Source organism: Carcharhinus amblyrhynchos, chromosome 8 (genome assembly GCF_965287045.1).
Source record: "Carcharhinus amblyrhynchos chromosome 8, sCarAmb.v2.hapA, whole genome shotgun sequence".
In the NCBI taxonomy this organism is placed as follows: Eukaryota; Metazoa; Chordata; class Chondrichthyes; order Carcharhiniformes; family Carcharhinidae; genus Carcharhinus; species Carcharhinus amblyrhynchos.
Window position 1 is genome coordinate 47,193,391 of NC_137331.1, and position 72,089 is coordinate 47,265,479.

General features: G+C 41.4%; 1 protein-coding gene across 1 annotated transcript; it reads right to left on the reverse strand.

Moving 5' to 3' along the window:
* Nucleotides 1–13,645: 13,645 nt before the first annotated feature.
* On the reverse strand, nt 13,646–35,297 carry gata6 (GATA binding protein 6). Its single transcript, XM_080194870.1, has 7 exons — nt 35,234–35,297; nt 33,349–34,261; nt 25,813–25,979; nt 17,896–18,021; nt 16,973–17,060; nt 16,756–16,877; nt 13,646–14,689 (listed from the first exon to the last, which is right to left on the reverse strand). The coding sequence occupies exons 1-7, from the start codon at nt 35,246–35,248 to the stop codon at nt 14,627–14,629; spliced, it is 1,494 nt and encodes a 497-aa protein (XP_080050996.1). The 5' UTR covers nt 35,249–35,297; the 3' UTR covers nt 13,646–14,626.
* Between the last annotated feature and the right edge of the window lie 36,792 nt (nt 35,298–72,089).

Consider the following 72,089-nt stretch of genomic DNA (forward strand, 5'->3'; position numbering starts at 1 on the left):
GCTGCTCCATTCTGGACAAGATCCATTTTACCTCCAGGAGTCCAACAGATGTCAATATCCAGGCAAGGCTATGTTCTCCAGCTTATCCTCCTACCAAAAACCATGTGCTTGTGGGTGAATGTTGCTCACCCTGGCCTTACCCTTACTGAGTCTCAATCTCCCTTCAATGACCCTTGACCTCTCCAAGCAACCCTCGACCTACCTCATTGACCACTGTCCACCCCTCAATCACTGCCAATGTTCCCGGCAATTCTTCTCAGCCTCCCCTCCCTTCTTCCAACGAAACAACAAAGTAGTTGCAGGTCACTCCTACTGGCTCACCTTCCACCTCGAGGGCTTGCCCTCCACCAACTCTAACCAGTCATGAAGGTGAAAGCTTATGATATCCTTGTATCTCCAACGTAATTGCAAAAGTAGCATTGAATTGTTAAACGATATGGTTAAATTAATATTCCTTTCATGCAAAAACATAAAAATGGCCTTCCCATCCCACACTGTCAGGCTTCCTCCCCTGTCACCAGGATAATTCAACATTTCATCCCAGTTAGACATTGTGCTTCCCATTCTATTCAATACCTCTTTTCCCCTCCAACAGCCAAATATTAAATTCTGCCCCTAAATTCAAAATCCGGAACATAGGGATTGACAGACAAAATCTTTAGTTATGTTAAAACAGGAATAAGAGAACTATTTCATTTGTGTGGCTATCATATTACCCATGTACCATGTTCTTGTATTCTGGCAATGTAAATGATTCCATGCTGATGAACAACTGGAAAGCAAGACTGAAAATGGCAGTGTCAAAGTCCCACTTACCCATCAGCAGTATACTCACTGACCTACCTTAGCTTCTGGTCGCTGATGCCTCAATTTGAAAATTCTCATCCTTGTTTTCAAATCCTTGTGTGGCCTTGCCCCTACCTGATCCCTGTAACCTCCTCCAGCCCCATACTGTAACAATATTCCTGCAGGGATTCAACTCTGGCCTCTTTCCCATTCGGGAGTTCCATAATCGATGACTGTGCCTTCAACTGTCTAGGCCATAAACTCTGGAATACCTTCCCTACACCTCTCACCCTCTCCACCTCTCCCTCCTCCTTTAAGATTTAAAACTTGAAGCTCATCAACTTCAGGAAGTGTAGTAGAGGACATGCCTCATGTATACATCAACAGAGATGAAGTGGAAATGGTCAAGGGCTTCAGGTTTCGAGGTGTCCAGATAGCCAACAACATGGCCTGATCCCTCCGTGCTGACATAATAGTTAAGAAAGCCCACCAACACCTCTACTTTCTCAGGAGGCTAAGGAAATTGACATGTCCACTATGACTAATCATTTTTACAGAAAGGATCCTTTCTGTTTGTATCACAGCTTGGTATGACTCCTGTTCCAACCAAGACCACAAGAAACTACAAAAGGTTGTGAATGTAGCCCTGTCCATCACGCAAGCCAATGTCCCATCCATTGACTATGTCTACAGTTCCCACTGCCTCAGAAAAGCAGCCAGCATAATCAAGGATCTCATGCACCCTGGACATTTTTTCTTCCATGTTTTTCAGTTGGGAAAAGGATACAAAAGCTGAGATCACATACCAACTGACTCAAGAACAGCTTCTTCCCTGCTGCCATCAGCCTTTTGAATGGACCTACCTGTTCATCTTTCTCTACACTCTAGCTATGAGTGCAATATTAGATTCTGCACCCCCTCCTTTCCTTCCCCTCCGTGTACTTTATGAATGGTATGCCTGGATAGCACACAAAGGACAATACTTTTCACTGTATACCAATACATGTGACAATAACAAATCAAGTCAAATTTAGATGTCATTTAGAAGATATCTGGTTAAGCAAACTTTCCTTCTTCTTTGGCTTGTTGTCAATTTTTGTGATTAGCATCCTTAGCATGTTTAGCTCTAATATGTGTATAAATTATTCTCGTTGTAAGATCACTAAGGCATTAAACAATGATTCCTCACATGCTGTAGTAAGATAACAAATGAGTCACCAAAGTGATGACGTGCCTGGACATTTCCTTAGCAGTCAAGTTCAACATGTCCTTACTGATAACACTTCTTCCATCTGTGGTGTTTATTTGATGAAGGACTCTAGGTGAGTAAATAAAGAGTAGTACAAGAGCTTAATGAACTTAATCATCAGCTCTGGATCCTGGATTCAAATTTAAAATGGATGGGTAATGATGTGGTGAGAATGAAAGATTTTCCTGCTCCCCTAACCTTGGAGCTGCAGAGGATCAAACCCAAAGTGCTCTGCAGCCGCCCGGGCAAGGAAGACCCATGATTCCTTGGCCAAGGCATTCATCTGAACCAGCGTGGCTTTCAGCACAAGCTCACAACCCTGGCTAATCTTATCACTGGCAAATTGAGCTGAAAATGGAAGTACAGTTGAATGCATCTTAGGCCTATGGCAGCATGTCAGGTCTCAGAGATTGCAGATGCCTGAATATTCTCACGACTAGGGAGAAGATCTAAGTATTTGTTTTAAATTCTCAGCTTTCACTCTCAGCCTGCCCCAGAGCCATGGCTAACTCTGGTCTGTGGACTTTCAGGAGCAGGCCACAGTGGTATGTTTCTCTCGGCACTGCTGGCCATATTTATGATTGGGTTAACCCTACTGAGAGTGGTGGGTGCCTAGAACGCACTGCCAATGGAGGTGATGGAAGCAGACATGCTAGCAACGTTCAAGACATATCTTGATAGACACATGAATGGAAGGTGAACCATGTACGGATAATAAGTAGTGGGTCTAAATAAGGATTAGGAATCGGCACAGGCTTGTTGGGCCGAAGGGCCTGTTCCTGTGCTGTGCAGTTCTTTGTTCTTATTCCTTAAGTCCAAATAGTTTAGAGAGGGATTTTAACTAATCCCCATTCCAACACTACATCTCCATCTGAAGAAACTTGATGGAATAAGGGTTAAATTCAGTGGAACAAACTTCAATCCTTCAGTAATGTAAATATCTATTTTCTGGGCAGCCAAAGCAAACGTTTCAATCAGATTGGTGCCTCAGGCACGTATGTAAATCAAATGCCATTTTAACCACTAACAAGGTGGTGCCTCTGTCAGGAGAATTCTAACTCCCAGGCAGGAAGCTAACCAGTTAATGTTATACACAGCCTGTCCTGCCAGTGTTTGTCCACTTGGCTGGCTGCCTGAAATGGTTAATAAGAGATACAGAGCAGCCCCGTTGTAATGTGATGGTCTGGGTCCATAAAATGTTATCGCGAATGCTATCAGGGCCGCGCTAAATCACTAAACTGGAAAGAGCAAAAATAGGGCCCATTTGTCATATTGATTCATATCCGATTTCGCGCTAAATTGGGGTGCGTAAAATCGGGGTTCCACTGTAGCTGGCTGGCAGCTGATGGGTAAAGATGGGCTGGCCCAGAAGCTACCTATCAGAGTATGTTGTGGTGCTAGAACTTAGTAAGTCTCCAATCTTCAACTTGCTGCCAGCTAACAGCAACCTCTTTCCAACAATTCCACATGAGAAGCTAATCGATATAAATTGGGCTACTTGGGCTTTAGGCATCACTCCTGGACAAACCCTGTTGTATTTAACTAGTTTTTCTGCCCATAGGTTAAAACTCCCCTTGTGTGTTCTTACCAGTGACATTGTTTTGGAATATCCAATAAATAACAGTATCAAATTCTAGCAAATGATAGAGCTTTGCTGTTTCGTTTGTTACATCCTATGTTTATAATGGAAGTCCATTGATCAAAATCTGGTATGTCATTCCAAAATCATTGTTTTGTACACCAGTGTAGTGTTCTACTTCCTTGCTGACCTGAGTTAATTGCTGAAAAGATGATCAACACAATCCTGTTTAATATTATTATTGTGATTTCTCTCTGCCTTCCACATCAGTGCAATAATAAATATGGACAATACCATAGAATCCATGGCATAGATAACAGTGTATAAATCAAACCACTGCCTCACAGCGCCAGGGACCTGTGTTTGATTCCCAGCTTGGGTCACTGTCTGTGTGGAGTTTGCATGTTGTCCCCCTGTCTGGGTTTCCAAGTGCTCTGGTTCCCTCCTACAATCCAAAAGACATGCTGATTAGGTGCATCTGTCATGCTAAATTCTCCCTCAGTGTACTCGAACAGGCATCAAAATGTGGCAACTAGGGGATTTTCACAGTAACTTCATTGCGTTGCTAATGCAAGCCTACTTGTGACACTAATAAATAAACTGAAACTTTAAACTATAACCTTTGAAGCCTCCAAAAATTCTTCCAAAATTGGGATTGACTTACACACCGAGCATAAATGTGAACTTTTGGTTTGAGTATTGATTGTCACCAAATTGAAATGTGAAGTAAAAACTTCAATTCTTTTACTTGAATACATTTTACTTGAATGAATGAATGCTTCAATTATTCATATCAAGTTAGGGTGTCATGGTTTATTGAATAAACAATTGTACAAAGATATCTTTAACCACAATCAAAGCATGTTAGAACTGTGAAATTCATGGACCAGAATTTTCCACACACTGCTACAGCTGCAAGAGGGGATGGAGAATTTGAATCTGTGTTCATTGCAGTGGAACCAGAAAATCCCGCCAGTGGGAGCAGCAGAAAATTCCGGCCCAAGTTTCGGCATCCACCAAAAACACAATTTAATTCATTGTGAGTTACTTTAGCTCTGACAACATAGCAATAGAGATGTCATCACACAATGCAAGTTAATTGCATAATGCATAACATGGAACAAGTTTTTCCTCTATTTCATCAAACTGGTTAGCTTTGAGCCACTGGCTGTCTGCAATATGCAACTTGTCTCCGATTCTGCCTTCAACTCCTCTCACATAACAAGATTCACGATCGCATGTGAAATTATTACAATCGTACAGTCTTTACTGTAGCAACTCAATTTGCTATTGCTAATGCTGTCTGCAATAATAGTACAGCTAAGCATGTCAGCTACTCAGTTGAGTGACCGTTCAAGATACTTGACCTTGTAGGCATTCTGATGAAGATGTTATGCCATTTGTAGATGTGTAGAGATTGATGCCAGATTCTTATGTGGCTAACAGTGAAGTCAGCACTTGGTGACTACTGTGCACAGTAAGCTTTCTACCATACATGCGCCAATGTTCACGCGCATTGACGAAGTCTTGTGCTTCCTGTTCTACAGTAGGGAATTTGCATTCTGTTTCCAAGAATGGGTATGTTGCATGTGCATTTGGACATTCACTTCCGCGTACAGCTCCAATTGCATTTCTTGAGGCATCTGTTGTGATATACGCCTCTACATGTGGGTTGAATTGCTCAAGGTCTAGCAGATGTTTTATCTTTGCCTTGAACATGTCAAACACTGTTTATAGTGTGACTGTCCATTCCCATTGTGTATCTTTGTATAGTAGTTTTTGAAGAGGCTCCACAACCTCTATGTCCTTAGTAATAAATTTATGACAAAAAATTGAGGAACGATGCCAATTCTTCCACATTAGGCTGGGTGAGGAATGCCTGAATGGGCTTGACTTTATAGTGCGTAGGCATTACTCCAGCTATTGTCATTCTGTGCCCAAGAAAGTAAATCTCAGATGCCTTGAATCTGTATTTGTCCTTGTTAAGCATCAAATTGTGTCATGCAAGTTAGGTGGGAGTTGCTAGCAATCTCTGATCATGCTGTGCTTTAAACTTCCACAGACAACAATGTCATTAAGTAGATTGTGCATCCTCTATGTCTGAGAAGGCTGATCCTCTGGAATGTGCTATGTGCTGAACTTAGTTTATAGGGCATTCTACGATACTCAAACACACCTTTGTGAGTAACTAGAGTTGGAAGATATCAGTTTTACTTCAGTAGTTATATCTGAAGATAGCTCCATTGCATGTTAAACTTTCTGAAGACTGTGACATCATGATATTATGCCAATAGTTCTTCAATCATAGGAAGTGGATCCATGTCTGGAATGATTGCTTTCTTTTCCACCTTAATGTTGATGTGTTGTTTATATTTACCATTTTTGCAGTGTGTAAGAATCAGGTTCACTATCTACAGTCAATTCGCTCAAGGATACCATCTGCTCCAGGTCGTTTCAGCTCCTGTGGGACTTTGAAAGCAGCCACCGCAAAATTTGCAAATCTGGTAGAACTGAACTATTGACACAAAGTGCATGACAGTGTCTCCCCAGATCTGGCAAATGGAATCCCTACAGTACTGAAGGAAATCATTTGGCCCATCTGTATTGACTACAATCCCATCTATGCCCTATCCCTGTAACCTCACTCATTCACCCTTCTAATCTCCCTGACACTACAGTTAATTTAGCATGGCCAACCAATGTAACCCACACAGCTTTGGACTGTAGGAGGAAACCAGAGCACCTGGAGGAAACACACACACACACGGGGAGAAAACTCCATATAGACAGACCCCCAAGTCTGGAATTGAACCAGACTCCCTGGTGCTGTGAGACAGCAGTGCTAACCATTGTGCCACTGTGCTGCCCCATGAGAGGAAAAGATGCTGTTGTGTATAGTCTGATTAAGTCCAGCTTGTCGCAGCCACACAAGGCTTCTGCCCTTGGCTATGTGAGCCTGGCTAGAATGATGGATTTGTAATACACTGGAACTCTGAATGTTCCCAAAACCAGAATAATCAAGTCATCACAAGTTTGAAGAGTATCTGTCACAGGCATGAAAGAAAGTTGTGAAAAATAATCATGGTGAAGTTTGTCATTCGATGTAATGTAAGTAATTCCATGCCAACGTTAATGAGGAGTGACAGTGAGATGCCTGCAATCTTGACTGAGAGCATTCCTTAAAATGGCCTGGTGCTTTCCCGTCCATGAGGGAGAGATGCTGTACTTCACACTCCATCTGTCAACTTGATGAAGTCAGCTTCTTTGGTAAGCACATCTTTGCAAAGTTATTCCACTTTAAGAGTGAGTTAGATGTTTTCCTTCAGGCTGGACAAGGTGCTGTGAAGTAAAGGTTACTTCCAGAATTTGGGCTCTCTGGCATCTCTGATTGAATACATTTCATTCTCTCATCACACTTTTCTTTGGTCCAAAGTATCTCTCAAAAGCAGTTACTGCTGTATCAAACGTCGACATTTCTTCTGTCAGTTGCTCAAATACTCATCAGCTGTCTGCTCCAAAACAATGTGCGAGTATTATCTTCCTGTGAGTCACTGCTCGATCTGGACTATTCATCCCAGTAGCAGCCAGTAAGTCTTAAAATGCAAAACCATTGATCATATGAAATGCGTGGATCTCTCAGTGCAAAAAGGAACAGTGTAGGAGTCCATATAAGTTTAAACTATTCTCCATCTTTATGGCCAATTATTATCTTTTATGCCTTGGAGATATGTAGACATATCACCAGTTCCTATGTCTGAAGAGGAGCTTTATTTACAATCTTTTAAAATATATGTAGTTGCAAGCTTACCACTTGCTTTTAGTTTCTTTTTCTCAGTAACCACAACCAGGCAAGACTAACAGCAAATAGAGCAGGGAAAAGTCAATGGACACAGATAACCAAACACCAAACAACTGAACAATTGAATGCTACACTACCCTTTCAGGCAGTGAGTTCCAGAACCCCAACACCTTCAAAGTGAAAAAGTTATGCCACAATGCCCTCTTAATCCTTCAAACACTTACTTTAAATCTATAGCCTACCTATTGATCTTTCCACTTCCTTCCTATCCACTCTCTCTAGGCCCCTAATAACCCTACTCGCTTTGATTAAGTAACTCCTCAATCTCCTGTTTCAATGAAAAAAGCTCCATCCCTCTTGACTGTCAATAATGTCAGTCCATAATCTCAGATTCCTCCACTTTGTTTACTTGTCTTGTATGTGTCAGCCTTTCTTCTTTTCATTCCTGGGACATGAGCGTTGCTGCTTGGCCAGCATTTATTGCCCATCATGAGTTGCCCTTGAGAAGGTGGTGGTGAGCTGCCTTTGTGAACTGCTGCAGTCCATGAGTTTTTTTCCCATTTTTGTTCTCAGATGGGAACTGATCATTATTCTGTCATTCACACCTCCTCTGGGTAATATTGCAGGATGCTCTGGCTTTCCGCAGTGTCTTTCTCAGTGGCAGGAGGCAGCCCACTATTGGTGGGTGGCAGGATCTTCTGGTCCCAATGCTGGATTTCCCATTGAATCCACCCCACAGCGCTAGGAAACTGGCAGCAGAGGTATGCCGTTGATGGGACCAGAAGATTCTCTCGGCGGAAAGAACAGAAAAATCCCTCCCATATTCTAGTTTATTTGTCTCAATACTACTCCTTTTAGCTCTCATCAACACTTTAGTCACTTAATGTCTCCCATCTATCACCCTATTACAAACCTTCCCTTGTGTTCTTTTTATCCATCCTCCCTAATTCTTCAGCTTAAAAGCTATTACATTTCTAACCTTGACGAAAGGTTAAAGCCTGGAACGCTAACTATGTTTCTCTCTCGACAAATACTGCCTGACTTAATGAGTATATCTAACATTTTCAGTTTTGATTCCAACCTAGCTAATCTTATCTCAAAGCTAAAATTCTCCAGTCCTGGCAACATCCTCATAAATCTCCTCCGTACTGTCTCTGGTGTGACCACAACGGTAGACAGTACTCTAGCTACAGTGTAACAAGTATATTTTATACAGTTCCAGCAAAACCTCCTGTTCTTATATTCTTGGGATTTGGCCACTAAAGGAAATTATTCTGCATGCCTTCCTTTTTGCAAAATAATTTTAAATATGAGAATATATTGAAGTGTCAATATTCATTACTATTTTACAGTTCATCAATATTTTCAGATTAATTTTGTCAGAAAAATGCAAAAAATAATCCTTGTCATCCTCATTGTCTTTTCTGGCTATTTAGTATTCCATATTTTTCCACTGGTTGGCCCGAGATTATAATTCTGTGAGGGTTGGCCACGGATCATGAGAAAGGATCTGATCTGAGAATTGGTCATTGGTTTTTGTGCGAAATATAATGTCCAATTGCATGTGGCATATTCAATCTCCAAACCTGATCTCCAATCACCTTGGGTTCTTTGGATCGATGGCATGAGTTGGGAAATCTGACAGCAGACAGGGAAGCAGGGAAGCTTGGTCAGCTAAAAAGACGCACTCCTGCTTCTCTTCACTCACAAGCAGGGCTAAAAAGGCACTTTTGCACAAAGAAGCCCACCAATGGTTGGTACGTGAGCTCAGACTTTTGTACCTTTTTCCCAATTGAATAAGGTGAAGGAGATTATGTCCATATTGCATGGGGTCCTTGATTATGCTATCTGCTTTTCCGAGGCAACAGGAAGTGTAGACAGTGTCAATCGATGTGGATCTGTTTTGAGCGATGGGCAGGGCTTAATTCTCAGCCCTTTGTAATTTCTTGTGGTCTTGAACAGAGCAGGAGCCATACAAAGCTGTGATACAATCAGAAAGAATGCTTTCTATGGTGTATCTGTGGAAGTTGGTGAGAGTTGTAGCAGACATGCCAAATTTCCTTAGTCTCCTGAGAAAGTAGAAGCATTGGAGCTTCTTCCTAGCGGCCATCAAACTTTTGAATGAACCTACCTTGCATTAAGTTGATCTTTCTCTACACCCTAGCTGTGACTGTAACAATACATTCTGCACTCCCTCCTTTCCTTCTTTACGTTTTGTATGTATATTGTGCAAGAAACAATACTTTTCACTATGTACTAATACATGTGACAATAATAAATCAAATCAAAATCAAATCACCTAACCTTTTGCTAGACGGTTTCCAAAAGCACAGGAAATCCTATCTGATAAGTTAGACCCAAGACATGCAGCCTCATATTGAAATGGACAACCTGCCACCCAGCTTGGTAACCCAGTTCCCGTCTCCCCTACCTCCTGTCTCCACCTCCCTACCGCCTCCCCCCACCCTTACCCCACAGTTCATTCCATCATTAAAGTGAGTGAGTTATGATGGATTAAGATCAGGTTTCAGACTTTTTTCTAATTTGAGTCTCCTATCCAATTCCAACTTGCCCACTTTTGGAGGAATAAAACTCTCCAATTTTTCTACAAAGACATTGCCTGACCTATATATTTCCAGCATTCTCTGTGTCTATATCAGATATACAGAATCTACATTATTTTATTGTTGCTACAGAGTGCTACGGCTAAACTTGCTTTTATGCATATATATATTGTAGTCGCTCATGCTTAATGTGCTATATTTATATATCCTTCAGTCTTTCATAGAAATCCACTTTCCTCACATTTGATTTGTATGCTTTGTCATTTGTTCAGTTGTACTTTGGTTGCTATTTTATTAAAATGAGTATTGTTGAGAAAAGACGCCTGCTATCAAAGTTTTTCCTCTTTCACTCATCAGGACTACTTACAAGAATACCAGTCAGAATTCACTTGCCAACCAATCAGCACTCTCTTTTCTTACAATTGGTTATTTTTATATTCTGATGAATATAAGATGAAAAGCTTCATCAGCATTTGTCTTTCTTCAGCAGTATAAATATGATTTGTGACAGTCTAAGTTTGCTTTATTGCTTTACATATTTCTTTAAGGATAGCAACTTAATTTATCACAGGTGGTTTTGCATTCCATTTTGTTACATAGCTACAGCTCCATGAAATATTGGAGAGCTCTATCCATCCTGCATTTTTGACACAAAACAGTTAAAGTGAAGTAGAAGCTATCCAACTATTTTTGTTCACTTAAATACCTTTAGAATTCTAATTCTGACATTACACTATATGCCCTTGGTTAGGTGCATTGGCCATGCTAAATTCTCTTTCAGTGTACCCAAACAGGCACCTGAGTGTGGCAACTAAGGGATTTTCACAATAACTTCATTGCATTGTTAATGTAAGCCCACTTGTGACTAATAAATAAACTTACTTTAAGTTCTAACAATGTTGGAATTTTAGAAATGCATTTACACTGCATGTGAATCTTGTCTAAATATGGCAAATCCAAAATGGCAACATGGGGGTGTCTAGAACTACGAGGCACAATTTTAGAATAAGGTGGGGGGGGGGCAATTCTCCCAAAATAATTCTAAGTATTGAATTTGCGAGAAAACTGGAATAACTCACATTGGTTTTCTTAATGGGGGTTCAGACTAGAATCTCCCACATTCTGTGCACTGCAGAAGACACCAGCGTGAATATCATTTGATTTCAGGAGCGGGGCCTATTCATGCCTAGGAGGCTGAAATCAATGGGCCTCCCCACATGCACAGTGGCCCCGAAGTGTCAGTCTCTCACTTGCTGGCTAGCTCGATCACTGGCCAGTTTGGACCACCTCAGCGCTGCTCCCCCAACTTCCCCAGAGCCCAATCACAGCCCCCCCACCCATTTGCCCCAAAACCCTCGTCCTGACCCGCCCGATCTCCAGTGCCCCACCTGCCCCCCCCGCAGCAGCGACAATCCCCACAACCCAACTGTAGGCAGAATCTCCCACCAACCCAGCTGATCCCCTCAGCTGACCACCCCCCTCTGACTTGCCCTGATTGCTAGCCTCCACTCAGCCCCGACCAGATCCCAGTGGGGAGTGGCAGCAGGATTCCCCACCCCCACAGATTGGCCCCTAGGCCCTGCCCCCAACCGGTCCTGCTGCCACAGGCCCCACCCCAATAGGCCCCACCCCCTAGGCACTGCCCCATGCCTGGTGGGCAGTCCCAGAAGCATGGGCTGACACTATCAAGGTGCCCATGCCCAAGGGGTTCCATCCCCCCACCACCCAACCCCTTGGAGGCCCCCAATCGCCCCCCCTTCATTCTTGTGTGGTCATCCTGCTAATTCCCCAAAAGTGGGGATCTAGTGTAATCCCTGCTGAAGTCGGAGATGCTCGCAGGCTTGGAGAATTCAGTCCCGGGCCTGCTAATAGCATTTAAATAGTAAGTATAAAAGTATTTAAATACTAGCCCCGCCTTCCAGCCGATTTCCGGCACCAAGGAGACACCACTGGAACTCTGGGCCTGGGAGATGCAAGCTCAGCATGAACGCTCGGGAGAATCCCGCAAATTGGCCAACGCGCGATTCTCCTGACCCACTGCGCTAAGAAAAAGCACAGCACGATGAGAGAATCGCCCCCAAGGAGTCTCCCAATTAATACAGAGATGAGGAGCAATTTCTTCTCCCCACTGGACATTAATCTTGGGAATTCTCTGCACTTAAGAGCATGGGTCAGTAAATATATCCAAGGCCTAGTTAGACAGATTGTGTGTCTACAAGGGAGTCAAGAGTTATGGGGTAAACAGGAAAGTTGTGTGAAGGTCACAGTCAAATCATCTATGTTCTTACTAAATGGTAGAGCAGGCTCAAGGGCTTATCCCTGTTCTTATTTCTTGTTAACTATAGTTATCTCCATGTACTTGCTCTTTGTCAATTTCTTGCATACATTTGTTGCTGCATCGTATTTTCTACAATTTGGTATGTATGATATCAGTCTTCACTATATTTGAAAATTGGTCTGCTTCTTTTGGCTACTCTGTTCCAATCATAGATTGAATATTTTGATTTATGGCCAATGTCCAGCAAACATATTTAGAAACATTTTTATGATTTCAGTGCACACATAGGAGATCTTTCCCCTCCAAATCTGAAACATATGCTTTATATGTCTCTGGAAGATTATTTTTTAAATCACTATTTTATGCTACCACTCTTCTCTCGTAATGTGGTTCAGAAGATTTTTTTGCACCCGGCAAGGAACACACATTATGAATTATGTATGTTGTTTTGTAGATATCTTCAAATCATGTAAGTGTCATCACATCGCTTGCACGTAGAGATACCTGGATGCATAACATTTCCAAGATGTTCCCTTATTCCTTAATTTAAAAACAGCATATAAACGAAATGTGTAGTTGAATATAATCAGTTCCACTTGCATTACATATTGGGCAATGATACAGTACAGAAAAAAGTGCATGCAGCTGAATAACATCTGAATATGATAGCAACATGAAATCTGCATTGCTGGTCTGTATCATTAATAACCCAAAATAATGGTGATAGCTGTTTGCATTTCCACAGTCTGTTGCCCCCAAAAACTAACTCATCGAAATGGTTTTCCAGTGCTCTCTAAACATTGGTATCCCTCATTCACTGGCACAAGAATTGTGAGGTAAATGATAAGCATGTGTCCATCTCTCTCAAATTTAAATACTATCATTCATTAGAGTTGATGAACTGTGGTTGACAAGAAAACACATGCATCTGATTATAGCCCAACTCATTCTCATTTTCTTTAAAATTATCTGCTTAACTTATTCCACCCATGCAAAATAGGCAAGCGTTAGGCTAAGGTCACATGAAGCATAATGTTCAAACATTAAGCATAGTAGAACAATCTGTCAGTTGCTAAGCATGATGGAACTGAAATACATAAATCCTTTATTTAAACTGAGAATATAATTCTGACTCCTTTGAATTTGAGTGAGATACCTACAAAATTGAATAAGGAAGTTCTCTGTTCTCTATGGTATAACGACACATAAATATGAAAGAATTATTCTGGTGACATTTAATCATTAACAGTACCTAAACACAAAAAAAATTGTTCTTATTTGTTTTTGTCAAAAATCTGATTGGATCATTATAATTTCATTGAAAATTGTAATCGACTATAGAGCAATGAAGCATAAACACCAATAATATTTTCGAAAAAGGACACTTTTTAATCTGTTTTCAAGAAACAAATAACAATACAAGCAATGACATACACCTTTAAAAATGCATGTACCGGTCTAAACACCAGTTTGTCTTTTTTATACACTTTGCATCATCAAAGCCAAACAATCTTCAGACAATTGTTTCAGAAAAATATTTACATTTCATCACATAGGTAGTAAAGTTTGCATTTCATTTCGTCTTGCATATATTTAGCCTATAGCCAGGCAATATTTTTTGTGTTTTTTTTACAAAACTTACAAAATGTAATGCAATAACGAATTTACCTGAGAGGAAATTTGTTCTTAACATAATGTTTCTTTTCCCAAACTACCGAAAAGACTATACGGATGATTCTTAAAACACAGAAAATGAATAAAGTATCCAGTTGCAGATACTGACTTAGCTATCATCTTTAAATTACACAAGTACCATTAACTTAGAAGGTTTACATTCATTGCTAGAAGGTTGTTTAATTTTGAACCATTTTGATTTAATACTGATTTCTGCAATACTAATTGCATTTCGTTTTGTACAATGCAGTTGTTAAAATGTGGAAGAATACATCCGCTTGTTACCCTGTCTCTAAAACATTGACCAGTATGAAGCCAATGACTGCAATGGGAACTTTCAGAATGTGCACTGCATCAAATAACCTTCACCGTCTATGTCATTTCAAATATAATTTGATTCCTTTCGAGTTGCTGCAGGAACAAACTTGAACAGTAATGTGGGAGGCTCATTACTGATGCTCATTTTAAGAAAAATTAGGTAATGTCAGATTACCCTTGACTGTAGCATTGAACATGCCTCAGCTGCTTCTTTGCATACATTTTTGGCCTCGGGATTATCTGTAGTCTGAAAGTACTCATTACAGCTTTTTGTTAAATAAAACTAAATGGATCCAAAATAAACAGGCAGCTTTACTGGCTGCTGGAGGATGTGCCTTTCCTTGGAGATAGGGAAGAAATTATGTTCAGAGATGTGCTGTTATCTGACTCCGTGGAGCTGTTCATCATCAGTCCACATTGGCTGCTGGAAGGGTTGATAGTCCTGCAAAGTTGGAGTCAGTAGACAGAAATGAGTAAAGGGAAAGTTTGGCAAATTGCCTCTGCAATCAAAACATATAAAAACTAGAAATATCTTGCTCACTTTGCCATTTTTACTGTTTGTGATTATTTTTCTTCTTTAATTGGCAAAACATCTGAAAATTTGTAAGATGTTGAGGGCAGTATCGTTGTAAAAACGTACATACAAATAAGGGATAGATGTCAAGTCTATTAGCATCATACTGCCCCAGCTATCCTATCTGATAAAATCATAAATCTCAGATACAGATCTTAAGATTTACTCCTGCATAGTCCGACTTCTACTCTGCAAATTTAAGTACACTGCTTTTGGGCTTTTGCTCTCTCCTTGGTTGGCACTGCTAAAATGGACCAGTCAACAAAGATTAGCAAAAGCATTAGATTACATCAAAGCCTAGTGATAAATAACCAGACAAATGTGTTTGGCTTCAAAGAGAAATACAGAATCAGTTAGTGAGAGGCAGGACTTAAATTGTTCAATTGAAGCTTAATTTATTTTCAATGACTGGAGTAGTGGTTTAAATTTGGCATTACTTAATTAGCATTTGATGGAAAATTACAATTATCAGAAAAAATTTCATCAGTACACCTCAGGTAAAAAAAAATCACCTGAATGGTAGTAAGCCTTCTCACCAGTCACAAATTTAATTGTAGATGAAATTCTTCAAAAGAAGTAAGAAGTTTATTTCTCTTAAGTGTTTGCCCAAAGAAAAATCTTGGCAGTCTGCATGAGAGAGACAATATGAATCTTGCCTTCTCTGAAGAAGGTGATCAACTGTTCTGAGATGAACTAGCAGAATATAGACATTAGCTAATAGAGCAGAAAAATTAATCTGATTTCTTCTCTACGTATTCCTATGGATCAAACATGTCCCAAAGATTTGTGCTGGACAATTTGGCCATGGAATGAAACCATGTGGTTTTCTGAAAAGTCGATTTCTTATCCTTGCTACTGTACGAAATCAGGAGAACAAAAGATCACAGGATAAATACAGATGAGGCAGGCCACTCGCCAAGGTTTTTAGAAAAGCCTATTATCTGCCAATCATAACATCCAAATGCCTCTTAGATGATTCCAAGACACTTGTATTTACTGTCTGTATGCCTTACCAACCAAAACAGCAGATACTGCACAAAGACTTTTGGGTCAGGATAGTCTACGGTTTCAGCATGACATCCATCAATTTACATTCAACCAATTTAGCAAGAAAGATGGTCATTCTACTATATTTCTAATTACTGCTTCGCATTGATAGAACACATTATGAGGTGAGATATGTTGATAGGGTGACATGAAGAAAGATGGAAAGTGACAAATGTGGAGAATAAATATCAGCTAGATTTATTTGTTGGACCATAAATTCTACGTAATGCTTAAAGTCGACTCTGCCAGAGCCACTTTTTCAAATTTACCCTAAATATCTTGACACCATTTATTGTTGATGCCAATTTTGTTTCCAGTGTGTTTTACAATACACACGTTGTATTAAATTTAATTTGTGGTGCGGGTTTTCTGGTGATGGAAGCGCTTCGCTTTTGGTTGCCTGTGGAATTTTCAAGACCTCTCATGTTTATGGTGTTTTGTGTGGCTCACCCATCCCAATACCTGGAATCAGAAGATCCCTTTGGGAGGACAGGCCAGAAAATCCTGCCTTGTATCTTTCCACCCACTTACAGATTTTTATCTATCTCATTTTGTACTCCATTCAATTGCCTCTTCAATTCCGTACACGCTCCAACTTTGAATGGTTCACTGAGTCAAAGTCACTGCCATTAATTTGAAATAGTTACCCCGTTCAAAAAATTATCAAAACAACCCCAAAGATCTTTTACAAAACTCTGCCACAAAGCTTTCTGCCCATCGAAAACAAATTCAAAATAATATTCTTTTGCTTGCATAGTAGAGTCTCAGAATTGAACCTTTTTGTTTACATGACTTAACATTTCTAGCAGTAAGAATAACTTCTAAAAAAGTTAGTCAATGCTCATGGTGCAGTATAGAAACAGGCAAAGTTTGCATGAGAAACTTACCCCTGAAGCTGCAACTGTGGTCTGTCCAGGAGGCGAGCCGCTTTTCACTCTGGGTATCTCCTCCTGATTAGATGTAGAAGATGATGATGAAGATGGAGTCATTGTGACTGTATTGCCTGTGCCTGTAAAATATTTTGTCAGCCAGTCAGTCATCTTGTTGAAGATGATATTCTACACTTATTTTCAAGAGCCTTTCAACTAGTCATCTCAGACTCACTTGAAGTGCCTTTGGACTTGCTTAAATTCTTAGGTTTTCTTTTTCGAGTCTGGATTCCTTCTTTCTTCATTGCCAGAGGCCGTGGTACCTATTGGTATGAATGAAATATATTTTTAAACTGACGCTCATCATGAGATAACATAATCAACCATTTGAAACTGAGAGATTTTCGTTTTAGCAGACAATAAACAGTACAGTGCTTAAATGAATATATGGGGTGGGATTTTCTGGTCTGTCCACTACCCGCCCGAGGTCAATGGATCTTTCACTGCTCTATCAAATAATCCATCCCGCCAACAATGGTTCCCATGGCAGCCAAGACAGTAAGATACAGGCCATTATTTTGTTAGTAAAATAGCTATATGACATTGTTACATATAATGAAATGGTTACTGCTTTTTTTTTACATTAACTAACAGAATCTAAAATTTGGATGACCCAGTAAGAATCAAATGAATCAAGGTAAAAGCTTTTCTTTTTCCCTTGATACCCAATAGCTTTTTTTTATTTATTATTCATTTATGGGACATGGGTGTCGCTGGTTGACCAGCATTTATTGCCCATCCCTAGTTGCCCGAGAGCAGTTGAGAGTCAACCACAGTGCTGAGGCTCTGGAGTCACACATAGCCAGATTTCCTTCCCTAAAAGACATTAGTGAACCAGATGGGATTTTCCGACAGTCAGCAATGTTTTCATGGTCAACAGTAGATTCTTAATTCCATATTTTTTTTAATATATGAAACACATGGTTCCCAATTTTAAACCAAATTAACAAATACGATGCAATCATTATACATTTTACACATCCTTGGGTGAACCGTAAAAACTTGACTTTGTCTGAAGAAAGTTATTAAAATTTCTTCCAAAGTTCTCTTGGTGTCTGCGTGGATTTGGTCTCCAGCAGAAGGATCAAGAGAACCTACCCCATGAAGTTTCATGTAAAGCCCACAAGCATTGCAGACTGGCTCGCCTTCTGCATTCCTGCGCCACAAAGTGGTAGTCGTTGTGTGACAGTTCGCACAAGCCAGGCCAATCCGTCTGGACGAAGACTGTAAGAGAATCAGAGAAATTGAACAGACCATTGTAATCACGATGCATAACTAATTGAAAGTCATGTTAATTCTAATTGCTTATACTTAACATCATTACTTTGAACTTCCAAAATTAGTCAGAAATTGACTACAAAATGCAATCTAGTAAAGCAAGAACAAAGCTTAGAAAATGTTTCATATTTAGAGTAAGAAGGTGGGGTAATAAATAGATGGATGAAACCTTTTCTAGAAGTTACACATATATTGTGCAACACATACATGTGACACTGCATGTGGAAAGATTTTAGAAGCTTTTTATTTCACTCATGAGATTGGTTGCAACTCATAGGCAACGGTTTGTTTCCATTCCCTCTATTGGAAATGAATTGTGTCAAACACTTCATAATTTAGGAAAGTTGGGATTATTATTAGCTTTTAATTTGAAGTTCACTTCAGTATGAAGTGCTTTTACCTCATGTCCGAGATTGCAAGTCATCTCTACTGGAGGTAAATGATTAATCTGAGCCATATTTTCAGACCCAAAATTGTTTACATCAATGAAGTGCACAGAGATTATAGAAAGGAAAAAAATGACATCTTGGAATATTATTCATGATTATTTCCAACACGTTTACTCAAATTTCCATTGCTGAATTTTATTATTGTCTTACAGAGTAGTTGTATTCTTTCGGTATTGCAGCAGCATAGAATGCACACAAAAACCTAACTGGTTGAAGATCAGGCTTTTACTGCAGATGGGAGGCAGGTAGAAAAGTACCTGGATGAACACTTGACATATCATACATTCAAGGCTATGGGCCAAGTGTTGGTAAATGGGATTAGGTGGGAGGTCAGGTGTTTCTCGTGTGTCAATGTAGACTTGATGGGCTGAAGGGTCTCTGTTGCACTGTACGATTCTTTGGGGCTCCCTCCAACAGGCATTCTCACCCCATTTCATTTTCACTCTGACTATGGTTGAACTGGCGTGCATGCACATTATACTAGAGTACAAAGCTCCAAAGGGGCTAAATAAGCCACTTTCCTTCTTTAATTAAATTGCAGGAAAAATGATTGCTGATTCATGGCACATAAATCTAAAAAAAACTCGCAGTAATTTTGGGGAGAGGTATAACTAAGCCATGAGTTATGATTCGTCACAAATTGCCAGAAGAATTATACTCCTTTCCCATTAGCTTCATCAGAAACAAAAAATTACCATCTTGTCGCAAGCCTCCCCATTTGGTATCATGAAATTACTAGCCTTGTTCCTTTGTTCATTCATTGGTGTCATCATCTTCCCAGAAGGTTGACAGCCATGTACCTCCACCTTTGTCCTGTACTGCCCCTTACATATTCCACATAAGTCAGCTACAAACGGTCCATTATATCCCTCATCCATTTTCTCCTCTGCTTTCCTCCCCTAGCTTTTCCATTAATCTTCCCTTCTAATAGCTGTCTCTGTCTAGCATCTGCTCTAACGATGTGACCCAAGTATTAAATCTTCCTCTCTTTGATGTTATGCGCTAATTTCCTCTATTCTCTAGCCATTTTCAGCACTTTCTCAGTCTTTCTATCCACGTAGGATATGCAGAACATCCTCCTATATGCCCAAATCTCACATACATTCACAGTATCAATTATCTCTTTGTTGTCCATGTCTCTGAGACACATAACATAGATGACAATATGTAGCACCTCAGCATTCTTTTCCTATGATTCAGGCTCAGTTATTTTCATATTAAGATTCTAACAAAGTTGGTTTTGGCTATCTTAATCCTTCTTTCACTAGTTATAGGATACAAAGTCTCATTTCAATTTTCATTTCTGGCATTAGGTTTCTGCTTATCACTATTGTCTTGGTCTTCTTCACAGTCATTCTTTATCCATGTTCCTCACTCATTGCTTACATTTAAAACAATTTATAGCATCTTACAGAATCATAGAATCCTACAGTGCAGAAGGAGGCCATTTGGCCCATCAGGTCTGCAGTAACCACAATCCCAATCAGGCCCTATCCCCATAACCCCATGCATTTACCCTAGCTAATCACCCGGACACTAAGGGGCAATTTAGCATGTCCAATTCACCGAACCTGCACATCTTTGGACTGTGGGAGGAAATCGGAGTACCTGGAGGAAACCCATGCAATCACAGGGAGACTGTGCAAACTCCACACACTGACCCAAACCGGGAAACGAACCTGGGTCCCTGGTGCTGTGAGGCAGCATTACTAACCACTGTGCCACCATACCATCCCTCTAGTTCTTCTAGTGCCTCCTCTGACTCTGCAATCAGTGCAGTGTGCTCTCTCCCTATCTCAAGTTGTTCGTGTTCAGACCAAAACATTGCAACCTAGTGGAACTTCTATATCACTGAGGTTGGCTTCAATGTCCAGATTGAACAGTTTGGGAGATATAACACTTCCCTGCCACACAGCCCATTTGATTGGGAAGTTAGGTTTGTAAATATGAATGAATGTCACTCCAGACTTTAGACCTGGTCATTCATTACTTAGAACTCTGTTATGATATGATTTATGGTTATGACTCCAGCTTGCAGGCAGGGAAACAGAATAATAAAAGTATGTCACTTCCCTTCCACTGCTTGTGTCTATTTTTTATATGTTCATTGTTAAATTTTTCTGTCTCTTTTTAATCTCCTTTTCCTCTGTTTATGTGCTTATCTGTATTCAGTGTGCAATGCTGTACATCAAATTAACAAATACTCCATTTTCTTTCTGGTCACATACTCAGTTCATTTCTCCATCCTTAAATGTTGAGGGGATAAATCATTGGCCTCCAACGTTCAGAATGACCCAGGGGCTGTTGCCATTGTCCTGCCCTTATCAATTCACATTTCCTGAAATTTGTAGTAGAAAACAATACGAATGGAGGATGTGAATTTTTAAAAATCCAATTCACCACTCTTGCCTTGAGATGGGACTGCTCCAGCTAGACCAGCAACAGGACAAGTTAGAGAAACCCTATCAATGTGTTTAACAACACACTTGACCTGAGGGTGATTTGAAGCCAGCCATTAGAGATATGCTATGGTGTGACCACTTCAAAAACAATATTTACTCATTCCAATCTGACTCCCAAAATCATTTAGCTAAAAGGCACCAGATCACTTTTGATCGGTGACCTCACATTCTGGACTTCAGTGTAGTCCAGTTCAACACTAATTTGAAAAAGCATTCTCCACATTAGACTATATGCAGATACACATTAGATTGTCACACCTGTGAAGCAGCTCTCTTGATGCTGAACGCAATGTGATGTACGGCCAGAGTGTACATTGAATGAAGGCTTATAAATGTACTGCTGGAGAACATTTCCCTGATATTAGTTTAGTTACCTGAGCACCTATTTGTCTGGGAGCACTGCTGCTGTAGGAGTGCAGCCCATAGCAGTAGGTGCGCACCTACGAATGGTTCAGATGCTGCAAAGTAAGGTCATTGTTAAGCTACAATGAATTCTACAGTATATGGTGTAGAAGAGATGAAACAGCTGCAGGTGAAAGTAAAGAACGTGCTGGTTATAGGCCACATTATAGGAAGAGTGTGAATGCACTGGAGGGGGTGCAGAGGAGATTCACCTCCTCTCAGAGGATACTGCCTGGGATGGAACTTTTCAGTTATGAAAAGAGGTTGGATAGTCTTGGGTTGTTTTCGTTGGAGCAGAGAAGATGGAGGAGTGACCCGATTGTGGTGTTGAAGATTATGAGGGGCATGGACAGAGTGGATAGGGAACAGCTGTTCCCCTTATTTGAAGGGTCAGTTTCAAGAGGACACAAGTTAAAAGTGAGGGACGAGAGGGATGGGGGATTTGAGGAAAAACATTTTTATTCAGAGGGTGGTGACAGACTGCCTGGGAGGGTGGTGGAGGCGGGATGCTCACATCCTTTAAAAAGTACCTGGATGAGTACTTGGCACGCCATAACATTCAAGGCTATAGACCAAGTGCTGGCAAGTGGGATTAAGTGGGCAGGTCAGGGCATTTCATGCATTGGTGCAGACTCAATGGGCTGAAGGGCATCTTCTGCACTGTAGTATTCTGTGATTCTGTGGTTATTTTATGCAGTATCACATTAGTCAATGCGGGATATCCAGAATAAAAACATCCAGATGTAGTTGAATCTTACTATACAACATTGACAACGAAAACAGCAATTACAGAAACATGTTTCAGCAACTTCAGCCACATTGAATAGATGGCACAAGCAGTTTTATTCCTTCTACGTAGGGCTCCATGCTTTTTAAGTCACCCTTTTGTTCAAATTCTCAACTGCTATAAATCTCCAATCCAGACTTGATCTGTTGGGGAATTAAAATTAAACACATGTAATGAAAGGCCAGTTGTGGAATGTGAATGGTGGTTTACTATTTCTTGATTCTAATGGGAGATCATACTATAAGATCAGTGCCCTAGTGGACTCATCATCTATCCTTCAGCAGCCAGGAAGGTCAGAAGAATTCATACATTTACAGTTTGCAGTTGGGAATCCAGGTTATCTTTGATTTCCATGTTAGCTAGAGACTATGGTAGATGATTAAACTGGTTGGAATGTCCACGCCTTCATCCCTCACCCCCCAGCCCCAACTTCTGAATTGCATCATCTCACCAGCATCATTAACTGGAAAATCTATAGGGTGCCAGGGTGGAAGTTCAAAGTTTATTTGTGAAGAATGGGATGGGTCGATGTTTGATTGTACAAGTTTTAACATTTTTAATTTTTTAAAATTATCGGTACCTGTTACCTTTTACATTCAAACTGCGATTTATCTTGCAATAATCTTTTTAAAATCCATGAAGTGCATCAGAGCAACATATTTCTCTGGAGTCTTAATGCAAACTCTAACCCTAATCATGGAAAATGACTACTGTTCGCTCACAGCGCTGTAGCACAGTGGTTAGCTCTGCTGTCTCACAGATGTCGATATGCCGGCATTGGACTGGGGTAAACACAGTAAAAACAGTCCAACATGGTTGGACTAAAACCTGGTGTTGTCAGACTTTTTACTGTCTCACAGTGCCAGGAACCCAGGTTCAATTTCAACTTTGGGTGACTATGCAGAGCGTGTACATTCTCCCTGTGTCTGTACTGGTTTACTCCGGGTGTTCCAATTTCCTCCCACAGTCCAAAGGTATACAGATTAGGTGATTGTCCATGCTAAACTGCCTTTTAATGTCACAAGATGTGTAGGTTAGATGGTATTAGCCATGGTAAATGTGTGGAATTACAGGGATAGGATAAGGCAGAGGGCCTGGGTAAAATGTTTGGTCAGAGAGTCCTGCAGTCTCATAAGAACATAAGAACATAAGAAATAGGAGCAGGAGTAGGCCATCTAGCCCTTCGAGCCTGCCCCGCCATTCAATAAGATCATGGCTGATCTGTCGTGGCTCAGTTCCACTTTCCCGCCCTCTCCCCATAACCCTTAATCCCCTCGCTTATCAAAAACCCATCAACCCGCGTCTTAAAAATATTTAGCGAGGTAGCCTCCACCACTTCAACCGGCAGAGAATTCCAGAGATTCACCACCCTTTGAGTGAAGAAGTTCCTCCTCAATTCCATTCTAAACCACCCCCCTTTTATCTTGAGGCTGTGCCCCCTAGTCCTACTGTCCTTTCTGAGTGGGAAGAGTCTCTCCACCTCTATCCTATCCATCCCATTCATCATCTTATATGTCTCAATGAGATCTCCCCTCATTCTTCTAAACTCTAACGAGTACAAGCCCAGTTTATTCAGCCTCTCCTCATAGCTCAACCCCCTCAACTCTGGCATCAGCCTAGTAAACCTCCTCTGCACTCTCTCCAAGGCCAAAATATCCTTGCGTAAGTGCGGCGACCAAAACTGCACACAGTACTCCAGCTGCGGCCTCACCAGTGCCCTATACAGCTGCAGCAAGACCTCCCTACTTTTATATTCAATCCCCCTTGCTATGAAGGCCAGCATCCCATTCGCCTTCCTGACCACCTGCTGCACCTGCAGGCTGGGTTTTTGCGATTCATGCACAAGGACCCTGAGGTCCCTCTGCACCGTCGCCTGCTGCAGTTTTTTGCCACGTAAGTAATAGTCCTTCCTACCATTATTCCTACCAAAGTGGACCCCCTCGCACTTGCCAACATTAAATTCCATTTGCCAGTTCCTGGCCCATTCGCCCAGCCTATCTAGATCCTTCTGCAGACTCTCCACACCCTTCGCACAATTTGCCGTTCCACCAATCTTGGTGTCATCAGCAAATTTCGACACCATACACTCGGTTCCCTCCTCCAGATCATCTACATAAATGGTAAATAGCTGAGGCCCCAGCACCGACCCCGGGGCACTCCACTAGTCACCAACCGCCAATCTGAATAGTCTCGATGGGCTGAATGGCCTTTTCTGCACAGTAAGGAATCCAAGAATCTACTTCCTGGGCAAAAAGTCTGGTTTAGTTTCTTGACTTAGAACCTTTCCTGTGTTTCCACAGAGGCTGCCATCCCCTATCAATTCAGACACAATAGTATTCCCAGTCGCCTTATCTCAATTCCACTGTGGCCATTTGTCTCATCAAATTAAGTAGCTGAAGATACTAATAGTCCTTCCTCAGATTTAGAAGAGTTTAAAGTTGTTTTTTTGTAATACAATTAAAAAGGAGCGTCATTTGGAGAGGGGCGGGGGGGGAATTGTTTTTCAAAGCTAATTAACACTCTTTTAAAAAGGTTTCTCGCTGTTAACACTGAGAATGGGTGAAATTAAGGTGTGATCAGATGGAATCTCAGCGGTTTGTTTGGACTTGTCGAATCCACCGGCTGTGCGTTGATTTATTTAACGCCATGCCATTCTCCAATGCTAATTTTTGTCACATTGTGGCAGACGTATTTAATAGCATCAGCGGCAGAACAATGTGCTACCTTTGTATTCCTCTTGGTTACAGTGTGGCAGAAATTAATTCAAAAGATGATTGATATCGGATGCTTAGCCTAGATTATTAAAGGGAGGCAGTGACTGGTCTCCCTTCTCTCCAGAATTAGAAGTCGAGAGAGCCAGGCGCTTACTTGCTCAGAGCAGTTTCACAGATACTGACAGACCTGTTGTGTATTCCAAACAAACATTGTTTCTAGTTTAGATTTGCAGTTTTCCCATAGGGAATAATCCAACATTCCTTCCGTGTTGCGTCTTTCGTGAGCAAATTGGAATTTTAGAAAGAATAAAAATCAGCAAAATCAGAGAAAATATTCATGGGATGACTACACTTCATATGTTTCAATTTATTATTACTTAAGCCAATGTTTTAAGATGTGGCCCTAAAGAATATTGGCATTTAAACTATGTGTGTTACAGGGGAGACCCTAATTGATAAACTAAACGGCAAGGTTGAGAGTAATGATTGGAGATGGTGTATTTCACCATCACAACTGGATTCTGCAAATAATCGGGTGGAAATCATTAAGGTATAAAGTTTTTCAAGTTTTTTGAAGTGTATTTATCATTGTCACAAGTAGGCCTACATTAACACTATAATGAAGGTACTGTGAAAATCGCATAGTTGCCGCACTCCAGCGCCTGTTGGGGTACACTGAGAGATAATTTAGCATGGCCAATGTTCCTAACCTAACATTAAATCTAACATGAGACAGGTTAATGCGCCATCCTACAGCAAATTCCAGAGTCAAAAGTGGGATAGGCTATATGTTTTCCCCTGATTAAATTATTTTTATTCCACATTCTGTGGAAGTATCGCTGCCTCACAGCAAGTTACCTTCCCTACTTTATCAGTCATATCTGCTGTAGCTGGAGTGCACTGACAGGGTGACATAAGCTTACCATTCTCTTCTGAGGTTTGATAAGAGGTCGGCTGAGTCCGTTCATCTTATGGTACAGACCGCAGGCGTTGCACAAGTAATGCCCGGTGCCGTCGCGCCGCCACAAGGGAGTGGACATGGAGCCACAGTTGACACACTCCCGGGCTTCAGAAAGCTCGTCCAACAGTTCTGTCATCCACACACATAAACATGAACAAATCGACATTATTGAAAGAATTCACCACACAGAAATACTGTACCACATAGCAAGGTTCTACTGAATCAATATCCATATCCTCTTCAGTGCTACCAGACCTTGTGAAGGATTTGGATTGAACTATAAAAACACGAGAATCAGGGTCCTTTTTTCATCATTTGCCCTATATACATTTTGAACAAGTTTTACATTTTAAACATTTAAATGTGTTTTCATGGTTTAAACTTGCTCGCTGTTTGAAAGGGCGATACAATGGCTAGTTCGACGTCAAATTCTCGGCTTTCCGCACTTGTTTACAGCGCATTTATTCAAATTGCCTCTCAGAATCCGTCCCCAGAAATGAGAGGAGTTACAAGTATTTGGGTAAGAGAAGCGGCCTGGCTGCTTAGAAACAAATAATGTCTTTAACTGTTCGTCGGGAAAAAAAATAGCTTTGTTTAGAAAATAATCATGCTCTACGATTAATGTTCTGTTCATTTACAAACAGGTGAACACATCCGCCTGAAATTCCTCACTCCTCTTGACTTTCTCTCGTTAATTTCCCAGAGGAATTTTAAAGGAATCTACTGGAAGTATCCAGTAGGTGCAACTGCGGGGAGATTTATATCTTAGATCTCCCCGATGGGTGTCTGTGCTTGTTGCTGAAAGGGACACTGGGGCCTTTTTAAATCATGACCTCCCCCTGATTGGATTTACACCAGACTGCCAAGTCCCAATACTTTCAGATGGCATACTGGCGGTAATCGCTCAACTGCTGCTCTGCATCCAGGTCCTGACTTCACAGTTATGCTGCATTTTTTTTTAATTTTGCCACCCTGCACGTCAAAGAAAACGCTGAACATCTAAGCGAGATTGTCCCACCCAGGCCAGGCTCTGCTGGCTGGGGAAGGAGTGATTCACGAGGCGGTTAAATGGGCTGATAATTAGCCCAGGAATCCTTCCACCATCTCTCCACTAAAAAACAGAGCAGTCTCAAAATGTAGGCATGTCTAATATAAATAGCCCCAAATAGTGTTTGTTCTCTCTACCTGTTTGACCCAGTTCGCGTTTATTGCCCTCTACTTGTCCGAATCATTTTTAAACAAACTAGTCAAGTTCTTGTTGTTTTATCGGGCATCCACAATTCGTTGTGAACATGTTATTCCGGTATTATCCCATGATTTGTAGTGAAAAGCAGCCGCTCAGTGCTGACTGCAAACTTCCTTTACGTCAATCGGAGTGTTAAAATTATTTAAAAGTTGTCTGTAAAAAAACACGCTTTCATAAATAATTGGTACCGCAAAAACACTTACGGATAACAACTGATCCAGGAAGAGGGCCCTAGGTGATTTACTGTACATCTATATTCACTCCAGAAAAATAGAGCCCTATAGGATCTATTGTACATCCATATTCATACCAGAAAAGTGGGGCCCTGTGTGATCTACTCCACGCCTATATTCACACCAGAAAAAAGAAACACTGTAGATGCTGAAATTGAGAAATAAGATTCGCGCCCCCCCCCCCCCCCCCACCCCGGCACGAGTGCTGCCTGCCTGCTGAGTGTTTGCAGTTTCTTCTGCTATTTTTTCACAGATAGTTTCATAGATATGAACTTTAACCTGGTGTTGTGAAACTTCTTACATTATTTCATAGACCACTAGCCGGCTACATCAAAGAGCGAGGACATGATACCACGGGGCGAGGTCTCTTAAAATGTAACAGCTTGTGGCAAGTGCAGTGTTCCCGCTCATAGGCTCTCTATTTTAAAAAGTTGACAGATTTAGGCAGAAAATAATTTCACTTTTCTTGTAAATACGGCGCGCGTACATGGATTCTGACCAAGGGTTCCATATGAATTTAACCAGAAATTTCCTCTCACAGTCTGACTACCATTTCGAATTTTTGTTTTAGTTGCCAATGTAAGAGATTTGGGATCCTTCAGATGATCAGTAGTTTAAACGCCGAATGAAAAATGCTGTCGTTCTGTATGAAATGAAGTAAAGCACTAGCGTCCGCTCTTATATTCCTCACTCAGTTGGGAAAACACATCTTGTCTAGTTGATTCCAAACGAGAGAACACGCGTTTTCCTCGCTTTCCTCAGTCCACATGGGAGTGTATGGCCCTGTAGCCTCTGGTTATAAATCAATAGCGCTATAACACCATCACATTAGACGGCAGGACCTTCCTCCAATTGTCCTAGTTAATAACGATGATGAATGCAACAGGGAATCCTCTTGGCATTCATAAACAAAGTAACTTTCTTTAGAAACAAGTGTGCTACCCGATGACACTGTGCCATTAAAATCACTTGCTCATTTTCCGTGCATCCCAGAATTATGCTGAAATATGCTTTGTTTTCAAAATCTTTTCTCCCCCCCCTCTCGAAATTGACCAATCGAAACACAGAGGGGAGTCAGGCCTTGGGAGGTATTCAAGAAGGTTTAGATGTAACCTACAAGTCTGCACGACAAATAATTGCCTAAGGCCATTGTCTCCTGGGTTTGATGGCTGCAACAATAAACAGCAAGCAAACAGCAACCTCTTTCTGCACCCTTCACAGCAGCGGTTACACATACGCTAACTGCAAACACGTTGCCATGTTTCCCGCAGCTGAGCGGTTTATTTTGCGGGTTGTTTCAAAGTTAATTGATTTAGCGCCTTCGTCCCTGCCTTTAATGTTGTCATTGTAACTAAGTGAGGAGACGTGACAATGAGAAGGGGATCGCCAAAGCATCCAGATGAGCTGGCAAATGCTGCGAGATAGTTAGTTACTCTAGCCCTCTCGGCTGTTATGTGACATGATTATTGCCATTGCACAGTTCTCTGAATACAAAAGGCGAAGTACTGTGGATGCTGGAGATCTGAAACCGACAGAAATGGTGGCAATGTTCCGCAGGGCAGATAGCAACAACTAGTCACTGCGGCATAGTATTCCAATCTAATGATCAAAGATTAACAATCCATTATTAGTTTAGCATTCAAGTACCGAAAAGAAAATGGAAAGTGTGTCATCTCTGTTGCAATTGTCATTTTAGATACCAACTAATGACCTTTCAACTGTATTTATATCCTAGAGGTAAAATATGTCTCATAAATACGCTGAGAATATATTTAGTTTCTCATTAGAGAAGTATGATTTTGTTGCATTTTCACTGATCTAAAAAAAACAAAATTTCCGATAAGTCAGAATTCTACAAAAACCTTGGGAAGACACAAGTGGACCATTTCGCTGAAGGGAATATGCCATATAGACCTTTCATAGAAATCCTACAGTGCAGAAGGAGGCTACTCGGCCCACCGAGTCTGCACCGACAACACTCCCACCCAGGCCCTATCCTCATAATCCCATGCATTTACCCTAGCTAGCCCCACTGACACTAAGGGTCAATTTAGCACGACCAATCCACCTGACCCGCTTAACTTTGGAGTGTGGGGTGGAAGTCGGAACACCCGGAGGAAACCCATGCAGACCCATGGAGAGAATGTGCAAACTCTACACAGACAGTAACCCGAGGTCGAAATTGAACCCGGTTCCCTGGCGCTGTGAGGCAACAGTATTAACCATTGTACCACCATGCTGCCCTTTATGGACCAACTTTCCATATCGTTAGGCAGACACTAGCAGCCCGGAGTGAAAATTCGCCCTCATTCCAACTCCTCCGATTGCATATTCAATAATAGTATTCACAATTAGTTTATTCAGAATTGGAGTAAACTAGGCCATATCTTATGCCTCGATCACTTCAACTTAATTGTTCCAAAACCATGGCTGAAGTTCTGGGGAACGTTTTGCTACAAGTGAACCATTTTGTGCTCCCAAAGCATGAGTGAATAATAGTATTCACAGCTTCCTGTACCATAACCTGTTCCTTGGTCGATAATGTGAGGGTATATCATCCCTGAGGGATTCTCTTTAGAAGCCATGCAATCATATATGGTGCTATGCTGTAAAAATAGCTAGATCCATCTATCGCGGGATGTTACCATTTCAGTTTCAGAAAAGAGTTGTTATTCTTATCGATTTAGCTGGTCTAACCATGGCAGTTGGAAAGACTGGATTTCACAAAATAAGAATTGTTTCCATAGTAAGTGTGAACTTTAAAATGATTTGGTAACCGGGAACTTCTGAAGGGAAGATGTCAATCTGATCAAATATTCAAACATTTTCAACTGTCAGCTGGATGAACGAGTAATATTTATTTTGCTTGATTCGGACTCAGCTGGGAATGCCAGATCGGTGATCTACATGCATCTGGCTACAGCTGGTTTGCTCCTGTGACTTTGTGCAAAAAGAAGTGGGGTGCGGGGGGGGCGGGGCGGTGAGAGGAAAGGATGTGGCCAGAAATATCAACAATCAGAAAGGCAGCCTAAACGACTTTCTTTACAATGAAAACAGCGGACTTTCAATACACAGAGAGCATTTGGAAAATACACTGGTGAATATCCATTGCGGGGCATCAAATGAACAATTATATATAGTATGTAATATAATAATATGTAATATATATAATATATAATATGCGGACTACAAATGCTCCAGATCTTTACACATGTCTAAACCCAAACACTTCTGAGTCCGCATGTAGTCACTGCGATTGAGGTTAAAGATCTGCCTTTGCCGGAAACCGTTATGTTATTGTCTTCTAAAAGTCATTTCAGCTTTTAAAATCTGACCAGACAAGATAATATCATTAATGTAAAAGAAACTTTACCCTCTGATTTGCGGTTTGACTTCAGTTTGTGTTTTAAGGTCGATAGCTAAATCTGGGAGGGGGAGGTGGTGGGGCTGTTAACAAGCTTTAACCCTTTGTATCCCACAGGATGTCATTCTTTGGCTGGGGTGGTCAGGAATGTGGTCGCGGGAAGGTGACAGCATTGAGCTCCATCTATTCTTATTTTTGAAGAATTCTTGATTTGTTTTTTTGCAGCAATTTGTCCGAATCTGACCGAGTGCAAAGGCCCTCCTTCCTCACTACCGGCTACTTTGAATTTTGAATTCCGATCGATGGACTGTTAATTTTATAAGTACTGTGCCCTAAAGTGCAAAAGAAAATCATAATAAAAACAACAAAAAAACTTACAAAGTGGCAAAATCATTCAAAGCTGGGGAGTTTTTTTTTCTAGGAGACCTTCCTTATTATTTCTAATTCTAAACGGAATCATTTCTCTCTGTATTTTCTTTTTCGACGTCTTTCCCCTGGCTTTTTTTTCTGTTATAGAGCTATCACTTTTCACATTAAATAAAGGATATATTAACTAAATATGTTTGGAAAGAAAATGTTACGCAAACTCAAGAGGGTCCTTGCCTCAGATCAGTTTTTAAATGTAGACCAATGAAAGGGATTCAGGAAAAGAAAATTGCTACTTTTAAAATACAATCCTCGGGACCAAGAAAGCTCTTTAGACTTGCGCCTTCGTTTTTGACATTACGAATTCAAATGATCACATTAGGATTGCATACTCTGCTTCAGGGCTTGTTATCTGGCGTAAGTCAAAGTTCCGACGTTTATGTACCTTTATCTACTGGCTGTTATCTTTAGCAAATGGGGTGGAATTTCTGTTCGTTTTAATATAGTGTCATAGTTATATTACCACTAAATTTAAAAAAATAATAATTTTAGGACCAATACCGATCAATTAGCATTGGCTTCGACATTCAGCGTCGCTTACGTGTTTACTTTTGATAATGTGATTTCGCATCCCCACCCTTGAGAATTAATGTTTCTATTCGAATCTTACCGTCTCCCATTCTCAAAGGCGAGAATATGGCCCAGAAAATCCATCTCCAGCACCACCTACCGCCACCTCCCCCCCCCCCCCCACCCCCCATCACACGTTTAGGACTTCATTTAACAAGACTGCCCGTTGCTTACAATATTTTTTTCATAATTATTACCATGGGGAATTTGCAATTCCAGCTTTGTTTTGAGTTTAGAATGCCACGCGTTCGTGCAAAGAAATGAAAAAAAGCTGTTAAAAGCCCCAAAGGTTAACGAATAACATACCTTTCGAATTGTTTTGCGACAATGTAGTGGACTACAACATAGATTTTGAATTTACAGATGTACATGTGTGTTTCAGCCACCGTTTCAGTTACAAACTACTTCATGTGGACACTTGTTATCTTTGCCAAATGGGGGGTGCAATTTTTAGGCCGTCAACAAGTGTATATTTACAAAACCCAAAGATACTGCAGTTTAATTTCGTGTTAATTCTAGAACCTGATACAATGGAGAAGTGTCATTGCACAGGCATTTCAACAGTTACCGGATATAAGAACTGCCATCCATTGTATAATTCTGTTCTTTTACTTGCTAAAATATGCATTTTTTAGCGTTTGCAAACCGTTACACTGTTACACGGCGTCACGTGATTTAGTAACTTGCCCGTTTAACCATTCAAATACACTCAGTTAAAATAGCGAAAATCTTTCGTTATAAATATGGGAGTTGGAAGATGGAAAAAAATGTCAATGTGAATCTACCAGAAAGAAAGCAGGTCCTGTTGGATATACACAGCAGGGTGGTACGTGGTGTATTTGGATAACATGAATTGACAGGATCTTATTGTTTGGCATGTGGTTTCGCCATTTCAGTGGAATATGCTGACTCGGGCGCTAGAAGTTTCTGTACGTTTGCTAGTTGCGTATTTCAATGTTTTTGAGTCTGACGACACTTCCTTTCCTTTTCTATGACTTACATTTAGTGAAATGTTCTACCTTCGACTTGTCGCTTTAATGTACTTTTATGTCAGAGGGGTTTGACTTATTTAACGGTTTGTAACTGCTCGGTTAGGTGAACGGTTTGTGCGATTGGAATAAACTCATTCTCTCTGCACCAATACGTAGCAAATTAACTAATCTTAGCTTTCTAAAGATGTGATTATATCCGTCACATATTGATTCTTCTCTCACTTAGCTTTTCGCGTTCATAACAGTTTACTGTTGATTTAATATTGACTGAATTAACATATTGTGGAACGTCTGAGTTTGGCGCTTTCGACTGGAATAGTCAGTGTTAACATAATAATTCAAAGAAAGACTTCAGTTCAATGCTGTACATTGAAATTTCAGACAAACTCGGGAATAAATTAGGCGGCCTGGTATCTTCATGATAGGAACTGCCCGCTTTTACAGGTAAGGGTGTTACGCCAAACTGTAACATTTACAAGGTTTTTCAAATCAAAGTGTCCTCCTTCTGCACCGTAGGGATTCAATGATTCTATAAAAGTACACGAATATAATTTTAGGCGGTAAATATGCGTGGATGCAAGATGGGGAGATTGCCTTAAGGAACTGCCGGCTACAAGAGAAAAATAATGACACGGCTCGTTTGCAAAGACTGAGAGAGTTGACTCACCTCCATTGGGTCCCCGGACAGGTAGAGCCGTGGGTCTGCTCTGCAAACTGTGCAGCATAGAATTTTCGAAAGCTCCTGCTGCTGTCCAAGCCGAAGTCAACTGTGGCCCAACGTAAGAAGTGTAAGGGCTGGGGTAAGATCCATTAAGTGGCCTGGCCAAGGGGCTGGCGTACTGATCTCTGCCGTTCATATTGAGACTGTTAGTGTAGCCAGAATCTCGAGCAGCTCCGTTCGAGATCGGTGGGCTCGGGGAGAAAGAGAATCTGCTGGAGACCATGTGGTGGGGGCTGCTGGAGCTATAGGTGGAGCTCTCAGTGGCAGGCTGTGTCCAGGCCGAGTGGTTAGTAACGGGGTGACTCTGCTGGCTGGCTCCGCTGCCCTGGAGGTAAGGGATGCTCTGGATCATGGAGCTAACCCTGGTGGTGGGAACATAGACAGGAGAGCTGGTGCTGGAGTGCATGAAGTTGCTGGGAACATCGTGAGGGTAGCTACTCGAACCCTGGGCAGCTGCCACAGGCAAGCCTTGGTACATTTCAACAGCTGGATGTGTCACGAATTCCCTCTTTATCCCCCGGGACAGAAACAGTTTGCCCGTTTGATCCAGATCCGTGATAAAAGTTGCGAGCTCTTCCGAACCGTGGCCAAAGGGGACGTAGGCGTCCGCCGGCCTCCCCTGCACAAGGTGCTGGTTCCTCTCAGTGTCCAGGTTGGTAACCGAGGAGCTCGCTAGCCTCAAGCCCTCTTCCGATGCCGGGCTGCCCTCACTGTGCTGGCGACCGGCAGCAAACTTGAGGTAAGGCTGCTCCGTCGGCGAGCTCAGCCCGTTTGACGCGAGATGCTTTGCCACGTTTGACCAGTCGGGTTCATTCAGGTCCATCCAGGTTCTGAGTAATCCAAACGCCAAAGTGGGGTCCTGGAGGTGAGCCCGAAAGAAATACACAGTAAGTGTAAAGAATCAATAACAGTGAGGGGGGAGGGGGGTTAGGAAAACACACACAGCAAGACAAGTCATTCTCCAGTTAGTTAATTCAATTAACTCAAGTCTCCCTATTATCATACTGTCGCCAGCAGACCAAAGGAACAATGCTATCAGACACGTAAATATCTTCTAAAAACAAACGTCCCAGCAACTTAGCGCATCTGTTCTTTCTCAACACAATTTAATTTGATAAAATGGTTAGAATTGAAGAATCATTGACTGACCTAGCAATTTCTAATATATAGAAGGTCCTTTTCTGTGGAGACTGATGAAAGCTAAAGGTCCCCAACGTGTTTCTCTTTAGACCATCCCTTCAATGGCGCTCATTTTCTCTCTGAATCGATTATTTCTCCAAGTGATTATGACCGTGAACTGTTCACCGAGGGCCCTTTTCAACTAATCCCAACACGAAGGAGCATTCAAAACATCAACCAAAACAACAGACTGCTTATTAGAAAGTGCGGAAGTTCCCGTTTAAGATCAGAAATGACAGATTACGCTCTCGGCTTTGAAACAAGACAAGTGGTTTTAAGAAAGGCACATAGATGGCAAATATTCCTGGGCCAGAAGCAAATGATGCTTCTCCACAATTACCGAGGAAAACAGCCAGTGCCATTTTACATGTCGCGTTTGACTCCGGTTGTGTTGACTCTCCCAAACAGCGTGGGATTCTGTATTTATTAACCTTACATTGGATATCTAATAGCATCACTCGTTAACAAGCTGCAGCGTGCAGCAAAAAAAAATCACAACCGAGGGTTCTGGATTCTCGCTGGGGTTGAAAAATCAACCCCATCTTTAACATCGGCTTCGACATTGGGGGTGCCGGAAAGGTCAGGAGGGAAGAGAGAGAGCGTACCTTTTCAACACAGACTTTTCCATTCATCCTCAGCAGGTTTTACCCACCTGGTTTACATGCATTGATCTTTACACCGTCCCAGTCTAAACCACGGCAAAGTCTGCCTTTAAATCGGGGCTTTACAAAATCAGTCGCATTCCTTCCTAACCAAGTCCACAAGGCTAGCGTGTGACGGAACATGCTGCCACCTCGTCCCTCTGCTTACGCCCTTGCTGCCACCGCGGCGTTATTTGGATGTATAAATGCCTAAAATGATTACTAAGGCAGGCAACTGCATTCAAGCGGCGTGACCTGTCCTTATAAGTCCCTGCTAACAACTCGGGACCTCGACGGAACTGACCGAGACAAAACTCGGCAACTAGCAAACTCGAAACTAATGAGTGCTCCGCAGTAGCGAAAGCGCTGAGGTTTCCAAAGATAAGTTCGTCAGAAATTACAGAAACCACACATCGATAGAGATAGGCCCAAAATGAACAGTAAGTAATATGTCTTAGTTACGCCAGACTCGAGTAAGATAACTCCGAGATAAGAACTATAACAGATAAGAACGAAACGCACGATAAATAACCACAATACATCCAAGTACTATCACAGCCGTCATTTTACACTTGAACCAGACCGTACAGCATCTGAAGAGTGTGGAGAGAAAGGTGCCGACCTAATGGTGGTTTGCCATCAGTTAGATGTTTGTAGAAGTCCAGTATGCCTTAAGAGCAGTGTGTCTAGGTGCTGGGTGGTAGAGTGTGTCTCTCTGCTCTCTACCGGGCTATTTGAGAGGAGGCAGCTCCCTGAACACAATTCACTGCTAAACTGGAGATCCTGATTGGATTTGCACAGTGCTGACTAAACACAGACTCTGCAGCGCCTCCACAGCCGTGCCAGCTCGAACATACACCATGACCCCAGCAAAAAAAAACTCACCCACCAGCAAGACTCCAAACTTCTCCACACGTCTCCTTTCTATCTCCAGTCACACACACAGGTAGAGACGGGAAGACTGGAGGAATCAGAGACAGATAGAAAGAGGGAGATATATCGAAAATGATTGAATGGAGAAAAGAACAGGTGGATCTTTGAACTCCGCTCTGAAAAGCATATTAGAGACCGCTTTCCGGACGAAAAATGTGGCACCGACTTTAAACTCGTGTGCATTTAATAATTAATCTCGTGTTCAACAAAATGCCAGTTCTGCGGTAGTGAATATTCACTGCACCTGTCTCATTGCAGCAGGGTTTTTTTCTCTAACAGCCTGAGGCTAATACATTTCCAGATACATATTATGCAACATTACCTGGGCACTAACCTCGCCACTAGTTTGCCCCTGGAACTTTGCTGCCATTAGTGGATGAAGCGGCCCCACCGCTGGGAGAGAGGGATAAGTGTTGCGCGGTTAAAATAACTTGGTTGCCCTGAGGTCAGGTGTGCAGTTCAACATTCACATCTCTCTCATCAATCTTCGGCCAAGCCGGGGTTCACAGAGACCTCGAGCTGGACTGGGTATAGGGAAATGTGTAAATTCGGAGTTAAAGAAAACACCCAGGAAATACACTGACACACACACATAGCTTCAACAAAGGCTTCATGAGGCAAGATTTCTGTCGAAATGGGATTATCCAAATATTTTACTTTTGTAAACAATTGTGTAAGTCCCACTGCACGCAGCAGCTGTGGACAAAGTGAATATTTTTTTTAAAATTAAAGATCCAATGATTATTTAAACCAGTCGATGACACTCAAATCCTTTCATTCTAACCACTTGTTAGAAAGCAGCAGGGTATTATACTGTGGCAATACATTCATCTTTACATAGAACCCCAAAACAGCAAATCAGTTTGATTTCCATCTTTCAGAAGTCGATTCCCCCACTTCGAGTTCTCAGTCTTACTCAGAGCTTATTAAAAAGCAACAATGCGGTTATCTCCATATCCCACTGGTCTATCCCACACAAAAAAAAACCCGATCGATACTGTCGTTACACACTATCAGAAATATCGATATGCAAGCACCACCATATCACTGCGAATGTGAGCATTTTTATTCCGACACTTAAGTGGTTTGTAACGCGGCTACAATTATGCAACAGTCGCTTTCCGAGACCTGCTTTTGAGGTCGTTATCAGTTTTGAAAAATCCTTACGTCCAGTCCTTCGAGGGAGTTACAAATCTTTCTGTATCTGCCGTTTGTTGCATAAGAAGCTCTTATTAATCAGTGGTCTGCCCTGTTAATTTGTCTGCGACTGCATTCGAACCATTTGTAATGGTTTTAGTTAAAGCATCTCGGCGTCGGGGGGCCTGACACCTTTCCATTGCTTTACCGGGGGATCTTTCTTTGAAGACTCACACAGTAAGTGATAATTTACTGGCGGGATTCATTTCGCAAACTGGACGTTGAACGAAGTGCAAATTGAAATAAGGAATTCGCAAAATAATCACGTCGGTGGCTGATTGGCTTTGATGGAAATTGCAGGATAATCTTGTGGCTCCAGGGTGAATATAAGTCACATCTTGCGGGTGTTACGGTCTGGTTGCTTTTTGTGTGGAGCAGTCAACAGCAATGACTAGGTTTTTGAAGTTTTTAGAAGTAACTTTTACATTACTTTTTCAACACCGCAAACAGTTCCAGCCTAAGGTGATCAGGAAAACAAAAGGTCTTAGGGTTTTATTGCCAATACTCAAGTTAATATACAATATTGGGAACAGATAGAAATAATTACATCAGTCTAGTATATTTAACGCTGTATGCGTAAATGTACATACACTCGCAGACTGGTGTGGAGCTTGTAATGCGACCAGACAATTGGTGCTAAATGGATTTTCAGTGCACTTGACCGATGCTATGTTGTGTACTAATTCGGTTTGCATTCACAGCGGCTGCCTGTCTAAAACATGAGACAGATTCAAGTATGAATACACCTTAGTACGTGCAACTATACGCAATGTCCTTATAGCTTGCGATCTTCACGAAGAATGATTTCTTATAAAACTTAATCTGGCTAATTTAGTTTCTAAACTGGCCAGAGTGTTTAATTGGATTCACACTGTTCGTGCTGAAGAAGTCTGCTTGATCTTGTAAAGAGTGATATGATACAAAGAGCAATTGATTGTATTACCTTGAACAATGGGACTGTAATTGTTTTTGTTTTGCCGGGCGATGTATCTTGTTCAGTCTAATTCTGATGGGTTGAGTCGTCCAGCTGTGAAGGGGTCGCTGCTTATTTTTGCGCATGAGAGCAAGGCCGAGAATTTCATACTAGCTTTAGTGCCTGGCCCTTTGCTGCAACTTGAGGACGGGGCTGCTGGTTCCACGGAGCTGTAGAGATTGTTGTGCTGCCGCGGTCAGCAAGAAGAGTGATGAGGTGACTGGACTAAACAGAACAAGCTGTGTGTGTGTGTTCTCCCCTGATAGCGGTGTTAAAGAATGGACGTAGGACGCCGTACTGTCTCCCCATCCGAGAGCTCTCTCACATTTTTAACATGCTACAGGGAAGGAAGGAAAATAACATCAAAACATTCGTATCCCCCTAATTACTTACAGTTGGATCCTGGCACAATTTAATCCTCCTGATATGTAAAAGTTTGTGCTAAACGAATTGGATGTTTCATTTTGTGTACAGGCTTCTCATGAAAGCATGTCTCCAACTGTAACAAACTCGATCAAACGCGTTGACGTACTTTCAAATGAACGATGCTCCAGTTCCAATAAAGGTTATTTTTTCGTGCTTCTTTGTGCGTTACTTACGAGGCACGTACAATTTGAACTAAAGGTCTAACAGTTCGCCATTTGACAACGCTTACAGTGTTTTTACATTGCGTTTTAGCAACATCATGAGCAAATCCATTTTCAGTCTATTGTGCTATGTGACAGATCATTTGAAATCCAGTGGCATATCATCCATGCCCCTTACATAAATTCTTCAACCTTCTGTAACGCCAGCAACACTGGAAATATGAAGATTTCAGTGAGGACATGGGTCTTCAATCACTAAACTGGAGATTCCTATTGAATGGAGTCAAATTGCGTGCAGCTAATGTTGCAGTGAGTTTAAACCATAGTTTAAATTAAAGTAAACAATCTGTCATTGTAATTACAGCCGGTGAAAATATTTTTTGCGAATGTCATATTTCAATCCTCGATCAGTAGTCGACGTGTATGACCAAGTTGGAACGGGACTGCTCAGATTTCCACTTATCTAGTATGTAGATATGATGATGTTATTGAAATATTCTAATTATGAATTTCAAGAAGGATTCCTTATTCAGTGAAAAGATATCTATATCATTCCAGCACATTCCGGTAAACTCAAAATCTTATTATCGAAACTGCCATGAAAAATAAATTCAGAGACACAATTCACTGGAAATAAATCAAAGGTAGTGGGGATCTACAGTCACACACGATAGTAAATAAGGAGTGATCGCCGAGTGAACGGAATATGCCTTTAAACTCCAATCACAGTGCATACATTTCCAAATAGGACTAGGCTGCACTTCAACAAGTAGCACCATCTGTTTTAAGATGTTGGAAATTCTTTCCGGATCCAACAAGAGTTGGTTACATACATTTTCTACCAATGCCTGTCAGTAGAAAAGTGAAATAAAAGCAAATTAGATGCTTGAACCTTAAACCACATATGCTGGAAAATCTCAACAGGTCTGACAGCATCTGTGGAGAGAGAATAGAGCTAACGTTTCAAGTCTGGATAACCCTCATCAGAAAATGAAGATATTTTGATTAACATTTCAATAAAGCAACGCGAGCGGATTGGAGTGGGTGGGGCGGGTTCTTTCCAAAAGCACTGGAGACACAAACAATGCTGCTGTAATTTATAGTGAATATTAATCTGCCTGGTGGTGTGTTCTTCACTGATTAAAAAGAAGCATCCAAAGTCCAGATTACACCATTTTTAGTGATTTTTTGACCCAAATGCACATATTACAAAGCACCATTTTCCTTAATTGGAACGGCTGCTAAACAAAGTTAGTGGAACATCTTTTAGGCTCATTGAACATCGCAAAGTGCAGAAACATCATTTGATTTGATTTTGATTTTGACTTATTATTGTCACATGTACTGCAGTACAATGAACAGTACTATTCCTTGTGCCCTATACAGACAAAACATACCGTGCATAGAGAAGGAAAAGGGAGTGCAAAATGTACTGTTACGTTAGGATATAGAAAAGGATCAACTTAATGCAAGGTAGGTCCATTCAAATATCTGATGACAGCAGGGAAGGAGCTGTTCCTCACACACAAAATGAGCGAGCAATGTTATGTTCTGAAATTCCAATGTGAATTCTACGGAGACATATATTGCTTAGTGGTCACAATTTGTGCCCCACAAAAAAAGGAAGCAGCATCAATGATTGAAGAAGAGGAAGAAAGTTTCACCTATGTAACTATTTGGAACGAGACTCTAAATCGACTGTTCGATTCTAACAGCAATCTCCACACTCTCATTGTGAAAATTATTTATCACTTTTTAACATATTGGTCACATTGTAAATCACAAATAATTGGCTGAAACTGACGGATTTGGAATGGGAGCCTTTATTATTTTAAAGAAATATAAAATTATTGCGTCCCCTGATATTTGGTATTCTTATGCTGGACCTGATGAATGCAAGATGAAAAGCTTCGACAAAATGTCTTTTTTCAGCAATGTTCAAGTTTTGTACTATGGAAGAATCATTTGTAAAGAAATCTGAAAGCCACATAGGGGTACATGATTCTTCAAATCATGTTTTTTCACAAATAGGATCATATATTTAAAAAATCACTATGGAAAACTGAGTTCTGAATGTCCTCCCAGCTGTTCAGAACAACCATAACACTTAAACAGTTAAAAATCTGACTTCACAGCTCTGCTGCTGCATCTTTTCATGTAAGAACAGTGAAATAATATCTGTTACTATAATTCAGATGTTTGTTGAGTAAGAAGCTTTAACGCCACAAAGTAGTCAAATAGAATTTAATGGACAATTATTTTCCGCGCAGTGCATTTAATGAGACTACATATTAGAAGTAATTATTGACACTGCTTTCTTGTAAGCGTTACACGCAGTTTACATATGTGGATTATTCATTCTAATTCTTACAACATAGGTTATACAAAATAAACTAATAATCCTATGTGTTAACCTGTTTATTAATATATTAGGAGTGATATAGAAGATCGCACATTCAGGTGAAAAGTCAATGATCAGATAATATTTGAAAGTGTATGTATGGTGTATGAAATTGAGAGTCTGCGACGGAATCTGATGGTTCCGACTCAATATCTGCTCTGAACGTTTAGCAACCACACACTCCGAAACAGATGATAGGTATTTAAATTTACAAAGATGAAATATAAAGCAGTTACACAAAACAGCCAGGGTGAATTAAACTTCCCTGACCACTGTAATGTCTCAGCGCTCAATTTAGAGGTGAGACGTCTCACCTTGATGTCTCAAGAAATCATGTTGACAACAACATGATCAAAATAATTCTTTTGCATATATATGTGTGCATGTGTGTGTTCAATTCGTAACGTTGTAAACATTCGTTAAAACAAAGTGTTTTGACGAATCACAAGTGAAAGATTTGAAAATATTAGTGGCCATGACTAAACATACTTCCATCAATGCAGAAAGGTCTAGTTTGTTATTTGTATGTGGATTGACTGTAATAACAGCTGCAATATAAACGCACAATTTTTAAGCATTTTAAATTCACCGTGTTCACATTTACAAATATCACTTTAGTTTGATATTTCTGGGGTTTGAATATTTCGACTATTAGACGAATACGATAAGTAAATGGTTCGGCGTTTTACTTTTGTAAAATGGCAATCAATAATTTCTGACTATCGAAAAGATTGGGTAATTAAAGTTTGATAATAACACGATTTGAAGGTGTGAACTCACCTGGACTTTGCCTTTACACTAATGTCAGATCCAAGTGGCGGGGGAGTATTGTATAAAAATTGAAGCATTTCCTTAGATTTTTAACGCATTTCCTACAGCCCCATTAAATATTTGCAGTTTATTGATATATTTATTGTTTTCATTGGCTACTGCCCCTAAACAAGTCAGTGTCTTATTCCCTTGTTGCAACGGACCCAGAACCTTGATTTAACATTGTGTGTATGTGTGGGGGGGGGGGGGGGGGGGGAGTGATAAGCCCCTTTCATTTTTTTTCAAAACACATTCTTCATCTTTAACTGCCTTATAAATGCGCAGCTTTTGTCTGAATCCAAATATATACAAGTAAACGGGATACCGTATCTTCGCATGTTCTACGGAAGGTAAACAAGGAGAAGGAACAAAGATAGAGTTGGCGCTAGTACTGTCATAGGTCATCTTATCTTTCCATTATTCCCACTCCAGATAGAAACCAAGCAGCGAGCGCTTTCTTCTTCCATACAAAATAAATCCTTTAAACAGAACATTCGTTTGATCTCTTGTTTCAATTTTTCGTTAAGCACATTCCTCTCTGACAGTCTTTCTCTGTTATAGTCAGCAAGTGTTCTCTTTTCCATTGGGTCCCTATGTAAAATATGTATATCTTAAAAAGTATTGTAGCTGATAGTTGTGACCTGTGTAGTTGTTTTACAGGATGACCAACTCCTGGGTGGAAGGAAAATTTCAGTTTGATAACATTTCCTATGTTCCATTGTCAGGACGTTGTTAGCTGTTGCTTCTTTTAGACTGGGCTGATGTGGATTCGAGCGCATAAAGCAAATATTGTTTACAGTCAAAAGCTGTGGTGGTAAACTATTGACCCAAGCATTACAGATGCAGGAGAGAATGTACAAACTCCCTGAAGACTGATAGAAAGCATAGTGAACACTGGCTACTTGTGTAGCCCATGAGAAGGTAGCTATTCAATTGGCAGTTCATCTACAACTAATAACTCCAAAACTACAGTTAATAATTGTAATATACTCTTGTGTTATTTCATATTAGTTAAATATTTCCATAAACTACAATGGCTTAATATTAGCAGCTAATTTGTACATATTAATATTGCAGTCTGCAGATGGAGAATGTCAGTTGGCAGACAAATTTGCATATTGCTTAATACCATCATTGCTATTCAACATTTTAGATTTTTATCAATAGGCAAATTAAATTTGAATTCCTTGTAACAGCCTCATGAATTGTCCACAGCATGTAATGCTTGCTTCAGGGCTATTCCAAGGTCTGGATTTAAGTTTATTTATTATTGTCACAAGAAGGCTTACATTAACACTGCAATGAAGTGAAAATTCCCCAGTCACCACACTCCGGTGCCTGTTTGGATACTGAGACAGGAGAACTTAGCATGGCCAAAGCACTTAACCTATGCATCTTTTGGACCATGGGAAGGAACCAGAGCGCTTGAAGGAAATCCATGCAGACACGGGGAGAATGTGCAGATTCCACACATTCCACATGCAGACCCAAGCCGGGAACTGAACCCGGGTTGAGGCAGTAGTGCCACCGTGCTGCCCTCAAATTTCCTCAAATTGCAATTAAAGAGATAATTTGGTGACATATCTTTCTGTCACTTCTCGTTTAGTAATTAATCAGTAACTCCTCGTTCAAGAGCTATGGCTGGAAATTCAATACAGAAAAGCTACACATGGCACAAAATACCATTCTAGATTTTTACTGATTGTAATAATCTACACATTGATGTGAAACTGTTTCACTTTTATATGCATGTAAACTTTATGATATAACCCAGGAATAAAGTTGTTAAATCTGATGTAACATTGCATTGTGAAACCATCTAAAGAAAATAGTATCATTCCATTTTAATTTCCCACCAGCTTCATTATTTCTGTAAGCTGTGCAAAGTGAACTTTTAACCCAGCTTTTGATGTTTTGAAGTTATCAGGGAGCTCATTATTAACATTAAAAATGTAACCAGTGTTTGAACTGGAGTGAGTCGAAGTCTACACAAACACGCTGCACGAACACACCTTTTCCTGACTCGAGAATGCTTTGGATCTGGCAATAAAATTTAGTATTCTAAAGATCCTGGATCAAAAGTGAACCATTTTGTTCATGATATGTAATGTAGTCACAATACATTTGGGATTCAAAATCACTGAAAATTGCCTAGCTGATTTTGTTACATGAAACTCAGAATCTTGATGTCATGTGCATGTCAGGTAACCACAGGCCAATCAATTCAAAAACAAAAAATTGTGGGTTTTGTTTACATATATATTTTGTTTGAGTTTCTACAATACACATTTGGACACCCTTGTTTTCAATACGATGCTTTAAGAGTTTCTCAGCCATTCTTGTTTCAAAGGAACAGCCCATCTAAAAACAAGAGATAGAGAGAGAGAATGGGAGCAAAAGGTCAGATAGACTTAATGTCTAGTTAGCAAAACACTACATAAATATTAACATTTGGCACAATAAGTAGCACTGCTGCCTCACAGTGCCAGGGACCCAGGTTCGATTCCCAGCATGCTTCACTGTTTGTGCGGAGACTTCACATTCTCTCTGTGTCTGCGTGGGTTTCCCCCGGGTGCTCCGGTTTCCTCCCCTAGTCCAAAATACCTGCCGGTTATGTGCATTGGCCATGCTAAATTCGTCCTCTGTGTCCCCGAACAGAGTGTGCTAACTAGGGGATCTTCATAGTAATCTCATTGCAGTATTAATGGAAGCCTACTTATGACATAAATAAATAAATACAATTTATTTAGACTTACAGAGACAGGTCATTCAACAAAATGGATCTATGTGGAGTTCATGTGACTCACGAGCCTCCTTCTGCTTTCATCTCACCCTATCATCATATCTACAATGTGTCAATATTTCTGTTCATTTATCGAGTAACTGCTTAACAAATCTGTCTGGCAGTGTGAACAATGATGGTAAAGTGAAATCTTTGTTCTCTTCCAAAGTTGACAAAGATCATGCTTTAAGCATGAAATTAAACCAGTATGTTGAAAAAAGGAGAAGCATTCTCTGTTCAATACCTAAACTCAGTTACCCAGCCATTGAGCAAGTAAAGGTGCACTTTATAACATGGGGAACATTGGTGTGCCAATGCAAGTGGACTGAGATGTTGAACTTGAAAAAAATAACAAGAGTATAAGCCAAAAATGTAACAGAGGCATCAGTGTCAAACTGCTAGCTGAAGTGTAACAATGTTATCAGGGAAAATTGGCAGTGGATTAGCTATATTCAGGCCAGAGAGTTCAATGCAGATAATTGTGTTCCATTTTATGCTAGGATTGAGAATTTCTGATTTTGTCATGCTTGAATGAGGAAATATGTACAACTGAAGTGGTTTGTTCATCAAAAGACAGTACTGGACAAAGCTAGACTCCCAGGCTAGCCACATGGACTCCCACTGACGACAGCAACTCTGCAAGACATTTCAGACTACAAGATGAAGGCATCTAAAAGCCCTGGCACCAATGCACCCTTCCCCAACGAGCTCAATGCATTCTTTGTCCATTTTGAGCAAGAGGTCAGTGAGAGCGCATTCTCAATTCTGGAAGCCTTGGTCAAACCATATCCGAGGTCACCATCACAGACATCAGAGCAGCCTTCTTGAACTCACAGAAAGCAACTGGCCCAGCTGGGGTACCCAGACAACCACTCAGATTCTGCACGAACCACCTGGCTGGGGTATTCAGAGACATCTTTAACCTCTCTTTACACCAATCTAAGGTCCCTATCTTCTTCAAGAAGATGGCCATCATCCCAATACCAAAGAAAAGCCAGGCAGCATACCTCAGTGACTATTGCCCAGTGGCTCTGACTTCCATCGTTATAAAGTGCTTTGAAAGGCTAGTCATGGCACAATCAATTCCAGCCTCCCAGATTGCCTGGATCCACTATTGTTCGCCTATTGCACAACAGGTTCTCAGCAGATGCCATTTCCCTGGTGCTACATTCAACCCTGGAACACCTGGATAACAAAGACCTATTTGTGACCTATCAGTGTCCTATTTTTTGACTACAGCTCAGCCTTTGACATCATTATTCCTACAAAACTCACCTCCAAACTCCGTGACCTGGGGCTGGCTCTTCCCTCTGTGCCTAGATTCTAGACTTTCCAACCCACAGATGGCAATCAGTAAGGATAGGCAACAACACCTTCTCCACAATTATCCTCAACACTGGTACCCCAGAAGGCTGTGTCCTGAGCCCCTTACCATACTCCTTATACACTTATAACTGAATGGCCAAATTCCCCTCCAAATCAACTTTCAAGTTTGCCGATGATACCAGTGTAGTGGGTTGGATCTCAAATAATGATGAGATGATGGAGTACAGGAAAGAGACAAAGAATCTGGTGAACAGGTGCAACAACAATAATCCCTCCCTCAATGTCAGGAAAATGAAGGAGATAGTCTATCGACTTCAGGAAGCGTAGTGGAGGACATGTCCCTGTCTACATCAACAGGGATGAAATGGAAATGGTCAAGGGTTTCAGATTTTTTGATGTCACTCTGACGCTATAATTAAGAAAGCACACCATAGCCTTTCTTAGCTTCTGAGAAAGTAGAGGCCATGGTGGGCTTTCTTAATTATAGCATCAAAGGAAATTTGGCATGTCCACTACGGCTCTCACCAACTATTACAGACACACCACAGACAGCATTCTTTCTGGTTGTGTCACATTTTGGTCTGGCTCTTGCTCTGACCAAGACTGCAAGAAGTTACAAAGGGTCGTGAACAAAACCCAGTCCAACAGCAAACCAGCCTCCCATCTATCGACTCTGTCTACACTTCCCATTGCCTCGGAAAAACAGCCAGTATAATCAAGGCCCCTACGCACCCTGGACATACTCTCCTCCACCTTCTTCCATCGGGAAAAAGATATAAAAGTCTGAGGTCACTGACTCAAAAACAGCTTTTCTCCTGCTGCAATCAGATTTTTGAATGGACCTACTTCATGTTAAGTTGATCTTTCTCTGCACCCTAGCTACCCCCTTTCTTTTCCATCTCTATGTACAGAATGCTTTGTCTTTATAGCGCACAAGAAACAATATTTTTCAGTGTATACTAATACACGAGACAATTATAAAACAAATCAAATCAAGTTGTTCAGTTCAGTTTTTTGTTGTTCAGATCAGGTATATGTTTTTTGAATGTATCTCTCCATTTAATATCTTCATGTTGGACATATATGACAACATATTCATGTGCAGCTATATCTTTTCTGTCTTAGGCAGTTCCTTGGGATCAAGGATGAGTTGCTTCCTCTTGGTGCAATGGGTTCTGAGATAGCTGAAAAGTCCACTGTGTGATCTGCAGACTCTGCCACATGTGGGGTAGGCTTGCTTGGATGGTCTGGTGGAAGAGTTGCTTGGACTGTTGTACACTCCATTCAACACTGATTGCCTGTGCATGTTCCTGACAAAATTTCTGAATGATGTTCAGTGCCTTCTCAAACACATCTTTCCCATTTTGGTTGGGCACAAGCCAGGCACTCCCACAAGTTTGTGGGAATGTTTAACCTCCTCAAGGATGCTTTCAAGCTATCCCAAAAGTATTTCCATTATGTCCTTAGAAGTCTCCTGCTTTGACTGAGTTCTGAGTAAAGCAGTTGCTTTGGGAGTCTGGTGTCAGTCATAAGAACAACTGTCCTGCCCAGCGAAGCTGTTTTTGAGTGATTTGCATCTTGAAATGGGACATGTTGGCTTGGGAGAGAATGCTTCAATGAATTGCCTTTCTTGCCAACAGATTTAGAGGATCTTGCAACAACAACTCTGGCAGTGGTCATGTAGTGCTTTGAGATGTCTCCTTTGGTCACCTATGCAGCTATAGAGAAATAGAATGGTAAATATGGTTTGTCATTCCATACAGCAAAGGGTGGCTAACTTTTCAATATAATTTAAATTTATTATGTTTATGAGAATCAAAATACCAAAAATAAAACTTAAGCATGTTTACTACTCTTAATTGATTGATTTGTTGGTGCTTTTCCTGCCCTCAGTGACAGAGTTTCATCTGTTCCCACAGCGAGGTTTGTCCTGGAGCAGGTCACTAACTGTTATCAGTGGCTTACAGATTGAGGGGTGCCACTCCACACCAAACACATTTGTCCATGAGTATCTCCCATTCTTACCAGCTGCCATTGGTGTATTGGAAGGATTTTGCAGGCTGGCACTCAACCAGTTGTCCATATTATGAACACATCTCCTTTGGCCATCAAGCCCTAGGGTAGGACTCAAATTCAGAACTTCTGTCTCAGAGGCAAGGATACTACCCACTGCACCAAAAGCCCTCCAATCTGTTAAGTACCAAAAGTCACATGTGATGTATTGTTCAAGCATATTTTTAAGGTCACAGGTTTGACATCCATTTATGTCATGATTTGAAGTAAAGATTCTGTTCTGCATTTGCTACAGTGGTCATTGAATTTAATAGAGATTTTTAATTGAAACACATAGGGTGGAATTTTACAACTTTTTTGCATCTGTTTTGCAGTGGGAAAATGTCAAAAAATTGGGCATAATGCAGCTAGCAGGAATGGCGCCTGTTTTCAAGCCTGTCACGATTTTATGACACCCGCATTTCTGGTGCAGTCAGCCTGTTGCCAGAAATGGGCGAGAGACTGATTAATTTATTGAAATGTATGCAAATACTGTTTTATATCTGCTTAGCGAGCCCAGCGCTCAATTGTCTGGGCTCGTTTGCCTTTATGGCCTCACCAGATGAGGTTCTCTCCGGTGAGGACACCTGTTTCCCATGAAAGGGGAACAGTCATGTTGGCCTCACCAGTGGAACTGGAGACCATTGAGGCCCCCCAGAGATGCCAAATGCAAGGCAGTATTTCCTTTTGGGCAGTGCCAGGCCAGCAATGCCACACTGGCCGCTGGGCAATGCCCACTGGGCACCTTGGCACTGTCCTCCAGGTAGTGTCAGTGGGCAGAGCCAATGGGGATTGTGCCAGGATGTGTGGCCAATAGGGAGTCTACCAGGGTGGGGGCGAATGGCAGAGGGGGCCTGCTGCCACTTTGCATGCAATTGGTGGGGGAGGGGGAGGCGGCGATCAGTCTGGGTAGTGGGGGGGCGGGGGGGTGGTGCAGAGGCTGCATCAGGCTGTGGGCCTCTGCGAAGCCGGTGGTGGGGGGGGGGCGGTGGTTTGTTGCTGGTTGAAGCTGCCTATAGCAGCAGGGGCCTGACATCTCTCTCTGTGTCTATCAGACCTCTGCTACTGCTAATGCGCATGTGCAGCATCAGAGGTCTGTACATGCACAATATACGTGCATCTCCCTCTACATCAAGGTAGATATATCCCCGGGACCAGATGAGGTGTATCCTAGGACACTGTGGGAGGCTAGGGAGGAAATTGCAAGTCCTCTAGCAGAGATATTTGAATCATTGATAGTCATGGGTGAGGTGCATGAAGATTGGAGGGTGGCAAATGTTGTGCCTTTGTTTAAGAAGGGCTGCAGGGAAAAGCCTGGGAACTACAGGCTGGTGAGCCTTACATCTGTAGTGGGTAAATTGTTAGAAGGTATTTTGAGAGACAGGATCTACAGGCATTTAGAGACATATGGACTGATTAGGGACAGTCAGCTAGGCTTTGTGAGTGGAAAATCATGTCTCACAAATTTGATTGAGTTTCTTGAAGGGGTAACCAAGTAGGTAGATGAGAGCAGTGCAGTTGATGTTGTCCACATGGACTTTAGCAAGGTCTTTGACAAGGTACCGTATGGTGGGTTGTTGCTTAAATCTCACGGGATCCAGGGTGAGGTTGCCAAATGGATACAAAATTAGTTTAATAACAGAAGCCAGTAGGTGGTTGTAGAAGGTTGTTTTTCAAACTGGAGGTCTGTGACTAGTGGTGTGCCTCAGGGATCAGTGCTGTTATTTGTCATTTATATCAATGATTTGAATGAGAATTTAGGAGGCATGGTTAATAAGCTTGCAGATGACAACAAAATTGGTGGCATAGTGGACAGTGAAGAAAGTTACCTAAGATTACAAAGGGATCTTGATCAATTGGGCCAGTGGACTGACGAATGGCAAATGGAGTTTAATTTAGATAAATGCGAGGTGATGCATTTTGGTAGATGGAACCAGGGCAGGACTTACTCAATTAATGATAGGGCACTGGACAGAGTTACAGAACAAAAAGATCTAGGGGTACAGGTTCATAGCTCCTTGAAAGTGGAGTCACAGGTGGACAGAGTGGTGAAGAAGGCATTCGGCATGCTTGGTTTCATCAGTCAGAACATTGAATACAAGAGTTGGAATGTCTTGTTGAAGTCGTACAAGACATTAGTAAGGCCACACTTGGAATGCTGTGTACAGTGCTGGTCACCCTATTATAGAAAGGATATTATTAAACTAGAAAGAGTGCAGAAATGATTTACTAGGATGCCATCGGGACTTGATAGTTTGAGTTATAAGGAAAGGCTGTATGGACTGGAACTTTTCTCCCTGGAAAAAAGTCCACTACTCCTTTGACTAGAAACTGACGAGTCCTTCTTTTCAAAGGCAGAGTGCACCCAAAAAGCAGATCAGCAATTCTCCTATTTTCACGTTAGATGGACACTTAGAAAAAATCTCATAAAATTTCACCCATAGTGTCATAAATATCTATATATCTTTCTTTTAACTATCTATATTACATCGGGTAGTGAAACTAGATATTGAATTCCTGGTTGGAATCGTTTGTAATTTAACTTTTTTTTGGAAGGATTTTTATGTTCATAGGCTCTGTGTCAAATATTGGTAATGATAATTGGGATGAAACATGGGTAACTGCAATCTGTCGGAACTTGTTTGATTGTTGTAGGAATTTCCTATATGTTTACCTGAATTTTCTTCCTCGGTTTCTTTTTGCCTCTCTCAGGATACAGTATTTCTGCAATTGGATAAAAAATGTTTTATGCTTTACAATTGGCTGAATGAGATGGGGTCAATGAGCCTAATGGTCTTTTAAGGCCACTTTTCTCCCACATCTTCATATAATCTGGTGTATTCCCACTAATCTTCAATAGAGGTCCAATAAGTAAATACACTCTCATAGATGCTGGCTTTTCAAACAATCACATACAGCATCTTAGTCCAATTATGGAGAGAATGTAGCAGTGCAAACTTCTTTGTGTTTCTAAAATGTTGGAATATTTTCACGGTTTTTCTGGCAAACATTTCAAAACAATTCCTATTTATCACCACCAAAATCTTTATCTTTATACAGCTTTGTTATGCTAGTGTTTGCTTAATTAGTAAATGTATTTATTAAGAATTGCAAAACTTCAGTAAAAATCTGTTTCTGACATATATATGTGCATATATACACATATGCATAATGTATTTTTCAGATAATCTTATAAATGCTGACATACAATATAAACACATTTTATTAAACATCTGCATGCACTTTCTGTGCAAATCTTTCTCTATTTTGTTAACCTTTCTGTGTCACTTGTGTATTCAATTTTTCCATTATAAATTCCTTTTACAATATTTATAATGCCAATTATCTACGTAAACTGTCATCTTGTAATTGTGCTATTTCACACATTGGATTTCCACAAATTGTTCAGAATGTGTTTTGAAGATTAGTTTCATCTAATTGTTCTCACAATAACTGGAATTATCTATGTGAGAAATGTCAGTATTCCTCCAGGTACAGTAATGCTAGGCAGTTCTGTAAGTGATTTCAGCATTTAAATTTGAGGTGATCTGTGGCACCCAATATCAAAGTGTACAGCTACATAACTCAGGTTTGAAATTTACCAATCCGGTGGAGATGGTCTGGGAGGCTGGGCAAGTCATATATTTGTGCCTGGAGCCATTGGGGGGAGGCCCAATGCATTCACACTGTGTCCTGACATTACAAAGGTGGCTGGGCTGGTGATAGCAGATCAGACTGGAGTGAGGCAAAGTCTGTGAAATAGCTAATTAACAATCATTTAATTAGGTTTTTCTAATCTCTCCAGCGATGGACAGGGACAGCAGCATTTCAGAGCTCCTCCAGCTATAACCAAAGGAGGTTGAGTGAGTTGCCAGTGATGGCTGCAGTTGGCAGCCATTGCAAGTGGCTTGGCAGGCAAGGTGGGATTGAGTGGGTGTATAGAGATAGGAATTGAGAGCAGGGGTGATCTTGCCTAGCACAGGGGGGAAGTTGGCTCCTATGTCCTCAAGGATTTGCCATTGGTATCTGTGGAGCAGAAGGGGACTGGAGGCTCTGAGTGTGACTGTTTGCTCAAGGCTGCATTCGTTCAAATTTTGAGACGTTGAGTGAGGGAGATAGCTGTAACCAATGGCAACAGTGCCACAGCAACCAGAGGGCCACAATGATCAGGATCTTGCAAGCAGGCAGGGAGAAGGAGGGCACAGATGGAGATGAAACAAGTCACTGCAGTGCAAATGATCATATCTCGGAGTCTATTATCGGCAATATAACTTCCTGCAAATCTGGAGGAGCAATGTTGCCAAAGAATGCGTCTCTCCAATGGCTTCTCTTCCTGCTCCTGCACCATTACCTCTGATGTCCCCCAAGGATCTATCTTTGGTCTCTTCCTATTTCTCAAATACATGCTGCCCATCAGCAACATCACCCAAAGCACAATGTTAGTTTTCACAGGTACTGATTACACCTAGCACCAACTCAACACCACTTCTCTCGACCTCCCTGCTGTTACAAAACTATCAGATTGCTTATTGACACCCAGCACTGGATGAACAGAAATTTCCTCCAATTAAGTATTGGGAAGCCTGAAGCCATTCTTTTCTGTCCCCATTTCAAACTTTGTTTCCTCACTGCCGACTCCAGCCCATTTCCCTGGCATGACTCGTAGATTAAGTCAGTCTGTTTGCAATCTCAGTGTCACATCTGATCTTCAGATAAGCTTCTAACCTCATATCCATACCAACACTAAGAATGCCCACTTCTACCTTCATTGTACCATTTAAGTTTACTCCTGTCTCTGCTCATCTGTTGCTAAAACCCTCATTTATGCATTTCACAGAATTCATAGAATCCCTACAGTGCAGAAGGAGGCCATTTGGCCCATCAAGTCTGTACAGACCATAGTCCCACCCAGGCCCTATTTCCATAACCGCACTAGGGTCAATTTAGCATGGCCAGTAAACCTAACCAGCACATCTTTAGACTGTGGAAGGAAACCCATGCAGACACGGGGAGAATGTGCAAAATCCACACAGATATTTCCTGCTTCTAGATTTGTCTATTCCAAAGCACACCTGGTTGGTCTCCCACGGTTCACACTCCATAAACCTGAGGTAATCCAAAACTCTGCTACCTGTGATTTATCTGTGGGGAAACTGCCAGGTAAACTCTGGGGAGCTCCCAGAAGGTTCTGGGGGTGGGATCTCTTCTTTTCGTGCCCACAGATCAGATCCCCAGTAGCCATGATCGCTCCTCAGGCAAAGGCGTTGTTTTTCCTCAGCAGTCTGCTCACCCTCTCAATTGCTGGGGCCTGCCTGACTGGCGTTGATAGCCCCCCAACCAACTTAGCTGGCTTTGAGTGTGCAAGGCCATCAGCGTGCTCTCAGCATCTAAGTGCAGTTCCAGCAGCGACCACCGCTAGCAGTGGTGCTGTTGAGAATGATGAGCTGCTGATCATCTGATTGGCTGGCAGCTCTTGGGAGCAGGGAGCCAACCTTAATAGGACAGCTGCCATCTACAAGATGCTGCCCTGGGTCCCACTGACGACTGAAATGGGTCCGGTGCAGTTCCCTATTGGCTCCAGCGATGGGACCCCTGCCACCTCCATAAATCAAGCCCAATGGGTCTAATTTTAATGCAGACAAAACTCAGTCACCTACACGGTCCATCACAGAAACCAGCCTCCCATCCATTGACTCTGTCTACACTTCCCACTGCCTCAGAAAAGCAGCCAGCATAAACAAGGATGCCACGAACCCCAGACATTCTCTCTTCCATCTTCTTCCATCAGGAAAAAGATACAGAAGTGTGAAATTGTGTACTAATCGACTCAAGGAAAGCTACTTCCATGCTGCTGTCAGACTTTTGAATGGACTTACCTTGCACTAAATAGATCTTTCTCTATACACTAGCTATGACTGTAACACTACATTCTGCAATTTCTCCTTTCCTTCTCTGTGAACGGTATTCTTTGTCTGCATAGTATGCAAGAAACAATATTTTTCACTGTACATGTAACAATAATAAATCAAGTCAACTCAGAATTAAGATGAGGCCCAATGTTTCAGGTGGGTCCAAGCCAATACAATAACCAGGCCCACGATCACTTCTGAGAGTTTGTAATCTATCTCTTTACTCATGCATCCAAAGAATTGGTTGGTTTCCCTCACTGAAGTGCAAATTACACAATGGGTCTCAGTAAGCTATCAACCAAGACCCCGAATCCCACTCCTGGGTTGAGATCTTCCATTCTGGGGCAGCACGGTGGCACAGTGGTCAGCACTGTTGCCTCACAGCACCAGGGACCTAGGTTCAATTCCAGCCTAGAGTAACTCTCAGTGTGGAATCTGCACATTCTCCCTGTAGCTGCGTGTGTTTCCTCCAGGTGCTCTGGTTTCCTCCCACAGTCCAAAATACATGCTGGTTAGGTGCATTGGCTATGCTAAATTGCCCCATAGTGTCAGAGGGATTAGTAGGGTAAATACCTGGATGGGATTGTTGTGGTGCAGACTAAATGGGCTGAATGGCCTCTTTCTGCACTGTAGGATTATATGATTCTATGATTTACAACATTAAAAATAATCACATGGAATTTCTATACAAATTCTCCTTATATCCTGCAGTAAGTTTGGTGGTAACTTGCAGCAATGACAAAATACACGGCCGCTTACATAGGGTTTTCATTGGCCTTCAACTGGAGTTATGATGGGAGGTTGAGAACACTTCGTGGAAATTTCAACTTTTTTTTGAAAGGATTTATAGTTGAGTTTCTCAGGTAGAGTCACGACAGCTGTACCTCAGAGAATTTTATTTCAGTAGAATGTAGTGGGGAAGGAAATTAAGATTGAGAATGAAAGATTTGTAAATGTAAGTCATGATGAAAGATGTAGAAAATAACTAATTAGGAGGGAAAAAGGTAACACTTAAACATCTTATTGAAAAGGAATTACCAGCATACAATTTCAGCCTAACTGTGATAATCTGTAAGTATATCTGAACTCGGCACCTTAAAAATAGTAACATATGTCTTATTTTTCACAATTTTGGTAGAATTATTTTTTTCCTTAACTAGAACATTTACAGTGCTCTATGAACTTACTACTTCTTAGGCACTGAAACTTAGCAGTCTAATTGTCTGTCAGACGGTACCAAGGTGGGTGAGGCACCACCTTCTTCAGCTGGTTAATCTAATTACCTCGTCTCACATTTGAGTTATGGTTGTTAAACACCATACCCTAGAATTTGCTGTGGACAGAGTTGATAGATGAACACTTAATGTGCTCAGAGTATATGCTTCTGTCTGCAAGTTTAACACTGTCATTAATCTATTTATCTTAAATGGGTTAATGTCTTCACTAAAATATCAGAGGACTGTCACATAAGTGTGGTAAATATTAATATCACCACCAGTAGTTCCTAGGCTTACATATTACATTAAAACCAATACCAAAGCAAAGCATGAAATGTGCTACTTTGTAGAAAGCAATTGTATCAAACTTTAATTACTAGACGTGAGATCCAACTGAATCCATTGTTAATCATTTGTAGACAATGGTTGAATATCCAAACACACACACCACACTACCAGAAGAACATGGAAGTTTTGGAGAGAGTGCAAATAAGGTTCACCCAGGTGTTGTCTGGTCTCAAGGTGTTTACTATGAAAAGAGGTTGAATAAACTAGGATTGTTTTCACTGGAAAGAAGGAGGCTGAGGTGAGATGTGATAGAGGTCTCCAAAATTATGACAGGCAGAGACAGGGTGGATAGTCAAAAGCTTTTCCCAGGGTGGAAGTACCAATTACAAGGGGAAGTTTTTCACGCAGAGAGTGGTGGCTGTCTGGAACGCTGCCAGAGGAAGCAGGCAAATTAGTAATATTTAATAGGCATCTGGATGGATACATGAATAGGGAGAGAATAGATACAGACCAAGTAAGGGCAGAAGGTTTTTTTTAATTTAGTTAGGGCATCATGATCAGCACAGGCTTGGGGAGTCCAAAGGGCCTGTGCTGTACTTTTCTTTGTTCTCTTTATTCTTTCTTTGAATAATAATTCAGGCACATGTCCATTATCTTTGAGAGACGCCTAATTGTTATAGGATTGTTTAGGATCTACATCCTGGATTGTAACCTTCAGTAATTATTCTCCACACCTTCCTATTTATACTGTGATGAAGTTGACATCAGTATAGAGTTACAGGACAATCTGGGGACAATGTTACATCTCATCACATACCTTTGCGAGTGAAATTCTGTCTCACTTTGTAGAATTTTAAGAAACTGAATTTTACCAAAACGGCTCTAAGAGGGGATTATTGGCAATGTAAATTTGTTAAAATTTGGAATATTTGCAGCTGATTTTCAACTATCAGGATTTTGTAAAAGACCTCAGCTGTCTTTTTTTTAATCAATAATTCTATTCCTCTAAAGATACAAATATTGGGGAGGCATTTTAAGCCCCCATGACAAGCGGGAGAAAGTCAGGAAGTTTTAGCATAAATATGAAACTCAACCCAACCCTGCACAAGACAAGTCTACATCCAGTTTAATTACTTTGGATTTGGGAACATTTGAGTAACTTGCATGAAAGAGATGGGCCTGTGACTATGTTAGTGAGGCTGCCTTCCTCAGATTTTGGTAATCATTTGAATTCAACGTTAGCTGACCTGGTTTCCCAGGGCTCAGAAAAGACAGCAGTGAATGGGAGGTGGCAGTGGCTAATTCAGCAGATGAAGTGCATTTTGTAGCACTTATAGTGGGCCAGGAGAAGCCAGAGGGACTTGCCTTCAAGCACCTTTTGCACCATGATCTGGCTCCCTTCCTTTGGTCTGTCAACCGCCCACTTATACCTCAAAGGACCCTCCTGTCATCCCTCTCCAGTACTGGAGGCTACCATTTGTCCTTTTCTTCCTGAAACTCCTTCTCCCTTTCTACCATTCTTCTCCTCTCCTCTTTTCTCCATGTTTTTCCCCACAACCCCTACCCCTGTCACAATGTCCCAACCTTTTCCATGTGCTGGTAATCACCTCTGGCTGTCTTTATCCTTGGCTTTCTGCTGCTGCTCCTCCTGTCTGGCAGCTGGTCAGACTCTCAATCAGAGAAGCTGCAGGGCAGGAAATGGAGTAAAAATCAAAGATTAGGTCCAGCCATTAAATTAAGCAGGATCACCAAGTTTTTGGCATTTCCAGGTTATGTACTTTGGCTGCACATTTCTGCTTCCTCCTCATCTCTCCACAAATCGTATTTATATGTTATTTCTCATTCTTAACCTTTTATTTTCTTGAAATAAAGTTTATTGTTCAACTGATATTTTCCCAGGATTTGGAACCCTTTACCTTCCCCAGTCTACATTTCCACTTACAGTCTGCAGGTTTTCATAGCTAAAGTTGCTTTTGCTTCATCAATTCTTCCTGAATTTTCTCCTCTGTCTTTAACTTTGAACAACAACTTGGCAGTCCACTAAAGATTCTCAATTAATTTATTCCATGATTATCCTTATTGGTTAGTTAGTGGGCATTCATGAAAATTGGCCAATAGAATTTGGAGCAAATTAAAGCAACATTGACTGAACAAACTGGAATCATCAACTTTATTCTGCTGGTTGAAGTATGCGCTAAAGGTGGTGTCAAGAACTTCTCCAATATAAGATGTGCCCTTCCTTTCCTCCACTCTCTCTCTCTCCCTTCCTGCTAGTCTCTCTCCTCTCCTATTCCCCACCCTTCCTTTCTTGCCTTTCTTCCTTTTTCCAGACAATGTGAAATCTGCAATGGGTGGATGCGAGGCTGGCATTATAAGTGTACGAAGGTGAGGTGGAATGTTAGGCATTCTTGGCTGCTGGGTGAGAGATGTGAGTGTGGTAAGTTGAGCAGAGTGAGAGCTGGGAGATGTTATTTGAAGATGCATTCACTAAGCTTGACTACACTTGTGAGGTCATTGAACATTGGGCAGCACTGTAGCCAAATCCTCAGGGCAGACTCTAGCAATTGACCTCTGTGACCACCTACCCACACTTGGAGAATGTGTCGTGAGAACTTCCTTGCCCCTTGAATAAACATAAGAACTGAAGTGGGCCATTCAACCCTTTGAGCCTGTTCCATCGATCAGTTAGATCATGGCTGATCATCCATCTCAACACCACTTTCCCATCTATTTTCCTAAAATTGACACCAAAAATTACTGAGCTTTGAAAGAAAGTGACATCCTGTCAATTTAGTTTATGGGCGAGATTTTATGGCCTCGTTCGGGACAGAACCGGAAATCCCCGCCCGAGGTCAACAGAGATTTCTGTTGTTGGACACTCGTCCGCTCCAATTCTGTGGCGGGCGACGTGGCAGAGTCCGGGTCTATGTGCAATCTGTAGTTAAATTGCAACAATTTTGTGATTAGCACCAATAGATCAGTTTGTTCATTAGCCTATGAAAAGAAATGGCACTTCTAACAAGTGCAATAACATGTTACAAGGTTCAGTATGATTGCTATCAAACAGTTTTTCAGAAGTGGAGAAGCAGTCTCCTAAGTGTATGAGCAAGATATGAAAAGGAAAAGAATGACTTTAAGTATAGAAAGACAAAACGTAAAATAATAGGCAAAAATGTTCAAAATTAACATCCTCCTCATAAAATTCATCATTTATCCTGGTCTGTAAACAATTTATTTGTCTCGAACCCCACCCACAACCATCTTGGCTGGAATTCTCCGACATTCATGACGGGGGGGATTCTCCAGTCCCAACGGCAGTGCACCCCTGTCTGTGGGTTTCCTGCTGGTGTGGGCTGACATCAATGGGAATTCCCATTGACAGTGGCAGGACCAGAGAATCCTGCGGCTAGCGAACAACGCACCAACTGCCGCAGGTGGGAAACACATTCCTGGGAAGACATAGAATCTCTCTGAAGTCTGTGAATGCATTGTAGCCTTCCAGATCTGTGACCATCTGTCCCAGCACTGCATCTTTAAATCTCTCCACTGATCTTCCTCCTCTGCTTAACAAATGGTCCTAAGCAAAGTCACAACTTCCTGTGGTGGATTAGTCCTCCTCATTCTTTTGGATTTTTCTGCAGCCTTTAACACTAATCAACCACATCATCCTCCTCTATCTCCTCTCCTCAAGTTTGCAGCTCAATGAGATTGACCTCATTGTTTGCTTCTACTCTTACTTATCGCATTGTGGAAGCATTATCTCCAACAATGGCTTCTCATCTCACTCCCAGACTCAGGCCCACACTGAAATTCCTCAAAGATCCATTCTTGTCCCTTTCTTTGCCCACATTGTCACACTGGCAACTGTCTCAGGTTGAATTTGATAGTTTGCAACCTCAGCATCCTTACTGACCCTAAATTGACCTTCCAATCCCATATCCTTAACATCACAACAAACATCTCCTTCCACCTCCATGGCATTGTCCATTACCCCTATCTCATTCATCTGCTGCTAAAAACACTCAATCATGGCTTTGTCTCCTCCAGACTCAACTACTCCAATGGTCTGCTGGTTGGCCTTCCATCTATCACTCTTCATAAACTTCAGCGCAGTTAAAACTTTATACCTACCTTTGTAGACCTATGTTAGCTACTGATCACCCAAATGCTGCAATTGAAAGTGTTCATGCTTCAAGTTTTACTCCCCCCCTCAATAACTGCACTTCACCACTCCCCCCTCGACCTCACCACACCTCCTGCTTCCTTACACCACCACTTGGGTGGGAGTTTCTGGCCTTGCTCACCCTGAAACCAGACAGTCCTGCCCGAGGTCAACAGGCCTTTCCATGGTCCGATCCTTGCCTGCTCTGATTCTCTTGGTGGGCGGTACAGTAAAATTCACCCCCTTATCCTTGTAACTTGCCAACCCTACAATCTTCCTCCAATTCAGAACGTCCTCTCCCTTCACTTTATTGGCAGCTGTTGAGTTTGATCCCATAATGGGTGGGTAATCTGGATGATAGAGATGGGTATCCATTACAGCAGGTCCTCCCACTGAGCAGAACCTGTTACTCATCAATGGTGGGACACCAGCAACTGAGACAGAAATGATGTGACAATGTCGGACATTCATTAAGTTCAATTTCCACTGAGGCTTAATCATCCCAGCATAAAACTGTCAACTAAGGTTGCCAGGCTTTATCTTATAGGTGGAAGTAAATTCATTCAGGAACTGTTACTTCTCAAATCTTATTAATGTGTTAATTTTGTTGATGTTTGCACTGCTGCTGCATACTATTCCCTCTGCCTTTGTGCTATTTGCTAAAGGGCTTCCATTTACCAAACACCCGCCATGCCTTTTCATCCTTATAGCTTTCCCATTTGAGGTTCTCCTCTCTCTTTCCTTCTTTGAAGAAAAGCAACTGGTGAGGCAGTACCACAACCTGCCAACATCCTCTCACAAGGGCACATAGGCAAAGTATTCCCACTGCATTTTCCCAAAAAATTGTTTGTAAGGATGCTTCTTTCACCAAATAAATCCATATGCTTCAACAAATCGACATCACTGTATGGACTGTTGTGCCTTTGGCTCTTAATCATAGAATCCCTATAGTGCAGAAGGAAGTCACTTGGCCCATTCAGCCCACACCAACAACCGTCCCACTCAGGCCCTATCCCTAACACTACATATTTACCCTGCCAATCCCCCTGACACCGAGGGGTAATTTAGCATAGCCAATCTACCTAACCCACGCATCTTTGGACTGTGAGGGGAAACCGGAGACAGTCATCCAAGACCAGAATTGAACCCAGGTCCCTGGCATTGTGAGGCAGCAGTGTTAACCACTGTGCCACCATGCCACCCTAACTGCCACTGATAATGTCCTTGAAGTTTTTCCAGACTACAACAGGGAAAAAATGTTTACTGTTTCACTTCCCTTCTGTGTCATTTGGACATTCTACTGGCAGCATCTGTAACACATGTGAATAGTTCTGCATAGGTGTATTAAGCAAGACAAGCCAATGTAACGTGCTGACATTAGAATTAGCAAGTTCGTTAGATCTCCCAATGGTATTGGTGCTAGCATGATAGAGGACTGTAATTATACCAGATAGTAAGATTCCAAAATGGCTCAAGGAACCACCAGTGGCAGCTTCATAAATTGCCCTTATCAGTGGCTTGATGCATGTTAATTGAAAAGGTGAACCATCATCTCATAGTGCAGCTTGTTCACCACCAGCAGGAGCCCCTGGTGCAGATAAATGCACGTTTTGCTGACGTCTGCCAAAATGCCCTTACTTTAAGATTGTCCACAATTCCAACATGCTTTAACTCCAAAAGGCAGCTCTATCGATGGGAAATAAAGGATATCTTCTACAGCCTTGGCTGAGGACACCTGTCTGCTTTCTCAGGAACCCCAGCTGAGCAATGCTATAATAAGACTCAGCAAAATCATCACTGAACAAACTATAGATATGTTAAAAATACACTTTCGCTGTTTGATTAGAGGCATCTTGCAGTATGGAACAGCAACCATCTCAAAGAACATACCTGCTGCACCTTCTTGTGGCAGCTCTGAAGGTGAAGGTTCCTTCTGAATGAGGACATCTGCAAAAGGAGGAGCAACTTGAAGAATGTTATGACAATGGATCATAGCCAAAAATATTTATGGTCATCTTGAACTCATTGAGACTGTAAAGTAACCTTTTGCTGGAAATTACACTTGACCAGCACCCTGTCAGACTGCTCACTGAAGCAGCTGCTGAAGCAGTTTCCTTTTCAAACCACTAGAAAAAAAGATGTGACATTATCTTTAACCCTCCGTCCTTCCTACTATCAATTATACTATACAACAGAATGAAATCTGCCATCCTTATCTGGTCAGGCCTACATGTGACTCTGGACCCAGAGCAATGTAATTGACTCTTAACTGACCTCTGCAATGGTGTGACGAGCTATTCAGTTCAAGGGCAATTAGGGATGGCCAATAAATGCTGGCTTTACCAGCAATGCCCACATCCCAAGAATGAATAAAGAAAAAAAAGTTCTGAGGGGGCTTGACAAAATAGATGCTGAAAGGATCCTCTCATGAGGGAATCTAGAATAAGGGAACACAGTTTAAAAATAAAACTCTACCATTTCAGATGGAAATGAGGAGGAATTTCTTTTCTCAAATCTTTGGAATTCTCTTCCCCAGAGAGCAGGAAGGCCAGCTCACTGAATATATTTAAGGCTGTATTAGACAGATTTTTGATGTACAAAGGAGTTGTGGGTAATGGGGCGGACAGTCATGATCCCAGTTGAATGGCAGAGCAGTTTCGATTGGCCAAATGGCCAACTCCTGCTCCTATTTATTATGATTTAATGGAAGCCACCCAAATGAGCTCATTGGACATCTTGTGGCACTTTCCCTGGCTCTCTGGTCCAGCTCCTTCCTGATAATAGTTCTTGAGGGTTTCCTGGCCTCCCAAAGAAATGTATTTTTTCCTGCCCAATCTCCAACATTAATACTTGCAGCATTACATTTATCAGACTGGAACCCTCTCTTTGCCTCGGTGTTCCCTTTTCCATCATTTAAATTGTAGTAAAAATCTTTCAGTGCAACTTCCCTTTAAGAGGGACAGCTTCCCTTTAAGAAGACCAGACTGGCTGCATCACATGAGCTGTGAACAACTCTGATAGGCTCTCCAGCTGAACACAGAGATAACTGGAGACATTAAGGAAAAGGCAATCTCAATGGACTTGCTCAGCCATACACTACAACCATACAGGTACAGAAAGTTTTGTGTGTTCCACACTTCAGTCTGATCAGAATGTGAATTGCAACAGCTCTGCTCATAAAATGGGGGCAGCCAAATTTCCAGCCCTTTGATTTTGCTTTAGCACATTACTCTTTATGTGCCTGTTTTCACCCATTGGATGAAATAACTTCCCTCCATTTTGAAAAGCAATTATTACCTGTTCATGGATTAAGGAGAATCCCAAGGGCAAAAAAAAGGCACAGTGAGTTAGCACTGCTGCCTCATAGTGCCAGGGACCTAGGTTCAATTCCAACCTCAGGTGACCGTCTGCGTAGAGTTTGTATGTTCTCCCCACGTTTGTGTGAGTTTCCTCCAGGTGCTCCAGTTTCCTCCCACACTTCAAAGGTGTGCAGGTTGGATGGATTGGACATGCTAAAATTCCTCCTTAGTGTCCCAAGATGTATAGGTTGGAGGGTCAGTGGGGTAAATATGTGAGGTTACAGGTAAGCCTGAGTAAAAGCCGATACAGACTTGATGGGCCAAATGGCCTCCTTCTGTACTGTAGGGATTCTATGATGCAAGGGAGGATACAATAAAGTTTATTTATTTATTAGTCACAAGTAGGCTTACATTAACACTGCAATGAAGTTACTGTGAATGTGCTACGATGTGGAAGATAAACGGAAGGGGAGCTGTGGACCAATTAGGGAGATGAGGAGGATGAACAATATTACTTTCCTAGGAGATTTCAGCCAGCTACTCATTTACTGGGACAGGGAGAGTCTAAATGAGAAGAAAGGAAATAGAATTCTTACAATGTGTGATGGGCCTCTGACTGATAATATACAAATGCCTCAGTAACTTTATAGTCCACTCCAGAGGATGAGTAAAATGTGATTAAGCAGCTCAGAAATATAACATAAGTTTTGAAGCCTAATAGAAAGAAACAAAAATACTAACTGCAAACAGATTTTAAAAAAATGAGGAATGAGCTAGCTGAGATCCTGGAATCCTACACTGCAGAAGGAGGCCATTTGGCCCATCAAGTCTGCACCAACCACAATCCCAGGCAGGGCCCATCCCTATAACGCCATGCATTTACCCTAGCTAGTCCCCCTAGGGTTAATTTATCATGGCCAATCCAGCTAACCCACGCATCTTTGGACCGTGGGAGGAAACCGGAGCACCCGGAGGAAACCCACACAGACACGGGGGAAAATGTACAAACTCCACACAGACAGTGACCCAAGCAGAGAATCGAACCCGGGTACCTGCTGCTGTGAGGCAGCAGCGCTAACCACTGCTCCACAACATGGAAGGAAACACAGACACACAGGAATGTAAGCTAACAACAGGACATTTTCAAAAAGAGATTGAGGGGTTACAAAATAAATACATGCCATTAAACGTGAGGCCTGATCAAGTTTCAGAATGACGTGGAGATGCAGCATTGGATTGGGGTGGGCACAGTAAAAGATCTCATAACATCAGGCTGAAGTCCAAAAGCTTTATTTGGAATCACAAGCTTTCCGAGCATCACATCAACACCTGATGAAGGAGCAGGACTCTGAAACTTCGTGATTCCAAGTAAACCTTTTGGACTTTAACCTAGTGTTGTGAGACTTCTCACTGCCCAAGTTTCAGAATGACATGGATAAATAAAGCCATTACAAACAAGTGTAAATTGAAGAGGTCACGCAGGGCCTGTAGATTTCTAAGTGAAGAGAAAGTAATAAGCAGACGGCAATGCAGATTTCAAAACAGGAGATTGTATTTGACAAACCTAATAAGAGTTCTTTGAAAAGGCGACAGGCATGGTGAATAGAAGCAATGGCATTGACGTGGTTGATGTGCTGTGGAAGGTAGCACAGGGGCCAACTGGGAGAAGATTGAAGGGTGTGGAGTTAGTGGTGTGTATAACCAGGTGGATGAAAACAATGAGGGGAAAAAACGAAGTAAGAGTTAAAAGCAGTTTTACTGAGTGGTTAGAAGTAGACAGTGGCCCCATAGGGTTACTGCTCATATTTATTCCACATCAATATCTTCAAATTTACAGATGGCACTAAAATAGGAGGCATAATGGATAGTTCTGAGAAAACAAATTGCAAGGGTAGTGATAAAATAATGGAAAGGGCAAAAATGGGCAGATGGAATGTGAAGGTGGGGTGATACAACAATAAAAACCCAACATGCTGGGAAAACTCAGCAGGTCTGGTAGCATCCGTGGAGAGAGAAACCAAGTTTTGAGTTCATGCAACTCTTTTTCAACTAATTGACTTTTCCTTTCTTAAAGAAGTAACAATTTTCCAATGAATAGGAAAAGTTTGGATGAAATGAAAGAGTAGAGGGGGACAATATCACTAGACAATTAATCCAGAAGCTCAGCCAATATTCTGAGGACTTGGGTTCCATTTCCTGCCACAGCAGATGGTGGATTTTAAATTCAATAAAAAGTATCTGGAATTAAGAATCTAGTGCTGACCATGAAACCATTGGTTCATTGATGTTGTTTAGGGAAAGAAATCTGCCATCCTTACCTGATCTGGCCTACATATGACTCTAGAGCCACAGCAATATGGCTAACTTTCCACTGCCCTCTGAACAAGGGCAACTAGGGATGGGCAATAAATGCTGGCCAGCCAGCAATGCCCAGGTCCTACAAAAGAATTTTAAAAAAACATTGGTGAGTTCAATTTCATAATATATTAAAAGCAGCATCTCAATTAGGAGGATATAATACAGATTCACCAGCAAAGTGCCTGGTGTGATAAAAGAAACTTGAAAGAATGGGGTGAATTTCACTGAAACAGATAAAAATTATGGGGTGATTTATTGGAGAAGTTGTCAGTTAAGAATTATTGCGGCAAAATATATCACAATAGACTTTTGTAATGATTGAAGGATTACAATGAGGGGAAGTTTACATAAAAGTAGCAGAATGAGGAGAATTTGTCTGTACATAAAAGATTGTGAGACTGTGGGGTGCACTATTGAAGTTAACATTAAGAATAGGTTAGCCTATGGTCGAAGGGATATTAAATAAAATGAAACATGAGATTAATATTATACTCACATGGAGGATAAACAACAACAAGTTGGGTGTAAGGCCTGGTGACCTATGGTCCACCCTCTTCCAAGCCCAGCCCAGACCCTGAACGCTGCCCTCACAAACTCACTAGATGCTTCCTATCCTTGCTATTATCTAGTCCTCTGGTTCCTGGGACATAGTCAGGCAGATCCCTGCAATGTTTCTTCTGACCACTGTAGTGCTGTGCCTGGAAGGATTGGATACCTGCCAACCAATCTGACAGGCTGACAGCTCTCCAAGACTGGACTCTCCTACCCACCCCACCTTGTGAAGGACTGAAGTTCACCTTATGACAATCAATGCTCATTAGAGTGTAACATGGCACCGAGGCTACTGGAGTCAGCGTCGGTGTGTTCCCAGCTGACTTTTGGCCCCCACCATCCAGAAAGCTGTGGCCTATATCAATAATTTATGAAGGCTGAAATACTTTTTGACCCCAATGCATCCACTTACCTTTATGTCAGGGTATTTCTTTAAATTCAAACTGTTAAGTAATTCTTCCACGTCCTGAGTTAGAACAAGACAAAAGCCTGTGTTGGGAATTTATGCTAATTATTCAAATGAATTGACTCTGGAAAATTGGTTACTGCCAACTTGGAGTACGGTGGGAAAACTCAGCTGTCATCTGATTAACCTACTGCCATCAAATCAGTGTACCAGTGTTAGCATCAAGAAATTATAACAATCTGCTCTGTCAGTAATGCACTTTGAACTCAGTCCTCAGATGAACCTCTGATTATAACTATATGGTATATATGAGGGCATCTCCACATTATAACTATATGGCCAGGGTTTTTCTACATTTATTAGCCTGCAATTTTCCTGACTATTAACATGAATAGTGAGCAATAATGGACTGGCTAGTACTCTAAGCTATGAAATTTTCTGTACATAGCATCAGTTTGACAGTAATATTCTCATCTCTGAGTTAGAAGATAGTGGTTCAAGACTCAGACTTGATCACGTAATATCGATTGACACATCAGTGGCAGACTTCTTGTAAAACACCCCATGGCGTCATTCAAGGAGAAGTGGGGGGCTTGTTGGTTGTTTACTCCTCAATCCATATGACTAAGACAGATTATCGGTTATAATCACTGTGGTAGCGTGGCCCCTTTAAGGGGGTGACCCATGAGGGCCACATGATTACGCCGAGCCCTATGAAGAGGCTGCACAGGGAGCCAAGTCAATCGGGTGCAAGGGCACACGTCCTGGGCCAGGGAGCAGAAGGGTGCAGACGTGTATTGTAGTTCTGTCAGACCACTGCTTGTACACACGTTTATGTATATTATAATAGTGACTACACTTCAAAAGTGTTTTTGTCAACTGGGACATTGTGAAGCCACCACATAAGTGCAAGTTCTATCTTTCATATTGTGTCTCTGAGTCAACCTGCTGTCAGCTTTAATGTTGTGAACCTATTCAACTAAGAACTGAAACAAGTTTAAACCCAGCTGCTTGAGACACAGTCCCTGAGTTGACTCACTGCACCATTCAGTGCCCCACCTACCATAATTACATTTATTTAAGTTTTTGTTCAGTTCCCTAAAATCGCATGCAGAGGGCAATTGAGCTTCTTTATAATTTTACAAGGAAATTCATAAAATTAGAGATGCCTTTATAACGTCATAAAATAGATCATTTAACAGGTGTTAACTGTAATGGAGAGGCAAAATTGTTCAATGGTTTCTTTCATTCTACTTGGGATATAAAATGGTCTGTCATTCCTGGATCATTCTATGTTAGTGCCCAACAAGCATCAATTGAGGATTATAATTGGATATCGACTCAAATGCATCTTTTATGTGTTCTCAGGTGTGATTTTCTACCCCACTCACCCACATATTGACCAAATGAAATGTACCTAAACATATACATCAATACTCTATGGTTTATTTGGCAATATGATTGGACATACCTATCTCAAAAGAGATTACAAGGATAAAATGAAATATAAATACATAATGATGTCCTCTGTAACATTGCAGAAATGTGAATTTTATGAAGTTTTGATAATAAAGAATAAGAACAAATTGCATTCAAAAAATATCTGGATATGGGTGTCACTGGCAAAGCCAACACTAATCCCTAGTGACCTGTTATTAGGTGATGGTGGGTTATCTTCTGTAAGAGCCACAGATCATCTAGTGAATATATGCTGTACTGGGTAGGGAGTTCCATGCCTCTTATTCCCTCTTGAAGAACCAGTGATATTTGTCCAAGTCACAATGGCGTCATGCACCTGATGTCTTTATCCTTCTAAATGGTAGAGGTTTTGGTAAAGATAGTATGCAATGCAAACAAAGCATACAGATGGGGGAGGAAATAAAATCTTAAACTGATCAGTTGGGTACTAATCAAATTGATAGGGTTTAAAGTGGGTCAGGGAGGATTCAGATACTGTTCTGGCTTTTGTCTAACTGGTCCTTGATTTTGGTTTTCTCATTAGATTTCCAAAGTTGACTGAGCATTGGGCTTGCTATTAGAGTAAAAGACAACTTTGATTTAAGATTAGGGTCAATCGTAGGGTTAAAATTAATTTATTTGATGGTGTCAACATCAATTCACTGAAGGGGAGTTATTTATTTCACTGGGTGAAACTCAGAAGTGGATGGATTCATCACAACAAGGATGAAGGATTTGTCACGAAGGCCAATATATTTCATGAAACCTGATCTTGCTATATATCATACTCGCTGGAATTTTTGATACTGCTGCTCTCTCTTCTCATTGGCCATGCTTGGGTCAAAGATCACAGGAGTGGTATCAAAAGTTGTAGTCAGGGTCAACCATTGGAGAGCTGAGGTCAAAGCTGCATTAGCAGCAAGGTAGTGGTGGTAGCCCATTTTAATAAATACCACTTCAATCACTGCATTTTCATGCATGTGGATAAATGTAGTCAATGGGAAACTTCACCTGTCAGATAAGTAAGAGATAAAAATGTAAATTTGCAACAATTGCTATTTCTAAAACAATCCTTCTGTCCAAATTGCTGTCAGATGACTTAAAGCTTTGAGGGGAAAAAGTGTTAGTAAAATTTTAGTAGAAAGTCTGACAACACCAGGTTTTAGTCCAACCGATTTATTTGATAGTAAACGCACAAGCTTTCGGGTTAGTCCCTTCGTCACCTGACGAAGGGACTAACCTGAAAGCTTGTGCGTTTACTATCAAATAAATCGGTTGGACTAAAACCTGGTGTTGTCAGACTTTTTACTGTGTTTACCCCAGTCCAAAGCCGGCACATCCACATCATGAGTAAAATTTTAAACAGTAGCATTCTATAAACCTATGTATGCACTGTATCAAGAGCAAAAGCAATTTGTGATATAAACACATGACAAAAGGAGATATTTTTCTGGATTTCAGTAATTTTGCTGTAAATAAAGGTAAGATCTGGAGAAAATTAATAGCTAGACATTCAACTGCTGCTGATAAAAGTTCCCAGCTACCAAAATATATTTAAAAGAGCAGTAACAGGTTGTTGAAGGTGTCATGAAAACAATTAATGGGATTAGTTGGTAACTTTAGTCACTCTGATGGTGCTATTTTAGTTCGGTGCCTATTGTGCAAAAGCAGACACTGTACAATCTACACAAGTTTATTTTAGTATGGGGCACTTACTTTGGTGGCATAATATCACTGGCCTAGTGATCTCAAGATAATGCTCTGAGGTCTCAGGTTCAAGACACACCCACGGCAAATGGTGAAATTCGAATTCAATAAAAATCATCTGGAATTAAAAATCTAATGATGACCATGAAACCATTGTCATAAACTAATGTCCTTTAGGGAATGAATTCAATCATCCTCACCTGGTCAGGCCTACATTTGACTCCAGACTCTTGAGTGGCCTAGCAAGGTTGTGCATATGCGGAGCAACCACAGGCAGGAAGACAAGACCCCACAATATTAATTGAAGTATCAGTAACTCCACTTGAGAATAATCTTTATTTTTCTATTTGTCCATCGGACTCATCCTTGAATGAAACATTAAACAACACTTCATTCAGGGTACCGGAATCACTGAAAATTGAATGTTTTCTCCAAGCATATGCTACAACAGTGGATGAATGGACACCACTTGACAATCACCAGGTATGAGTGCTCCCTTCCTGTCGGGGAACACTTCAGCAGTTAAGGGCATTCAGCCTCTGATCTTTGGGTAAGCATTCTCCATGACGGCCTTCAAGACACACAACAATGCAGAATCCCCAAGCAGAAACTGATAGCCAAGTTCCGCACCCATGAGGATGGCCTCAACTGGGATCTTGGGTTCGTGTCACACTATCTGTAACCCTCACGACTTGCCTGGGCTTGCAAAATCTCACTAACTGTCCTGACTTGAGACAATTCATACCCCTAACCTGGGCTTAATCCTCTCTCCACTCACGTTGTAAAGACGTAATTACCTCTTAAGACTTGCATTCCAACCATTATCTTGATTTTGAATTGGTGTCTATATATGCCCTGTTTATGAACCCAACTCTCCACTCACTGGATGAAGGGGCAGTGCTCCGAAAGCTCATGCTACTAAATAAACCTGTTAGGCTTTAATCTGGTATTATGAGATTTCTTACTGTTTCTCAAGCAATGGAATTGTTGGCTCAGAAGGTAGCAGACCCACTGCAGCTGTGCAAACCTTAACAAAAACCAACCAAGTCTCAGTCGATCAAGAAAGAGTAGCCAGTAGTTTGACCTCAACATGGGTTACAAAGAAGAAGCCCCCCGGTGGGCAGGACAGGGAAATTCCACCCAATATCTTGCTGTCACTATGTTTGTTATAATTTCCCACATGATGGACTGCAGTGCAATCATTTATTCTAGAACATTATATGCAAGTTGGAGAAAATCCTGAACACGTAGGACCACCTCTGCTATCCTTTAAAAATGGTTAGACCTAGATGTCGAAGACCCAATCCCATTTCCAATTGATCTAATTTTTGCCAGCAGGGCAAAGGTGGTGAGGTGGAATCACACAGGTGGGAAACCCAAATTCATCAGGACCATTTGAACTCAGCGCTGAGTTCAAACAGACCCCAATTTGACTGTTCCAAGGGCCATTGTGGATTCATGGAGCTGATGCAAACACTCTTGATGGGTGGATAACATCTTTTCAAGTGTCATGGTATGAAGTTTTTTTTAAATCCCAAGTTCTTTAAACTTTGAAGAAAAATAGGTTTAAAGTGTCAGTGATGTTTAAAAAAAGTTTTGATGAACAGACCAGCTGGTGTAGGTTAGAGTAACATGACCTCCTCTTCTACAGATTCCCAGGGGCTGTTTGTTTGTCATTATGAATGCTTGGTTGAATTTCAAAAGCTACATTTATCTTAGCAGGGGGCTCTGAGTTCAAAGTTTGATTGACAGTTTTAAAAGGCTGTTAAAATATTTCCTGTCTTTCCAGTGGCTACCGAATAGATTGTTTGTTTTTATAACAAATTAAATGCTTGAAGAGATAAAAACGATGAATGGGTTTCATGAATGAAAGGGATTTTACCAGTCAAGCATGTATGAGTGAAAGTTATATTAGACTGTTAGCTAACTTTGTTCATTTTGAAATGCCTTTTGAAGTCTGCCCACAGTGCACACTGGGCAAGTGGCGATGGGTATGAGAGATCAGATGGGGCATGAGTTGGCATGGACATAGCATGGGGATATGTGGGGGGCATGGCGGCAGGTGGGGGTGGAAGAAATGTGAAGGATAAGAGTTAGCAGGCCTATCAGTTTCTAAAGCAACTGAGACAATGTCTCAGGAAACTGATAGGCCTGCTAACTCTTTCGGAAAGCTAGTGGCTTTTGCTATCGAATAAACCTGTTGGACTTTAACCTGGTGTTGTGAGACTTCTTACTGTGTTTACCCCAGTCCAACGCCAGCATCTCCACATCAGGAAACTGAGACAGACCTTCTGCCTCAGCACTCACTGACTCCGTGACCACCTATGCTCCGCTTCAAGGGCCAATACTATCCTGCTTCTTCCTCCCCACAGCAAACATTGGATCCAGTAGGACCTTTTAAACTGAGTCAGGATGTTTCCTAACCTGAGTTATTCAAACCAGTACTAAAA

Coding starts and splice junctions, on each gene's coding strand:
- gata6 (XM_080194870.1), bottom strand. Junction 18,022..25,812: donor TCAAACCTCAGAAGAGAATG/GTAAGCTTATGT, acceptor ATTCTCTTACAG/TCTTCGTCCAGACGGATTGG. Junction 16,878..16,972: donor CAAGTCCAAAGGCACTTCAA/GTGAGTCTGAGA, acceptor AATATTTTACAG/GCACAGGCAATACAGTCACA.